The sequence below is a fragment of the Scyliorhinus canicula genome, chromosome 17 (genome assembly GCF_902713615.1).
Source record: "Scyliorhinus canicula chromosome 17, sScyCan1.1, whole genome shotgun sequence".
Classification (NCBI taxonomy): Eukaryota; Metazoa; Chordata; class Chondrichthyes; order Carcharhiniformes; family Scyliorhinidae; genus Scyliorhinus; species Scyliorhinus canicula.
The window spans coordinates 116,429,513-116,501,601 of NC_052162.1; the positions used below are offsets into that span (position 1 = coordinate 116,429,513).

General features: G+C 46.2%; 1 protein-coding gene and 1 pseudogene across 1 annotated transcript; one reads left to right on the forward strand and one right to left on the reverse strand.

Annotated features, from left to right (window-relative positions):
* Positions 1-9,730: 9,730 nt before the first annotated feature.
* LOC119951354 lies at positions 9,731-40,373 on the reverse strand (annotated as a pseudogene).
* Positions 40,374-40,602: 229 nt separating this feature from the next.
* On the forward strand, positions 40,603-59,578 carry LOC119951544 (zinc finger protein 229-like). The gene is made up of 3 exons (XM_038774738.1): positions 40,603-40,786; positions 45,222-46,172; positions 58,897-59,578. Exons 2-3 carry the CDS (start codon positions 45,586-45,588, stop codon positions 59,576-59,578), a joined length of 1,269 nt encoding a protein of 422 aa, XP_038630666.1. The 5' UTR covers positions 40,603-40,786; positions 45,222-45,585.
* The last annotated feature ends 12,511 nt before the right edge of the window (positions 59,579-72,089 follow it).

Genomic DNA, 72,089 nt, shown 5'->3' on the forward strand with positions numbered 1-72,089 from the left:
ATTTGCTTTGTTCAGGGCTTATTATACTGCATCCCTGACAATTAACTGCAGGGTTAAAACTCTGGGGCCCAGAACACCCCGATACAATAGCAGTTTACGATGCTCACTTACGCTTATCTCTGTCCCAATTCAAGCTCATTCTCCTGTGTTCAATACGGCACTTGGAGACCAACAGTCCCGAGATTTCATATTCCTCAAATGCTGGTTCATCCTGACACGACACATTTAAACTTCACAGGTGGCTGCAAAGTTTCCTTATTCAGGTCCGTGTTTAACTAAATATTGGTCACAGCATCAAATATTGCCCACAGTTTAATGTCCACAGTAACCTGTTAAGTTGCAGCCATGTTGGCAGAGTTTGTGGATCTGACAGTCTATAATATCTAATATTCTTGTGCTGAGCGTGACATCTTGAATCTACTTTGAGTCTGGTTAAAACAGTGCATTGTAGTTGGGTGGGGTAGGATAGCACTGTTGCTTCACAGTTTCTGGGTCCCAGATCCAATGCCCAGCTTGGGTCACTGTCTGTGTGGAGTCTGCACCTTCTCCCCGTGGGTTTCCTCCGGGTGCTCCGGGTTGCTCCCACAAGTCCCGAAAGACGTGCTGTTGGGTGAATTGGATATTCTGAATGCTCCCTCTGTGTACCCAACCATGCGGCGGAGTGTGGTGACTAGGGGATTTTCACAGTAACTTCATTGCAGTGTTAATGTAAGCCTACTTGTGACAATAAAGATTATTATTATTATGGAGGGGGTGGGCGGTTACTCTGGCTGCCGACTTCTGTTCCGTGGTCTTGTCGATTCCCAGTGGTCTTGCAGAGGGAGCATGTGGTATCCACGGAATGCTTGACACCTTCCACGCCCAGTGGATTCCTCAGCGGACAGAGTGTTTCAGAGACACTGGGAACAATATTCTGGTTCAAAACTTCTTTTTCAGGCGGGAGGTTTGGCAGCTGGGCAACTCGAACCAAATATAACATCAAGATCTGACAGTCACTCAATTCATTCGGACCTAAATATCACAAACTGTCAATGTGTTTGTCTGTTCTGACTGTGGGAAGAGATTTCAAACATCATTGTGACTGGAAAAGCCCCGAGACACACACGCACCTCAGTGAGAGTGTTCCAGTGAACTGACTGTGGAAAGAGCTTCAACCAGTTACACAGCCTGAAAAATCATCTTGTTTCCTCTTGTGGGACAGTCTGGGACCAGAGGGCATAATCTTAGAGGAACGGGTCTCAGATTTAGGACAGAGTGAGGAGACATTTCCTCCATCAGAGGGTAGTGAATCTGTGGAATTCTTCAGCTGGCATTCTGTCTCTGGAGTTTACCATAAAATGTCAGAGGTGAAGGTGTCGTAACCCGGATGGGCCGCTTGGTGGCGCAGTGGCTCTTTCACTGAGGGGCCTCGAGTTCAGACACATCCCAGACAGGACTGGTGTGAAATATCTGTCTGGGAAAGGGGAGAACGCTGTATAATCGAGGAAAAGGATCAGTGCCGATGGACCTTAGAGAAAGGAGTTCAGATTAGTCTTATTTTCTTAATTTTTCATTCAATATTTATTAAAATTTCAGAGAAAATATTACACAAAAGTTTATTTAGATGTTGACAAAACGGAACATAACGATTGAAGGTCACACTGAGAACAGAACACATGCCCTCTGAGCTGCCAAATGTATGTACAACTGTAACAGACACCAGAGAAAAGGAGCTCAATATAAAGGGAACAAAACAGTTGTGAATAAGGTTCGAGGTAAGTTACTTATTTAGACATGACATTGAGAGAAATTACTAGCCACAATTACATTACAGCCAAAATTATCTTGTACATTTTAAACTGAAAAGCAGAAATACTGTCCATGGTTGTCTCAGTTACAGATGCAGCATAATAAACTGAGAGAATATTACTGTTAGAGTCACCAAGAGGAGATATTGTATTTCTGTCACACACAGATCATAATAAACAGCTGAGGAAAATCTACAGCATCCGAACGTCAACTGATCACTTGATCTGTAAAAGAGAGAAGGTGAAGCAGATGTTTATGATCTGGAACATTGATGTTAGAGATTTTAATCAATCAAACATTTAGGGTTTTTAAACGGCTTCTGTCAGTTTGAAGTGTGAGCGGATTGAATCTTCTCACCTTCACCAGAGTGACTGCAGCACTGTAGGAAATGCTCAGGAAGAACAGGGTGATGAATGTGGAAGCGGTTGTCCAGATGTTCCCGTTATCATCCTCATAGTCTTCAGTCCAGGTGTGGTCTACATGGAGCAGGTGAATGGCCCCTCCCCAGTGTGAACTCGCTGGTGTCCGCATGGCCGGTGCATCACTGAATGGATTCCCACACTCAGAGCAGATGGATGGCCTCCCCCAGTGTGTCCCTGCTGATGTGTCATCATATTGGAAGAATTCCTGAAACTCATCCCACAACTGGAGCAGGTGAATGGCCTCTCACCGGTGTGAACTTGCTTGTGTATCTGTAGATAAGTTGACCGAGTGAATTCATTTCCACACTCAAAGCAGGTGAAGAGCCTCTCCCCAGTATGAACTCGTCAGTGTGTTGGTAAGTTGGATGAATGACTGATCCCTTCCCACATTCAGGACAGGTGAAAGGCCTTTCCCCAGTGTGACTGCGGCAAAGACTCTCCAGCTTAGATTGGGAACTGAATCCCTTCCCACATAGAGAGCAGGTGAACGGCCTCTCTCCGGTGAGAATGCGACGATGCGTTTCCAGCACAGATGGAAATCTGAATCCCTTCCCAGCCACCACATTACTGCGGTTTCTTCATAGTTCGGATGCATTTGTGACTCTGCAGGCTGGACAATCAGTTCAAATGTCATCCACACACAGAACACATGTACGGTCTCTCCTCGCTGTGAAGGATGTGATAACTTTCATCTGCTTTTTAATTAGTTACAGCTCTTTCCACAGTCAGTGCTCTGGAACACTCTCACTCGGGTGTGTGTGTCTCGGTGCTTTTCCAGTCACACTGATGATTAAAATCTTTTGAAGCTTCTGGACTTCCTGGCTCAAAGATAGGTACCTTGGTCAAAAGCAGCAGCACCCCGGGGGAGAGGGGGGGGGGGGGGGTGTTCCTTATCATAGTTTCTATATTTTTTCGCTACGGTTATGTAACTTAACATTGTGTTAATTTAAGTTGTTGTTAATATGTTGGGTTGTTCATTGAGGAGGGGCGAAGGTTCATGATTGGTATCATTACTGTTATCGTTGGTATTTTAGTATGGTTTGATGTCGTTGTATAAATTCAAAATTTTTCAATAAAAATTATTTAAAAAAAAAATCTTTTGAAGTAGACAGAACAGAAAACATTTCTCCTTCCAGCTTCAAAGGCCGTTGATATTCCGGTCCCATGGAAACGAGTGAATCTATCAGATCGAGATATGACATTTGAGATTTGTGTGTGTAATTCCTCCTCTTCTAATATCCTGGAAAAACAATATACAAAAGTACAGGATAGAAATTCAGAACAGACAATTCTAGTTTCTCTCGAACATTCTTTCCCCTCTCATTCCCCAAAAGCTGTAAATCTCCATCCCACACACTCTCCCTCCATTCTCACTTTGCTGTATCTAATATTCACCCTCCCAATTCTCCTGAAGATGCTGATTCAGACTGATTGACAGATCCAAGCTCAATGCTTCCTGTCCTGGACTCAGAAACATCAAAATTTAAATGCAGGCTGCCAGACAGATATATGTCTATATTACTGGACTAAAAGTCATAGAATCTACCGTGCAGAAGGAGGCCATTCAGCCCATCGGGTCTGCACCAGCCCTTACCAAGAGCACCCTACTTAAGCTCATATCTGTAACCTATTCCCGTAACCAATTAACCCCCACTTAAGCTTTTTGGACACTGAGGGTAATTTAGCATGGGTAATCCACCTAACCCACACATCTTTGGACTGTGGGAGGAAACAGGAGCACCCGGAGGAAACCCACGCAGACATGGGGAGAAAGTGCAGCCTCCGCACAGACAACGACCCAAGCCAGGAATCGAACCTTGGACCCTGGAGCTGTGAAGCAACTGTGCTAACCACTATGCTACGGTGCTGCCCCTAAAAAATGTGTTCTGCCCCAAAAAATGTGTTTGATAAAGACTTGATTCCCTTTCTTTCCCTTCAATTGCTCCAAATCACCAATTGAAGGTCCGAATAAAATAAATGGAAAGGGTGGAAAATAAAGTCTTTTACTCACAGATGTTGGAGACAGAATGAGGTTTCAGTCTGTGTGAAGGTCAATCTTCATTCAAACAAAACCCGCGCTCTGATTGGCTGGAGGACCAGAGTCCTTCCAGTCCTCCAATATGTTTCAATTGGTTGCCGGCTGCCTGAAAGGGGATGTCACGTGTCGCTGGGAGAACTTTTGACTCGTGGAACGCAGACAATTTGGCCAATGGGATTAGCACTATCCTGCAAATGCGCTGCTGCCGCTCTCCCTTGGACATGCAGTCCCGGGGCTGCCTGTCCATGCGGCGGATAGAGCGGGTTACCCAGAATGGGGCATTGTGGGAGGCACGGTCGTCATTGCTCACCCGTGGCCCAGTCTCCTGGGGCTGGAATGAGAAGTGTCACTCTGACACAAAGTACATGTGGGTGGTCACTGTATTTGATTGATTTCAGCCATCCCAACTCACCATTTAATAAATTCACTTTGGTTCAGACAAGACTATAACCAACTAAGACAAAGGCAAAATTCTCTGGATAGTAAATTTTAAGAAGTTTATTAAATCAAAACGGTTTACTGATCAACTTTGACATTGACTATTTACAGCTTCATGCGGTGAAGCTGATGCGGTCATGATCAGTCTGTAGCAGCGTAATCCTCTCTGGCTCCTTCTTTGACAGTAATTCTTGTGGAATTCAGCCTCGGGAGTCTGGCTCCTTCTTTGACAGAAATTTCCTTGGAACTCGGCCTCAGGAATCTTCAGTACTTGGCCAGCAAGGAAGACCTTCAGAACCTCTACTTTTATCCCCAAAGTGACCATTACCTCACGTCAGAGTTGGGCCTGTTGTAACATGACCATTGGTCAATTTGGCCATTAGATTAATTTAATTGGGATCCCCAATTGCTTACACCAGCTTCTTTCAGTATCGTAGACAGGGGCGGCACAGTGGTTAGCACTGCTGCCTCACAGCGTCAGGGACCCAAGTTCAATTCCATCCTTGGGTGACTGTGTGGAGTTTGTACTTTCTCCACATGTCTGGGTGTGTTTCCTCAGGTGCTCTGGTTTCCTCCCACAGTCCAAATATGAGCAGGTTAAGTGGAGTTAAGGGGTAATGAAGATAGGTTGGGAGAATGGGCCAAGGTAGGGTGCTCATTCAGTGGATCAGTGCAGACTCAATGGAATAAATCGCCTCCTTCTGCACTGCAGGAATTCTATGATCCCATGTATACATTGGAACTGTTTCATACGATCCCTTTATCTGATTCAAACAATCCCTTATTCATACAGTTTCAAATGTTGTGGCTAATCAGAGCTTGAAGGTCTCTCTTGCCAGTACATTTATCTTCATTGCACATTCTTTACATACACAGAATTAAGCTTTTACATTTTTACAGCAAATAAAACCCAGTCTTTCACGATAACTACTAATTCATTATTGATTCATTAATCCTAACTCAATTAGCTCATTACTTATTCAGTCATTTGTTACTGACTGGTAGCTGATCAATATTGTTGATTAACACAAGATACATTGGTGCAAAGAGCTTGTTTTGTAGAAGGCTATTCCTTTCTTTCTTATGAACCTTGATTGGATTGAACAATGGGACTTAGACTTGTGCCAGACTTTAACAACATATTATGTCCTATAGGTTTACAAAATTCTGGAACAATGTTAGTTTGAACAATTTCTATGAGTTCAATCATTTATGGAAAAATGTTGGTTGAAAAACTATTCATTTAAAAAATAATGGTCGTCACATGCTGCAGTTTAACATGGCTTCCTTGACCTTGTTACACATAACAATGATGCAGACGGACGATAATATATTAACAATAATTGCTTATTCTCAAAAGTAGGCTTCAATTAAGTTACTGTGAAAAGCCCCTAGTTGCCACATTCTGGCGCCTGTTCGGGGAGGCTGGTACGGGAATTGAACCCGCACTGCTGGCACTGTTCTGCATTACAAGCCAGCTGTTCAGCCCATTGTGCTAAACCAGCCCCTATAGTGATTGATTTGAACGAAATATCATTTTTAAAATGTGTTCATGGGTTGTGGGCATTGCAGGTTGTGCCAGGATTTATTGCCCATCCCTAATTGCCCTTGAGGGGGCAGTTAAGAGTCATCCACGTTGCTATGGGTCTGAAGTCACATGCAGGCCAGACCAGATAAGGATAACAGATGTTATTATGAAATTATGAATGCTAATAGAATAATGTAACTTTTTATTGCGAGGGGAAATGAATACAAAAGTAGGGAGGTTATGCTTCAGTTATACAGGACATTGGTGAGACCACATCTGGAGCACTGTGTACAGTATTGCTCTCATTTAAGGAATGATGTCAATGTGTTGGAAGCAGTTCAGAGAAGGTTTACTGGACTCATACCTGGAATTGGAGGCTGGTCTTATGAGGAATGATTGGACAGGCTGGGCTTGTGTCCGATGGAGTTTAGGTGACTTGATTGAACCGTATAAGGTCCTGAGAGGCCTTGACAGGGTGGATGTAGAAAGGATATTTCCTCTTGTGGGAGAATCTGGAAAATAGAGTCACTTTAAAAGTAATAAGTTACTCATTTAAGGCAGAGGAGAACTTTTTTCTCTCAGAGGGTTGTGAATCTTTGGAACTCCCTTCCTCAAAGGGCAGTGGAAACAGAGTCTTTGAATATTTTGAAGGCAGAGCTGGATAGATTCCTGTTCATCAAGGGGGTGAAGGTTATCGGGGGGTGGGGGGGGGGCAGGAATACCACAAGAAATAGGAACAGTAGTAAACCATTCGGCCCTTCCCCGCCATTCAATTATGGCTGATCCAGCATTTCTCTTGGCCACTTTCCTGCCCTTTCCCTGTAATGCTTGATTCTCTCGCTGATCAAGAATCTATCTCAGTCTTAAATATAGGCAAGGGCTCTGTCCCCACAGCTCTCAGTTCCAAAGACTCACAACCCTCAGTGAAGACATTTCTCCGTATCTCAGTCTTAATTGGCACCTCTTTATTCTGAGACGGGTCCCTCTGGTCCACAGCTGCAGCAAGACTTCCCGACTCTTATACTCCAACCCCCTTGGAATCAGGGCCAACATTCCATTAGCTTCCTGATTACCTGCTGTACCTGTCTGCTAGCTTCCTGTGTTTCCTGCACAAGTTCCCCCGAGTCCCTTTGTGTTGCAGCTTTCTGCAGTTTTTCTTCATTTAAATAATACTGTTTCCCTTCCAAAATGAAATTCACATTTTCCCACATTATGTTCCATTTACCAACTTTTTACCCACTTAGATAACCTATCTCATTGCAAATTGTTTGTACCCCCCTCCTCGCAACTTGTCTTTGCTCGTTCTCCCCGTGTCTGTGTGGGTTTCCTCCGATTTCCTCCCACAGTCCAAAGAAGTGCAGGTTAGGTGGACTGGCTATGCTAAATTGCCCTTAGTGTTCAAAATGGTTAGGAGGGGTTACGGGGACAGGGTGGAGGTGAGGGCTTTAGTGGCTCGGTGCAGACTCGATAAGCCGAATGGCCTCCTTCTGCACTGTATGTTCTATTGCACCTAGTACATTCGCTTCGACCTCCAAGTCATTATGAGATATTATAAACAGTTGTGGTCCCAGAACTGATCCTTGTGTAAACCCACTGGTTACAGTTCGCTGTTTCCTGTCCATCAGCCAATTCTCTTCCATCCCAATATTCGAGCTCCATAATCATGAGCTCTTATCTTATAACTTAACCCTTTTGTGAAGTACCTTGTCGAACGCCTTCCAAAAGTCCAAACACATCACATCTACTGGTTCCCCTCTATCTGGTTGTGATAAATTAACCAGACACCGTTTCCCTTTCATGAAGCTATGCTGACTCTGCTTATTGTGATTTTCCAAATTTGTTGGTATTACTTCCTTAATAATTGATTCCAGAATGTTTCCAACAATAAAGTTAGACAAATTTGTCTACATTTACCAGCTTTTTGCTTCACTCCCTTTTTGTATAGGGATGTCACATTTGCAGTTCTCCAATCCTCCGGTACATCTCCAGAATCCAAGGATTTTTGGAAAATTATAACCAATGCTTCCATTGTCTCTGTAGCCATTTCTTTAGGATCCTAAGATGCAAGCATCAGGGCCAGGGAACTTACCTGCCTTGAGCTCCATTAGTTTGTCTAACGTGATTTGTCCAGTGATTTAATTCCTCCCCCTATTCTTTAGCATTAATGGGATGTTCAAAGTCTCTTCAACCATAAAGACTGCTGCAAAATATCTGTTTAACTCCTCTGCCATTTCCTTGTTCCCCATAACTATCTCCCAGATTTATTTTCTAAGGGGCCTGTGTGGAGTTGAGGTTACAATCAGTTCAGCCGGGAACTTACTGAATGGTGGAGTAGGCTCGAGGGCCTATTCCTGCTCCTAATTCATATGTTATCACATCCATTATAATAGATTACATAGAACATAGAACATAGAACACTACAGCGCAGTACGGGCCCTTCGGCCCTCGATGTTGCGCCGACCTGTGAAACCATCTGAAGCCTATCTGACCTACACTATTCCATTTTCATCCATATGTCTATCCAGTGACCACTTAAATGCCCTTAAAGTTGGCGAGTCTACTACTGTTGCAGGCAGGGCGTTCCACACCCCTACTACTCTCTGAGTAAAGAAACTGCCTCTGACATCTGTCCTATATCTCTCACCCCTCAATTTAAAGCTATGTCCCCTCGTGTTGGTCATCACCATCCGAGGAAAAAGACTCTCACTGTCCACCCTATCTAACCCTCTGACTATCTTATATGTCTCTATTAAGTCACCTCTCAGCCTTCTCCTCTCTAATGAAAACAACCTCAATTCCCTGAGCCTTTCCTCGTAAGACCTTCCATCCATACCAGGCAACATCCTAGTAAATCTCCTCTGAACCCTTTCCAAAGCTTCCACATCCTTCCTATAATGTGGTGACCAGAACTGCACGCAGTACTCCAGGTGTGGCTGCACCAGAGTTATGTACAGCTGCAGCATGACCCTGTGGTTCCGAAACTCAATCCCCCTGCTTATAAAGGCTAGCACACCATATGCCTTCTTAACAGCCCTATTAACCTGGGTGGCAACTTTCAAGGATTTATGTACCTGGATGCCGAGATCTCTCTGTTCATCTACACTACCAAGAATCTTGCCATTAGCCCAGTACTCTGCATTCCTGTTACTCCTTCCAAAGTGAACCACCTCACACTTTTCCGCATTAAACTCCATCTGCCACCTCTCAGCCCAGCTCTGCAGCTTATCTATGTCCCTCTGTATCCTATAACATCCTTCAGCACTATCCACAACTCCACCGACCTTCGTGTCATCTGCAAATTTACTAACCCATCCTTCTACACCCTCTTCCAGGTCATTTATAAAAATGACAAACAGCAGTGGCCCAACAGATTGTAGCAATTTCCCTCCTACTGATGTCAGGCTAATGGGTCTGTGGTTCCCCATTTTCTCTCTCCCTCCTTAAATAGTGGGGTTACATTTACCACCTTCCAATTCGCAGGAACCATTCCAGAATCTATAGAATTTTGAAAGATGATCACCAATGTATCCACTATCTCTACAGCCGCCTCTTTCAACACTCTGGGATGTAGAGCATCAGCTTTTGGGGATTTATTAATTTTTCATCCAAAAAATTCTCCAGTCCTACTTTTTCACTCATGCTCACAATTGTGAGAACCCCTTGGTTCTCTCGTGTTTTGGGGCGATTTCTGTATCTTCTTCCGTGAAGACAGACACAGATTGTTTAGTTTCTCTGCAATGTCCTTATTCCCCATTATAAACTCTCCTGTCTCTGCCTGGAATGGATCCACATTGGTCTTTGCTAATCTTTTCCTTTTCACATTCCTATAGGAGCTTTTCCAATCAGTTTTTATGTTTCTCCCCAGTTCGCTCTCATATTCTATTTTCTCTTCATCAGTTTCTTGGTCCTCCTTTGCTGAATTCTAAAACAAGTTCCCAATCTTCAGGGTTACCACTATTTTTGCCACTTTATGAGCCGCTTCCTTGGATCTAATGGAATCTGTAACTTTTCTTGTTAGCTACGGTTGCATCACCTTTCCTGTTGGATTTTTGATTCTTAAAGGACTTTATATCTGAGCAGCTGTGAAAATGAACAAAATGCAGCGCTGGATATAACCGAGAGCAGAAACAATAACAGAAGCCAACTCCTGCCATCAATTGTGAACCTTTTGGTGTCTCAGTAGGTGGGAAGAATTACTGCATCACTTTTCCTGTGGAGTTTTGTTCCTGAAAGGAATGTGTATTTGTTGCAAATATGTAATAAATCCTTAAATGCTCGCAGATGTCTGTTTATTGACTAATCTTTTCTTGCAATTTCCCAATCTCCCACAGACAACCTGTCTCTCATACCTCAACAGTTTCCTTCTTTGAGAAACACCCAGAAAAATTAAACAAAGAACCATGTAACCACTGTAGCCCATTTCATGGCAACGTGGCATGCTTTAGGGGGTTCCAAACAGAAATGGGAACTAAATATCTTCCAACTTCCAACATACTTCCATTCTGTGACCCTTGTGAAATTGGAAACCACGTATTCGCAACAAAGCTGAAAGAGCATCAGCCCACTGGAGGAAACGTTGCGAGACCAGTCGTTCCAGCAGAAAGAAACCCCGACCATCCATATTGACCAATTGACAGGATGAATAAATTGAAGTTCTGAATGTAATTGAGAGCAGAAACAACAACAGCAGAATCCAATCCCTGCAATCATTTGTGAACTTGTTGGTGTCTCAGTAGTTGCGATGAAACACAAAATGTGTTCCCACATTGAGAGCAGATGAACGGCCTCTCCCTGTGGGAACTCGCCGGTGTCTCCGCAGGTAGATGGATCACTCAATGCCTCCGCTAATCGGAGCAGGTGAATGGCCTCTCCCAGTGTGAACTCGCTGATGTCTCTGCAGGCTGGATGAATGTCGGAATCCTTTCCCACAATGAGAGCAGGTGAATGGCTTCTGCCCAGTGTGAATTCGCTGGTGACTCTTCAAGTGGGATAACTGAGTGAATCCATTACCACACTGAGAGCAGATGAACGGCTTCTCCCCAGTGTGAAATCGCTCATGTCTCCACAGGGTGGATGAATGTCTGAATCCCTTCCCACACTGAGAACAGATGAACGGCCTCTCACCTGTGTGAACGCGCTGGTGTATCTTCAGGCTGGATAACTGAGCGAATCCCTTCCCACACTGAGAGCAGGTGAACGGCCTCTCCCCAGTGTGAATTCGCTGGTGTGTCCGCAGGGTGGATAAATCTCTGAATTCCTTCCCACAGTGAGAGCAGGTGAACGGTCTCTCCCCAGTGTGAACTCACTGGTGTGCCTGCAGGTGGGGTGACTGAGTAAATCCTTTCCCACACTGAAAGCAGGTGAATGGCTTCTCCCCAGTGTGAATTCGCTGATGTGACTTCAGGCTAAATAACGCAGTGAATTCCTTCCCACACTGAGAGCAGGTGAATGGCTTTTTCCCAGTATGAACTCGTTGGTGTGACTTCAGGCTAGATAACACAGTGAATCCCTTCTCACACTGAGAGCAGGTGAACGGTCTCTCCCCAGTATGAATTCGCTGATGTGACTTCAGGGTGGATGAATGGCTGAATCCCTTCTTACACTGAGAGCAGGTAAACGGCTTCTCCACAGTGTGAACTCTTTCATGTGACTTCAGGCTGGATAATTCAGTGAATCCCTTCCCACACACAGTGCAGGTAAATGGCCTCTCCCCAGTGTGACTGCGTCGATGAATCTCCAGCTTAGATCGGACTCTGAATCTCTTCCCACAGACTTCACATTTCCACGGTTTCTCCATGTTTTGTGTCTCCGTGTATCTCTCCAGATCAGACAATCAGTCGAAGCCTCGTCCACACACAGAACATGTGTACGGTCTCTCCCCGCTGTGAATGGTGTGATTTTTTTTTCAGGCTGTGTAACTGGTTAAAGCTCTTTCCACAGTCAGTGCTCTGGAACACTCTCACTCGGGTGTGTCTGTCTCGGTGCTTTTTCAGCTACACTGATGTTTAAAATCGTCTGAAGCGAACGGAACAGACAAACATTTCTCCTCCCTTCTCGATTCAAAAGCCGATGATATTCAGGCCCCGATGAACCGAGCGACTCTGGCAGATCGAGATGTGACTTTTGAGATTTCTGTCTGTAATTCCTCCTCTTCTAATATCCTGTAAAAACAATTTACAAAAGACATCATTGTCAGTAAAGGATAGAAACTCAGAACAGACAATTTTAATTCCTCTGGAACATTTTATCCCCTCTCACTCCGCAAAGGCTGTAAATCTCCATCCCACACACTCTCCCTCCATTCTCACCCTGCTCCACAACGAGTGAAGAACTCCCTCCTCATCTCAGCTTTGTCTCCATTTTCCTGTCTGTTTTCCATAACCCTGGACTCCCTGGTCATCAGAAATCTGTCTGGTTGGGAACAATGTGATGCGGCGCAGGAGTAGCTGCTTTCCCACAGGTTCTGATGCCACTCACCTAGAATCCATCATTTATCCTGATTGCTCGGCACTCATCTACCTGATCCTTGAATTAATATTTGTTGTCATGTCTCTGGAAGACATCGGGATTAGGAAAGGTAAGATTAAGAAATCCGTTGATAAAAGAGCGGAGGCAGATTCAGTGGGGGTGGAGCTGCCTTTTCAACATGGCGGCCTGACCCTTGGGAGGTCTCTCGACCCCGCGCTCTCCGGGGCTCTCTCGGAGGTGGCGAAGATGATGACTGCCAACATTTTCCGTGTTATTGACCAGAGGCTGAGTGAGCTGACTCAATATCTCTGAGCTCATGAGGCCGAGCTGCAAAACACCATGAAGAGGCTCATTGATCCCGAGGCTGCGAGGGAGACCAGGAAAGTGAAGGATGTGGGAGGGAATATGGTCTTGGACCCGACGGGTGAGAATGGGGTGTTTCGGGACTTCTATAGCAAGCTGTACGGGTCGGAACCCCCTGCCATGGCGGAGGCAATGAGGCGGATTTTGGAGGGGTTGGAGTTCCCGAAGGTGGAAGGGGAGCTGGTGGAGGTCCTGGGGGCCCCAACTGCGCAGGTGGAAGCTGGTAGAAGCATCCTTCACTTTCCCGGTCTCCCTTGCAGTCTCCTGCTTCCTCAACTAGCATCCTGCACTAGCATCCTGCTCGCCTTCTCCCTGTACTCATACACCACCCCTTGTACCCTTCACCACCTTTCCCGTAGATAGAAGCCTGAAGGATCTCTGTGTCTATTCGAAACCCCGGATATCCGTTATCCCTTCTTAGTTCCCAAATAACAGAGGTCAAGTCTGTGCTTTTTGGGAAAGTTCAGTTGAACTTTCTCAGCTTGTGCTACTGGTAAACTTTATTTGTCAACACAAGATTAGATCAGATTGATTGTCTTTAGTGAATACAGTAGTTGAGTTTTCATTCAATTAAAAATTGTGGTAATTCTTCAAATTATAATACACAGTATTAAATGACTGAGTGATTTAAAAAAAGAAAGATGGCGATTTAGCCAAAGGAAGTAAAGGAAATAGGTTTCAGAAAGAGATAGATAGAGGGACTGGAGGTGATGCAATCGGGCAAGGCCCTGGTCTGGAGGGGTACCTCATGAAATTTTCTGAGAAATTCTCAGGGGTATTGGGGACAGTGCTGGGAGGGGATTTTAACGAGGCAAGGGAGCTGGGAGTGCTCCCCCAACCTTGTCGCAGGCTTCGATCTCCCTCATTTTGAAGCGGGAAAAGTACCACGAACAATGTGAGTCATACAGACCGATCTCCCTGCTAAATGTAGATGCCAAACTGTTGGCTAACGTCTTGGCCTCAAGGATAGAGGATTGTGTCCCTGGGGTGATAGGGGATGACTAGAGGGGTTTGTGAAGGGGAGGCATCTGGCAGCCAATATCAGGAGGCTACTGAATGTGATCGCGATACCTCCAGAGGGGCGAGAGGTAGAGTTGGTGGTCGCCATGGATGCAGAGAAGGTCTTTGATTGAGTGGAGTGCGACTATTTGTGGGCGGTTCTGGGGTGGTTTGGATTTGGACAGTGTTTTGTGGACTGGGTCCAGTTGTTATACCAGACACCAGTATCGTGTGTACAGACAAACCGAGTGAGTTCAGATTATTTGAGGGCAGCATGGTAGCATGGTGGTTATCATAAATGCTTCACAGCTCCAGGTCCCAGGTCCGACTCCCAGCTGGGTCACTGTCTGTGCGGAGTCTGCACGTCCTCCCCATGTGTGCGTGGGTTTCCTCCGGGTGCTCTGGTTTCCTCCCTCCTCCCACAGTCCAAAGATGTGCGGGTTAGGTGGATTGGCCATGCTAAATTGGCCGTAGTGTCCTAAAAAGTAAGGTTAACGGGGGGGGGGGGGTTGTTGGGTTACGGGTATAGGGTGGATACGTGGGTTTGAGTAGGGTGATCATTGCTCGACACAACATCGAGGGCCGAAGGGCCTGTTCTGTGCTGTACTGTTCTATGTTCTATTTCAGGCTGCACCGAGGTACGAGACAGGGGCGACCACTCTCCCTACTGCTGTTTGCCCTGGCTATAGAACCGTTGGTGATGGCACTGAGAGTGTCAGGGGCTAGTAGGATTGTGGACATTATGAAAGAGACCATCCTTTTAGCCAGACAAATAAATGTGTCAAGCTGAGGGAACAAAGGATGTCAATGTCTTTAAGAGAGAGAGACCTGGGACAAGCTTTCCAGAGTCTGCACCCTCCCTGGATTTGCTTCCTTTCCCTTCATTTGCTTCAAGTGACCAATTGAAGGTGAGAATGAGAAAAGAAATGGAAAGGGGGAGAAAAGAAAGTGTTTTACTCACAGATGTTGGAGACAGGAGGAGGTTTCAGTCTGTGTGAAGCTCTTTAGTCCCACGCTCGGATTGGCTGCTGGGCCAGAATCCTTCCGGTACTCCTTTCGTCCTATTGGTCAACACCTCAGCAGAGCGGTCAGGGGTGAGCTTTCCCTCGAACATGCCCAGCCTCGCCTCTCTCTTGGACATGCGCAGTCCCGGGCCTGGGGGGAGAGGCTTCTCACTGGCCGGAGCCATCAGCCGGTTGCCTGGAAACCTTGTCTGGAGGAAGGGGAACAATAAGTGGGTCGGTCCTTCGCACTGGAACCCTAAGACGTCACCGTGGATTCCTCTGCGTGCGCAGAAAGGTTGTTGACCAAATGGAAGAGTTGCTGAACCGGAAGGACTCTCTTCCTCCATCCAATCAGCTCCCCCGTTGTCTGAATGCGGAAGCTGGACAATGAGGAAACCTGGGGCCCCACACAGACTGAAACCTCCTCCTGTCTCCAACCTCTGTGAGGAAAACACTTTCTCTTCTCCCCCTTTTCATTTCTTTTCTCATTCTGACCTTCAGTTGGTCACTCGCAGGAACTGATGGAAAAGGAAGTGAATCCAGGGAGGGTGCAGATTCTGGAAAACTTGACCCAGATCTCTCTCTCTCTTAAAGACATTGACATCCTTTGCTCCCTCAGCTTGACACATTTAGTTGTCTGGCTAAAAGGATGGTCTCTTTCCCAATGTTCACAATTAAAGGGCTGCTTTCCCCAGAAGATGGCTGACATTTAAGGAGACAATAAATTAATATCAGACAGAGATATGTCTTGTGTTGTTATATGGTACACATTAGATATATTATTTAAGGTTCTGTAAAAAAGTACATTTATTATTATTTCCAGTTATGTAATATTGTGCTGTAGCTATGTTATATATTTCTAGTCATCTCTTCCCTCAGAGGGTTATTAGTCTCTGGATTTCTCTTCCACAGGGACCAGTGGGGTGTGAGGGTCATTGACTATATTCATGGATGAGGTGGACGGATATTTAATTTAGTTTTTAAACCATTGTTTAAACAATGAGTGCAATAGAGTAACAGAAAAAATGGTGGAAAATGGGCACAGAGCAGAACAAGAGATATTGCCAACATAAATACAAGCAACACATTGCAGAATTAATTTGGAACAGAGTTTTGAGGGACTTGAGCCTTGAGATGAAACGTCAGATCGATTGAACAACCAATTAACAGGTTAAAATAGTAAGTGGGAAAAGAGGGTAAGATTATATAAAAACAGAGGATAACAATTCAGTTTGTAAAATATGACAGACTAACCGCATATGAAAATTAATAACACAACATGGATGACATAGAACTCCTATAGCGCAGAAGGCCATTCACCCCTCAAGTCTGCAGTAAGCCTCAGAAAGAACACTTCACTAAAGCTCACTCCGCATCTTATTCTCTTAACCCGGTGCATTGATCATGGTCAAGCCACCTAACCCGAACAGCTTGGACACTAAGGGGCAATTTAGTGTGACCAATCCACTTTAGCACAGTGGAGCCACCCTTTGGCTATGGCACCCCTCAGTTCTGCCAGGATTAATGCTCGGATAATAGAAGAAAGACGACAGATAATAAGCATATGGCACATCTACCATAACTGAGATAAGATAATACCAGTCCCTGGAACACTTGAGGAGAAGAAGGCATTTAATCGGCACTCACAATAACAACTCCCATCAACAGCATAAAAATCAAATTCTGACAACACCATGAGAGGGAAAGAGTTCAGATTCGAGCTAGTCTGAGCTGCAAATCATCGCTCCAATCTTTGCCCTTCAAGGACTTTGAACATAGCACATACAGTGCAGAAGGAGGCCATTCAGCCCTTCGAGTCTGCACCGACCCACTTAAGCCCTCACTTCCACCCTATCCCCGTAACCCAATAACCCCTCCTAAACTATTTTTTAGTCACTAAGGGCCAATTTATCATGGCCAATCCACCTAATCTGCATGTCTTTGGACTGTGGGAGGAAACTGGAGCACCCAGAGGAAACCCACGCAGACACTGGGAGAACGTATAGACTCCGCACAGACAGTGATCCAGTGGGGAATCGAACCTGGGACCCTGGCGATGTGAAGCCACAGTGCTATCCAGTTGTGCTATGGTGCTGCCCATCCGATTTAGCGAAGACCAAGGCTGTAGTCGGATTATTGAAAGACTTGACAGAGTTGTCAGGTTCAATTTTCAGGGTCACAGGATAAAGCGACATAATTCACTGTAAGGTGAGGTGGGAGTCAGGTCTCACCTGACCGTACCCGTCTCCAGGACCCTCTGGTGAACTTTCAAGTTGTAGAAGTGAATGATTACAGGCCTGGGATGAAAACTATCCCAGGATAGTTTTCATCCCGGGAAACTTCCCCAAAGACAGGAACAATGCCCTTTCTAATTTGAAACACCCAGGCTTCACATCCAGCTGGAGAAAATGTGGCAGCCGGTCCTCGAAGAACCTAACGGGAGCCTTACGCTCCACACCTTCTGGCAGGCCGACTACTCGCATGATCTTTCTCTGACCCTCTGTTCTTCAAGTTCTCCAGGAGTCCATCACACCACTTTTCCATGGATTAAATTCTTGCCTCCGCCGACGAGGCATCTTGCTCAGTATTCAGGATTCTCTCCTTCGGATAATTGAACCTCTTCATGGTGTTTTACAGCTTGGATGAGCTCACAGATATTGAGTCAGCACACTCAGCCTCTGGTCAATAACACGGAGAATGTCGCTGACATCGATAGGCCAATGATCCCACAGAATAGACAAGCAGGCTCGATGGGCCGAATGGCCGACTGAGGCTCCTATCTGTTATGATCTCTGTGCCTAGGACAGGAAGCAGTGAGAATGGATCTGTCAATCAGCCTGAATCAGCACCCTCAGGAGAATTGGGAGGGTGAATATTAGATACAGCAGAGTGAGAATGGAGGGAGAGTGTGTGGGATGGAGATTTACAGCTTTTGGGGAGTGAGAGAGGAAAAAATGTTCCAGAGAAACTAGAATTGTCTGTTCTGAATTTCTGACCTGGACTGATAGTGATGTCTTTTGTAAATTGTTTTTACAGGATATTAGAAGAAGAGGAATTAGAGACAGAAATCTCAAACGTCGTGTCTCAATCTGACTGAGTCTCTCAATTCCTTTGAACTGAATATCATCAGCCTTTGAATCTAGAAGGAGAAATGTTTGTCTTTTCTGTCGGCTTCAAAAGATTTAAACATCAGTGTGACTGGAAAAGCATCGAGAGACACACACACCCGAGTCAGAGTGTTCCAGAGCACTGACTGTGGAAAGAGCTTTAACCAGTTACATAGCCTGAAGAAAATCACACCATTCACAGCGGGGAGAGACCGTACACGCGTTGTGTGTGTGGACGAGGCTTCAACTGATCATCCAACCTGGAGAGACACAACGACACCCGGATCCTGGAGAAACGGTGGAAATGTGGGGACTGTGGGAAAGGATTCAGGGCTCCATCTCAGCTGGAAGCTGATCGGCACATTCACACTGGGGAGAGGCCATTCATCTGCTCTCAGTGTGAGAAAGGGTTCACTCAATCATCTGACCTGTGGACACACCAGCAAGTTCACACTGGGGAGAGGCCATTCACTTGCTCTCAGTGTGAGAAAGGATTCACTCAATCATCTGACCTGTGGACACACCAGCAAGTTCACACTGGGGAGAGGCCATTCACTTGCTCTCAGTGTGAGAAGGGATTCACTACTTCAACGAGCCTGCGGACACACCAGCAAGTTCACATTGGGGAGAGGCTGGTCACTTGCTCTCAGTGTGAGAAGGGATTCACTACTTTAAAGAGCCTGCAGAAACATCAAAGACTTCACGCTGGGGAGAGGCCATTCACCTGCTCTCAGTGTGAGAAGGGATTCACGACTGCATCAAACCTGCAGATACATCAGCGAGTTCACACTGGGGAAAGGCCGTTCACCTGCTCTCAGTGTGAGAAGGGATTCACTACTTCATCGAACCTTCGGAAACACCAGCGAATTCGCACTGGGGAGAGGCCATTCATCTGCGCTCAGTGTGAGAAGGGATTCACTACTTTATCGAACCTGCAGATACACCAGCGAGTTCACACTGGGGAGAAGCCATTCACCTGTTCTCAGTGTGGGAAGGGATTCACTCAGTTATCCAACCTGCAGAGACACCAGCGAGTTCACAGGGGAGACGGCGTTAACCTGTTCTTGGTGAGAGAAGGGATTCAGATATCCATACACCCTGCAGGAACACTAGCGAGTTCACACCTGGAAGAAGCCATTCACCTGCTCTGAGCAGGGGAGACATTCAATGACCCGTCCCAACTACGGAGACACTAGCGAGTTAATTCTGGGGAGAGACCATTCATCTGCTCTCAATGTGGGGAGGTGTTTTGTGATTCATCGCACCTGTTGTGACTCCAACAAGTTCACAATAAATTCCAGATGTTGGCTCCGTTATTGTTTCTGCTCTCACTGACATCCAGGACTGCATTTTGTTCATTCTGACATCTGGTGAATGGTGATGATTGGAGGGTTTCTTTCTGCTGGACTGGCCGGTCTAACACCTCTGCCTCCGGTGGGCTGACCATTTTTGAGGCTAGTTGCGATTACCTGGTTCCAAGTTTGACGAGGAGCACAGAATGAAAAGGTGTTTGCATGTTGGAAGATATTTAGTTCCAAAAGCAGCCATGTTGCCATGAAGATGGGCTATGGTGGTTACATGGTTCTTTTGTCTAATTTATCTGGGTGTTTCTCACAGAAGGAAACTGTCATGGTTTGAGGGGCAAGTTGTCTGGGGTAGATTGGGAAATTACAATAAGCATATCACTGAAAGTGGCAACGCAGATGGATATGGTAGCTAAGAAGGCAGACGGCATGCTTGTCTTCATTGGTCGGGGCATTGAGTATAAAAATTGGCAAGTCATGCTGCAGCTGTACAGAACCTTAGGCCACACGTGGAATATTGCCTACAATTCTGGTCACCACATTACCAAAAGGATATGTCACCCAAGTCACGTCCAAGGCTGGAATCGAACCTGTGTCTCTGGTACTGTGAGCAGCTGTACCACTGTGCCGCCAAACTATATTGCTTGAGTAGAGATGGGATGTGCGGGAAAAACTTTATTTAGGAGCAAGTTGTCAGGACTTCTAACTTCCTGCCTATGAGGTTGGTGGAAGCTGTGATGATTACTGATTTCAAAATGAAACAGCATGGGCGCATGAAGGAACTAAACTTGCAGCGGAACATGGTTATAGAGGGGTAATTGTACTGACTGGTTTGCTCAACAGATTCGGTATGGTTTCAAATTAATGAATGGATTCCTTATGTGCTATAATCACTCTGTAACTGGAAAAATATAACATTGATACACAACTATATCACAAAACTAAAAATAATAACAAATATGTTTTATTACAGAACCATCAATGATATATCTAATCTGTACTATATAATAACAGTAGACATATCTGTTTCCGATAATTTACTGCCCTTTAATTGTCAGCCATCTCCTGGGGAAACCAGCCCTTTCATTGTGAACATTGGGAAAGGGACCATCCTTTTAGCCAGACAAATAAATGTGTCAAGCTGAGGAGCAAAGGGCGTCAATTTCTTTAAGAGAGAGAGACCTGGGCCAAGCTTTGCAGAGTCTGCACCCTCCCTGGATTCACTTCCTTTCCCTTCAGTTGCTGCAAGTGACCAATTGAAGGTGAGAATGAGAAAATAAATGGAATGGGGGAGAAAAGAAAGTGTTTTACTCACAGATGTTGGAGACAGGAGGAAGTTTACGTCTGTGTGGAGCTAAATCAGTCACACAAAGGCTGGAGGCACAGAGTCCTTCCGGTGTCACCTCTTTCTATTGGTCAAAACCCGAGTGGAATGGTCAGGGGGTGGGCACTCAACTGCACATGCGCTGTTTCTCCTCTCTCTTGAATATGCGCAGGATCCTGGGCTTGCCGCACGGCGGCTAGTGCCATTTTCCCAGTGCGAGGGTTTGTGGGAGCAACGGACGCCATTACTCATCCAGATCCCAGTCTCCAAACACCTGGGACAGTGTGCAAAAGTGGCGCGGGGCGCGGTGACCCCATCCTAATACAAAGTTCAACTGGGTGCTCACTGGATTTGATTGTGACACGCTCTTGTGGGGGGCTGCACGGTAGCACAGTGGTTAACACTGTGGCTTCAGAGCGCCAGGGTCCCAGGTTGATTCCCAGCTTGGGTCACTGTCTGTGTGGAGTCTGCATATCCCTGTGTCTGAGGGGTTTCCTCCGGGTGCTCCGGTTTCCTCCCATAGTCCAAAGACGTGCAGGTTAGGGGGATTGGCCATGATAAAGCCACCAAAAGGTTTGGAGGGGTTATTGTGTTACGGGGACAGCATTGAAGTTAGGGCTTAATTGGGTCTGTGCAGACTCAATGGGCTGAATAGCCTCCTTCTGCACTGTATGTTCTATGTTAACAAAACAGTTTGTTAACTTCAGGTGTAAAGATTTAGACATCTTGGTGACATTGGGGAGGGCAATAGGTGAGGGTGAAACTTAACCCGGGAGTCAGCATCTTCAGGGGAGGAGAACTGGGTGTTGGAGGGTGGGGTAGGGTGGATGGGATAAGGGTGAGGAACTGGGAGAGTATCTGTGTTTCCTTTGCTGTTTTGGAAATAAACCTGTTCAAGGTCCAACTCAGCTTTAGACCGATTCTTCCTCTGCAGACACTATTTTGAATGATGTGGAGATGCCGGCGTTGGACTGGGGTGAGCACAGTAAGAAGTCTTACAACACCAGGTTAAAGTCCAACAGGTTTGTTTCGAATCACTAGCTTTCAGAGCGCAGCTCCTTCATCAGGCGAGTCACCTGATGAAATGATTCAAAACAAACCTGTTGGACTTTAACCTGGGTAAGACTTCTTACTATTTTGAATAACATGGTAGCAGAGGATCAACACTAAACTTTGGTGCTTTGTTGGTGTGTAAGAAGTTTTATTCGCTCTCTCTCTGAGAAGAAGCACATTGCTGCTGACATTTTAGTTACAGAATGGCAGAAGGACAGGCTTTGATAATCCATTGATTTGCTCGGAGGGAGAACAATATCAGGAATGGAACAGTGAGGCTGATATGTGGACACGGGTCACTTCCTTCCCCTGAAAGAGGCTGGATAGGGCTTTGGCTTCATCATTAACAGCAAAATACAAGGTTATGAGGAAAGTATTTTTGGAATTCGTTGAGGATGATTTGGATACTGGAAACTGATTGGATATTCCATTACCGTTTTGGATAAGTTGTATAAGAAGATAAGTTGTTGGAAGCATGTGAAGCATTTGATTGATTTCAGGAAATAGCTGTTCATATTACGGTATATCATATGGACTTTGATAAGTCATGTAAGAGATGAAGGGGTTTCATCTTGAAATCCCAGGGTCTGTATTCTCAGTTAAGTTGCTCGATTGTGGAGGCATTTTTCATGCCGATAGCACTTTGTTGTTGATGTGAATTTCAATTCCATGGGAGAGACTCTCTTCTCATCATACTGCTCTTTAAAAGCACATGTTGTGGAAAATACTCATTTCCAAGTACTTTTGTATTAAATACAGAAAACCCACAGTGAGGTAAAGGATGGAGGATTCCATTGTGGCCGAGTTTCAAGATCGACAAAATATTAGCCACATATTCCAGAGGAAAGGTATGTTTGCTGATAGGTGACGTGAAAATAGTCAAACTGTTCATCAATTTGAAAGTTGAAGCAAAATATGGGTCTTGGATGGTCACCGGAGGTGTTTGAACCCGGGAAATGCATTGGGGATGATTAATCAGTGTTTTCATCATTGATTCTCAGTATCATTATGTAATGAATTGTCCTCGGGGAAAGAACCATGTTTTTGAGTAACTATGAAACAGAAACTTCTGAGGCTGAGAATGGTGATGGTGATTGTTGTGGGACAATCCAGTCCCCACCAGGAGGTACTCAGAATCAGGTTTCAAAGCTTTATTCCGATGTATGAAGGAAGAGACCAATTTTATATAATCTAAGACTGACTCACCACCCACATTAAAGTCACCTCTTTTACACAGAGTTAGTCACAATACATTCTATGAAGCTGTTACTTACAGTCATGTGTGAATCATATGTCTCAAATTTCATTATTGTTTATATAAATAAATGCATCAGAAGTTGTTCATATAAATTACTATGAAGGGTGCTGAGATTGCCACATTAAGAGATCAGAATGTGCTAATGGCAGAACAAAGGCACATTCTGATCTCTTAATGTGCCACTGTCAACACCCTTCTTGAGTTGGAGATGCCGGCGTTGGACCTTCTTAGTCATTATCACCACCTTTGACTTTTTGTCCACGACGTATTTGTCAATCTCCACCTGCCACTGGCCCTCTGTCCAGCCCCACTGCTCCACGCCGCCACCCCTCACAACAGGAGAAATCTCAATCTTATTTCCAGTTCCCTCCAGCTTTGACAAAGAGATATCCAGAGTCGAAACGGTAGCTCCATTCTCTCTCCACCAATGCTGGCAGTCCGGTGTGGGTGCCCAGCATTTTCTGTTTTGTTTCTGATTGAGCATCTGCAGTAATTAGCTTTTATCTTGGGTGCATTTAGGTGTTCCCTGTGTGTGAAGAGATTCACCCAGTTTTCCAATCTGTTGACACCCAGGTGAGTTCACTCCAGGGAGAGGCTGTTTAAACGTTGTGTGTGTGGTGTCATGCGAGTGTCCCTTGAAGAAAGGTTTTTGTCTTATCACATGGCTTCAGTGATGTCATTTTGTGTGTGGAGCTGTGCTGTCGCTGTCAGGTGTTTGGTCTCAGTTTCATTTCGGAGGGCAGAGGAGGAAATAAATGTTTATTCCCGATCTCTCTCTATTTTCATTTTAAATACCTGTTCTAGTAAAAAGAAACATTGCTTGTGGATACCTGCTTTGGTAACTTAAAATATATAGTTTTATTTCCGGAAAGAGTTTAAATCTGCTAGTTCAGATTGGATCAAAATTTCAGGAAAAAGACCAGTCCCATTCAAGTGATAATGCAGTGTGCTGCACCACGCCCTTGAGTAGGGTTTTTTGGTTTATTGGATTTTGTAATTGAATTGGAACAGTTAAAGGGGAAATTCATTAAGTGTTCTACATAGATTACTGTAGCTGTGTGGCGCCTTTATATTTGTAATTGATAGTTCTTGCTGTTTTTAAGTATATGTGAACTATATTCTTCGAATAAACCTTGTTTTGATTAAGGTGTCTGGGGAGTCTGTTGAATCACACCTGAGGTGTAGGTTTTTCTGATCATCCTAGCCAAATTCAATATAAAGGTGGTAGATCAGGTTAACTCCATAATATACTTTGGAGTTTCCTAAACCCTGGTTCATAACAGTGGAAAGGGAGTCACGGACTCCCTGACAATGTCCTGACACACCAGTGAATTTCTGTTTGAATGTAGGGGTTGGATTCTGCTGCTGCTGTTAATCACATCCAGGACTGAACCATGTTCACTCTGACAGTTGAGGTATTTTCTGTTGTTGTTAATAATCCCTGTAACTCCTGGAGTTTTAATATTTTGGATGAATTTCAAATAAATTATCTCTCGTGAGTTTTTCAAGTCCTTGATGTCAACGAAAGGAAAAGGTGGGTTTTAAGCAGAGTGTTGAAGGAGGAGAGAGAAGTCAAGGGAGGGAGGGAATTCCAGAGTTTAGGAACCTGGCAGCTGAAGACTGAAAGAGAGTCAGTCCTGGATTATGGGGGAGTCGAGTCTCTGGAGCGGAGACTTGAACCCACAACCTTCAGCCTCAAAGGCGAGAGTGTGAGACTGACTGAGGCATGGTGTTCGGGGAAGTGATGTGAAGTCTCAGTCTCATCCTTTCCCTGTCCTTTACCACATTCTAGGAACAGCAAATCGAGCTGAGAAACTGGGCAGTAACTAAAATGGAAAAGACAAAGGTTACGAAAATAATCCTATTACCCAGCGAACAGTGTAATTGTGGAACTCGCTACCATGGGTAGTGGATGAGGTGGATAGTATTGATGTATCTCAGGGGAGACTGGATGAAGAGAAGGAGAAGAGTGGTGAGAATGTGGAGCTCGCTGCCACACAGAGTGGTTGAGGTGAACAGTACAGATGTATGTAAGGGGAAGCTGGATAAACAGATGAGGAAGAAAGCTGGAGCTTGATGAAGTAAAGTGGAAGGAGTCTCGTGTACAGTATAAATGAAAGGGACTGAATGGCCTGGTTCGGGTGCTGTACATTCTGTGTGAAGAACTTGCATCACACAAGATTCCCACCTCAGCCAATGAAATACTTATTAAAAAAACATTTTAACATTTGATGTGTTTAAAACTTTGGTTGAGACGTGGTGTTTTAACAAAGAAAACATGCTCAAGTTTAGGGTGGGGATCTTAATGTTGAAACAGCACCACACTTATAAATGTAAAAATAGTGAGAATCAGAGGATAGGGGCTAAAGATCAGGAAATAGCCAAGTTAAAACCTGCCCAGAATGTAGCAGAATGGGCTGAGCAAGCTGATATGGACCAGGGTCTGTACATACTCTGAACTAAAGAGGTTTGTGTACACGCAGATATTGATCCGAAGGGCTTTTTGTATTCACAGACCCTGAAGCAGATAATTCCAAGTTGTCCTGAGGGAATTTCAGGTGGTGCTGTTCCTATGTGTTTGCTGTCCTTGTCCTTTGACAGTCAAGGTTATGGGTTTAGAAGGTGATGTCAAAGGAGCACTGGTGAGCTCATAAATCATAGAATTTACAGTGCAGAAGGACGCCATTCAGCCCATCGAGTCTGCACAGGCTTTGGAAAGAACACCCCACTTAAGCCCACACTTCCACCGTATCCCTGTCACCCAGTAACCCCACCTAACGTTTTTGGACACTAAGGACAATTTACTTTGGCCAATCCACCTAACCTGCACATCTTTGGACTGTGGGAGGAAACCAGAGCACCCAGAGGAAACCCACGCAGACGTGGGGAGAACGTGCAGACTCCACACAAACAATGACACAAGCTGGGAATTGAACCTGGGACCCTGGAGCTGTGAAGCAACTGTACTAACCACTGTGCTACCGTGCTGCCCCTATTACTGTGCTAACGTCCTGCCCTATCACTGTGCTACTGTGAAATATCTTGTAGATGGTACACACACTGCCACTATTGTGCTCTGGAGGTCAAGAGAGTCGCTGTTCAGGTGGTGGATGGGGTACTGAACAAGTAGATGCTTTGTCCTGTATAAAACATGTGGAGATGCCGGAGTTGGACTGGGGTGGGCATAGTAAGAAGTCTCACAACACCAAGATAAAGTCCAACAGCTTTATTTAAAATCACAAGCTTTCGGAGCACTGCTCACTTCACCTGATGAAGGACCAGTGCTCCGAAAACTTTTGATTTCAAATAAACCTGTTGGACTTTAACCTGGTGTTGTAAGACTTCTTACTGTATAAACAGACTCCATAATTTAAATAAGACTGGCTGATAAATAATAATTATTGCCGAAAAAGGACTGTGACCGAGAAAATAAAACCAATTCAGTCCACTTGAAAAAAGATCTGCTCTTCAAAGATATATCAGAAGAAATCCCATTTGATGTTTGTAGTTGAATTTATTGCATCAGCAGCTCACTCAGGCACCAGACTGACAAAGGCATTGATTGAACAATAGCTGGAAAAAATGATCTGAAATGTTCTGTGAGTGAAACTTCTCTCTTTATCCCAGAATAGACTATGTCAGAGTTAAAGGCAATATCAGGCTAAATTACATTGAATATACAGCACAGAAAAAGGCCATTCAGCCCAACCAATCTCTGCCAGTATTTCTACTTCACTTCATCCCCCTCCCATGCTTTCCCATCTGACTCTGTCAGTGTATCTGTCTGTTTATTTCGTTCTCATGTGTTCATCCAGCTTCCTCTTCAATGTATCGATGTTATTCACTCCCACCACTCACTGTGGTAGTGAGTCCCACATTCTCACTACTGTCTGGAAAGAAGATTCTCCTGAATTCAGTTTTGCTCTTACCCCCACAAGGGGAAACACCCACAGTGTTTATCAAAAGCTTTGATAATTTTAATGACCTCAATTAGCCCATCAGCCTTACATTTCGAAGAGAGAAAAGTGACCAAGCCTATTCGTTGTGAACATTGAGAATAGAAGACTCACAGAGAATGGGTGGGCTGGTCTGTATGAATTAGATAGTCAATCAGACTGTTCATGAACAGGTACTTGGTGTTGGGAGTAGTCGGGGAGTTCAAGTAGCCGTCTTCAATAAAACATTAATTTTCATTTGGCAGCACATTAAAAAAAAATAGAGCACCCAATTATTTTTTTCCAATTAAGGAGCAATTTAATGTGGCCAATCCACCTAACCCGCACATCTTTGGGTTGTGGGGTGAAACCCATGCAGACACGGGGAGAATGTGCAAACTCCAAACGGACAGTGAGCCAGGGCCAGGATCAAACCCAAGTCCTCAGCACAGTAGGCAGCAGTGCTAACCACTGCACCACTGTGCAGCCCTCTCTAATAGCACATTTGACTTAATAAAATACGCCAAGGATTTTCCAGGATTATTGTAAAAGAAAGCTTCATGAAGGTTGCCCATGATCGTGATGTGACACAAATTCTACATCTCATTCCCCAGATAATCTCTCCTTCCTATTGATTTCAACACTAATTCATCCCATTATCTCCTCCTGCTTTCCCCCAAAATCTCCTCCCCTGAAGGCACTGACTCTCGAAATCAGTTTCACACTAATCTATGGTCCTCTCCAATATTTCACCTAGGTGTCTAACATTTACACCTTAAGTTAACAAACTGTTTTGTTAAGGGGGCGCTACAATCAAATCCACTGACTACCCACATGTACTGTGTGTCAGGGTGGGGGTCATTCCCCCCGCACATTTCATCCCATTCCAAGGGATTTGGAGACTGGACTCCAGATGCGTAATCGCGGTCATAGCTCCCATAATTCACCGCGGTGAGGAAACCGCTCCATTTGCCGAGCGGGCGGCCCGGACTGCGCATATCCCTGAGAGCGATGTGAAGCTGCGCATGTGCATAAAGGTCCCACCCCCTGACCTTTCTGCTGAGGTGTTGACCAATGGGAACAGTTGGAGGACCGGAAGGACTCTGGTTCTGAAGGGAAAGGAATGAATCCAGGGAGGGTGCAGACTCTGCAAAGGTTGGCCCAGGTCTGTCGGTAAGTTTACGGATTGTGAGAAAATTGGTGGTGGTGGTAAATAGTGAGGAGGATAGTCTTTGGTTACAGGAGGATAATAATAATCTTTATTATTGACAAAAGTAACTCTGCAACGTCCATCTAATTCAATTAGAAATTATTGATCATTTCTGCTTGAGGACCTTCATAGGCAGAAAGTTCCAGATCATAATCAATCACTACCTCCTGTATCTTAACCAACTGAAACATTCCTATACATTAAACACAATTTTAGTCCTGTTACATATTTCTGTTAGGCTGGCAGCCTGCATGAAGATGTCCTGGGCTCTCTGGCCAGGACAGTAAGCATCGAGCATGGATCTGTCAATCAGCCTGAATCAGCACCTTCAGGAGAATTGGGAGGGTGAATATTAGATACAATGGGGGGAGAGTGTGTGGGATGGAGATTTACAGCTTTTGGGAAATGAGAGAGGACCATAAAAACCAGAATGGTTTGTTCTGAAATTTTTTCCTGTACTGACAGTGATGTCTTTTGTGATTAACAGCAGCAATAACAGCAGATATATTTAAGGATATCAGAAGAGGAAGAATTACAGACAGACATCTCAAACCAAACCTCTCATCTCGATCTGATAGATTCACTCAATTCACTGAGACTTGAAAATCATCGGCCTTTGAATTGAGAAGGTAAAAGGTTTGTCTGTTGTTCCTGCTTCAGATGGTTTTAACCATCAGTGTGACGGGAAAATCACCGAGACACACACATCTGAGTGAGAGTGTTCCAGAGCACCGACTGGGAAGAGCTTTCACCAGTTACACAAACTGAAAATAAACAGCAGGGAGAGACCGTACACGAGTTCTGTTTTTGAGCCTTCAACTGATTGTCCAACCTGGAGAGACACAAGGACACCAGCACCATGGAGAAACCATGGAAATGCCAGGACTGTGGGATGGGATTCAGATTCCCATCTGTACTGGAAACTCATCGACGCATTCACACTGGAGAAAGGCCATTCACCTGCTCTCAGTGTGGAAAGGGATTCACTAAGTTATCCGGCTTGCACAGGCACCAGCCAGTCCACGTTAGGGAGAAGCCATTCACCTGCTCCACATGTGGGAAGGGATTTAGTACTTCATCCGAACTGTATACACACCAACAAATTCACACTGGGGAGAAACCATTCACCCACAGTGAGTGTGGGAAGGGATTTACTCAGGTATCCAATAAGCTGGGCCACACTGTCACTCACAGCAATGAGAGACCCTTTAAGTGCTCTGACTGTGGGAGCAGCTTCAAACTGTCTCTCAAACTGATGAACCATCAGTGCATTCACACTAGGGAGAGACCGTTCAGCTGCTCTCATTGTACGAAGAGGTTTCAACACTCATCCCATCTGCTGACACACCAGCTCCTGCACACCGGAGAGAGGCTGTTCACCTGCTCTCAGTGTGGAAAGGAATTCACTCAAATAAGCAACCTGCGGAGACACGAGCGAATTCACACTGGGGAGAGGCCATTTACCTGCTCTGATTGTGGGAAAGGATTCACTCGGATATCCCACCTACAGACACACCAGCGAATTCACAGTGGAGAGAGGCCATTCACCTGCTCTGACTGTGGGACAGGATTCACTCGGTTATCCCACCTGCAGGCACACCAGCGAGTTCACACTGGGGAGAGGCCATTCACCTGCTCTGAATGTGGGAAGGGATTCACTCAGCTACCCAATCTGCAGGCACACCAGCGAGTTCACACTGGGGAGAGGCCATTCACCTGCACCGTGTGTGGGAAGGGATTCCCTCTCTTAGCCACGTTGCAGGCACACCAGAGTCTTCACACTGGGGAGAGGCCATTCACCTGCACCGTGTGTGGGAAGGGATTCATTCGGTCAACACTTCTGCTGAGACACCAGCAAGTTCACGAGTGATGACAGGGGTTGGATTCTGCTGTTATTGCTGCTGTTAATCACATCCAGGACTGAACCATGTTCATTCTGACACTTGGTGAAATGGGAGGGTCGGAGGGTTTCTTTCTGCTGGACTGGCCAATCTCAAAACTTTGCTTCCAGTGGGCTGATGCTCTTTGAGCCTGGGTGAGCTCATTTCCACTGAAATAATCCACAAAAGCTGATGAAGGACATTTATTTTATCCTGAATAATAAATAGTGTTTCTCCCCCCACTGCAGGTAGGTCTAAATTAAATACAGAAAGAACTGGAAAAATGCAGCAGGTCTGGCAGCATCTGTGAGAGAGAAACAGAGTTAACGATTCATGTCCAATGTAACTCTACTTCAGAACTAAAGAGAGGGAGAAATGTGATGGGTTTGATGTTGGTGAGAAAGGGGGAGGGTCAGGTAGAACAAAAGAGAAAGTCAGGGATTGGTTGGAGGGTAGGTGAGATTAAATGACAAAAATGTCCTGTTGACAGCTGCTGTTGTATAAAGAGTCAAAGATTCTGTTCCTTTTCACCAACACCTTTATTTCACTTTAACAGACTGTACAAAACTCTATCAGCATATCACCTGACACAAAGGCCACTTGAAACCCCTTTACATATCAATGTCAATTATTGGATACTTAACATAAATGAGATAACTAATTGGAATGTCTCTTAACCCATTTCTTAACATCCTGGAACGACTTCCAGTGGAGGGCATGAGTTTACTGGCCGCACACAAGGTGGCTCCTGCTTGGAAGCTTGGGTTTTGGCCCTTTCTGCCTGGTTAATGGGGACTTAATTTGTAAAACGTGCAGAATAGGTGGAGGGAGTTGGTTTCTCCTCCAAAGTGGAATATCAGCAGGTTACAACACCCGGCAAAAGTCGAGTAAAGCCTTGGCTTGAGATGGAGGATGTGTGGTGCAGCAACTGAGAGTTTGGCGGAGTCGGAGGGTGTTTCGGCAGCATTGGAAAGAGATGCAAGACGACTGGTCCAGGGCGATTGAGGAAGCAGCAGCCCCTCTTCGTGGGACTTTGGAGCGGGTGGAGAAGCGCCTGGAGTCACAAGGTGCGATGATCTGAGAGGTGGAAAGGACGGTGTTGGATTCACAGTGATCAGATCGTGTTGCTGGAGGCAGAGATGGTGATGCTGGGAGAGGCCTGCAAGGTGCTGAGGGCAAAGGTGGACGACCAGGAGAATCAGTCCAGGCGACAGGATCTGTGAATTATAGGCCTGAGGAACGAGTGCCACGGGCTATGTATTGAAAATGTTCACGAAGCAGGTTGAGGAGGGGGTCTTCGATAAGGCCCCGGAGGTGGATCGGGCCCCCTGATCATTACAACGGAGGCTGAGAGCTGGGGAGCTGCCGTGGGCAGTGATCGGCCGGATGCACAACTTCCAGGAGAAGGAGAGGATTCTGAGATGGGTGAAGTTGACGGGAGACTAGCTGGGAGGGAATCTGATCCGGATCTACCAGGACATTGGGGCCGACCTGGCCAAATGGCAGGCGGGTTTTAACAGGGCCCAGGCGGCGCTCTTTCGGCCAAGGTCCGGTTTGGGGTGTTGTCCCCGGACAAACTCTGGGTGACTTTCACAAGGGCAAAGGACATTATTTTACGATGCCAGAGGAAGCGGATGACTTGGTCAAGGAACTTGGGTTGGGGAGGACTAATGGTAGGATCTGTTCTGTCTCGATGTGTAATATACCAGTTTTGTAAATGTTGTGTTGTTTTTTGCATTTGTGACTCGGTCTCGTATGGGTGGGTTCTTCCCTGAGGTTGAGGACAGATGTGAGAGGTACAGGAGGGGGCCTGTCAATCATGTTCACATGTTTTGGGTGTGCCCGAAGTTGGGGGATTCTGGCCATTGATTTCCGAGACCGTACCGGAATTGTGGGGGTGACGATGACGCCGTGCCCTTTGGTGGGGCTTTCTGGTGTTTCGGATCTGCCAGAGCTGCTGGAGGGGGAAAGGGGGTCTTCACCACTCTGATTGCCCGGCGGCGAATCTCACTGGGTTGGGGGTCGGTCGCCCCACCGAAGGTATCGGCATGGTTGGGGGATTTGGCGGAATTTCTACAGTTGGAAAAGACTCGATGTGTGAAGAGGGTTCTGGATAAGATGGAGGGTTTTTCTGTCTCCACGTGAGGATCTGTTTGGAGCCGGGGGGGGGGGGGGGGGGATGTTGGGGTAGTTTAGGGAAGGGAAAGGGGAAAATGACAAACTGTTTGAAAGCCAATGTGATTTGGTGTTGTTTGTTTGTATTATTGATTGCGTTTGGAATAAAATCTATATTTTAAAAACTCGAACTAAAAGTCTAATGATCTTGTCGATTGTTGGAAAAAACCCCATTTGGTTTACTAATTCCCTTTAGGGAAGGAAATCTGCCTCCTTACCTGGTCTGGACTACATGTGACTCCAGATCCACAGCAATGTGGTTGACTCTGAAATGGCCCAGCACAAAGCTGTAAGAATCCGCAAGGATGTTTATTCCATAGAATGGAATTCTACAGCACAGAAGGGGACCATTCGGCCCTTCGAGTCTGCACTGACCTACCAAGAGCAGCTACTTAGGTCCACTCCCCCGCCCTATTCCCATAATCCCACCTAACCTATACATCTTTGGACTGTGGGAGGACACCGGAGCAATGGAGGAAACCCATGCAGACATGGGGAGAATGTGCAAACTCCAACCAGATAGTCACCCAAGGCTGGAATTGAACCTGGGTCCCTGGCACTGTGAGGCAGGAATGATATTATGAATGAAACCGCACTATTTTTGTGCCAAACAGCAAAATCAGCTCGCAATAGCAGAGTTAAATGATCCAACAACCAATGGATCAGATCTGAGCTCTGCAGTCCTGCAAGTAACTTTGAGCCATACAAATGCCAGGCTGTTAAACTGTTCAAGGACTTGATTGAGCCACTTGCTGTACCTGCAAACTAACTTATTGTGATTCCTGTAAACGGACACCCAGATCCCTCTGTACCTCATCGTTCTGCAATCTCTCACCATTTAAATAATATAGTTTTATTTAATCCTTCCTGCCAGAGTGGGCAATTCACATTTTCCCACGTTATCCTCCATCTGTCAAATTTTGCCCACTCACTTAACGTCCTTTGCAGACTTGTTATGTCCACTTCACAAATTACTTTCCGAACTATCTTTGCGCCATGAGAAAATTTAGCCGCGATACATTCAATCACATCGCCCAAGGGGCTGTTTAGCACAGGGCTAATTCGCTGGCTTTGAAAGCAGACCAAGCAGGTCAGCAGCACGGTTCGATTCCCGTAACAGCCTCCCCGAACAGGGGCCCGAATATGGCGACTAGGGGCTTTTCACATTAACTTCATTTGAAGCCTACTCGTGTCAATAAGCGATTTTCATTTCATTTCAACTCATTAATATAAATTGTAAATAGTTGAGGGCCCAGCACTGATCCTTGTGATATTCCACTTGTCACATCTTACCAACCCAGAAATGACCCATTTATACGTACTCTCTGCTTCCTGTTAGCTAACCGATCCTCTATCCCTGCTGATATGTTAACCTCCCACACCATGAGCTCCTATGATGTGTAATAACCTTTGATGTGGTCCCTTGGAAAATACCTTCTGGAAATCTAGATAAACCACATTTCCAGGTTTCCCTTTATTGACATTCCTTGTTACCTCCTCAAAGAGCCTGGATAAATTAGTTCATCCCTGAATCTCATTTTCAAACATTGTGTGTCAAATGAAAAAGTCTCCTCCACCCCTCTGGCTCCTTTGCTAATTACTTTAGAGGGGCTCACTCTCTGTTAAAGAGCCTGCCAACCCCTCTCACCCACTTTCCCCAAAGTGAATGAATTTAAGCAGAAAAAGACAAAAAAAAACAAATATTTTTAATGAAACAAGTTTATTAATGAAGCAGAACATGGGTTAAAAAAAATCAGAAACTGACTTGAGGATCAAAGACAACCAGAGTAAAAGAATAACCAGAATAAAAACATATTCACCATGTTCGAGACCCAAATGCTTCTCTTCAGCTCCCCTGTACCCTGCTCCCGTGACTCCCCACATTGGACGCAGGGGCACTGAACCTGGGGATCACGTCCCCATCAGCCCCAGTTACCCCACCGCCGAACCCTGATTGGTTGTGGAACCATTTTCCAGTTAGTCCTCCAGCACCTCCCTGTCTCTTTATTAGCGTCACGCCCGTGGCAATTTCCCAACTGGAGCGCAGGTCCCAGCTAAATTCAGCACTCAGCTCTGTCGCCTGGCTGTCATTGACACGAGCAATAGAGACAGAAAGGTGCCTGAGGCTCAAATGGGAAGTCAGAACTTATGGATTATGATCTCTATAAAGATCAGTAACTAATATTAGAAAATCAAATTCCCAGTCAACAAATTGAAGGATCACATGACAAGACTTCTTTATGACTTTTGCTGCAACAATAAAATAGAAACAACATTAACTAAACACTATTTTTGAAGGAAACCTACACGTTAAAGTATAAAATATAACTTTTCCCTTTTACACAATCTAAAATCCCACTCCACAATTATTCTCTACTCTACCCTGGAAGTCGAAACTTAATTGTGTCAGAACCTGTCCAACGTGATTATTCATTCCAGAAGTTTCTGTTTTCTTTTCCCAATCTGCAGGCTTTAACCCCGGAACTGTCTTTCACAGTGAATGATTGATGAGCTACCAGAAAACCGAGAGTAGACATAAATAGGTCATTTTCTGGTTGGCAATATGTAATGAGCGATGTGTCACAGGGATCAGTGCTGGGACCTCAACCTTTAAAATTTATATCAATGACTTGGATGACGGGACTGACGGTCTGATCGTTATGTTTGCTAATACTGCGGGCAAAAAGGAAAAGGAGGCGGTGCTGCGCCGATAACTAGGATGGCGTCAGTACGTAAGGGAGGATCTCAGATCAGGAATACAAAATGTGGAAACTGTTTGGGTGGAGCTAAGAAACAGCAGAGGGCAGCAAACATTGGGAAGAGTTGTTTACAGACCACCAAACAGTAGCTGCCGTGTGTGGACTGTAAAAGCTTCTATAGGTACGTAAAAAGGAAATATTTGGCTAAGACAAACGTGGGTCCATTACAGGGAGAGACAGGAGAATTTATAGTAGTGGGAATAGAGAAATGGCAGAGTATCGCCATTTTTAAAATTAAATTTAGAGTACCCAATTATTTTTCCCAATTAAGGGGCAATTTAGTGTGGTCAATCCACCTACCCTGCACATCTTTGGGTTGATGGGGTGAGACCCACGCAGACACACGGAGAATGTGCAAACTCCACATGGACAGTGACCTGGGGCCAGGATCGAACCTGGGTCCTCAGCGCCGTAGGCAGCAGGGCTAACCACTGCAGCACCAGTATATTACCTCCCATCCCATGTGCTTTCATTTTGCTGACTAACCTCCTGTGGGGTGTTTATCAAAGAACATCCTGAAACTCCAAGTGTACCAAGTCCACGGACTCCCCTTCATCAATTCTGTTAATGACATCCTCAAAAACTCCGAAAGGTTCGTCAAACATGATTTCCTATTCCTAAATCCATGTTAACTATGCTGAGTTTGCTCTCATATTCTAATTTCTCTTTATCAGTGTCTTGGTCCTCCTTTGCTGAATTCGAAACAAGTTCTTAATCCTCAGGCTTACTACACTCTTACCCACTTTCTGAACCTCTTCCTTTGAACTAATGGGAATCTTAAACTTTTCTTGCCATGGTTCCATCACGGTTCCTGTTGGATTTTTGTTTCTAAAGGAATTTATATTTGATGTAAATATGTAATAACATTGTAAATGCTAGCAATTGTCTATCTATTGTCACACTTTTTATTGTAAGTTCCCAATCTGCTACAGACAATTTACCCCTCATACCTTGACAGTTGCCTTCTGTGAGAAACACCCAAAACATTAAACAAAATAACCATATAACCACCATAGCCCATCTTCATGGCAATGTGGCATGCTTTGGGGAGTTCCAAACAGAAATGGGAACAAAATATCTTCCAACGTCCAAATACCCTAACACTCTGGTCCTCGTGAAACTTGGAACCAGGTATTCACAACAAAGCTCAAAGAGCATCAGCCCACAGGAGGCAAAGTCGTGAGACCGGCCAGTCCAGCAGAAATAAACCCTCCCACCATCCCCATTGACCAATTGACAGAATGAACAACGTGCAGTCCTGGCTGTAATTAAGAGCAGAAATATTAACAACAGAATCCAACCCCTTGTTCACTTGTGAACTTGTTGATGTCTCAGCAGGTGTGATGAAACACAAAATCCCTTCCCACACTGAGAGCAGATGAAAGGCCTCTCCCCAGTGTGAACTCGTTGGTGGCTCCGTAGGTGGGCTGGATGACTGAATCCCTTCCCACACTGAGAGCAGGAGAATGGCTTCTCCCTAGTGTGAACTCGCTGGTGTTTCTGCAGGGTGGATAACAGAGTGAATCCTTTCCCACAGTCTGAGCAGGTGAGTGGCCTCTCCACAGTGTGAAAACGCTGGTGTGCCAGCAGGCCAGATAATTGAGTATATCCCTTCCCACAATCAGAGCATGTGAATGGCCTCTCCCCAGTGTGAACCCGCTGGTGTGTCTGCAGGGTGGATAACCGAGAGAATCCCTTGCCACAGTCAGAGCAGGTGAATGGCCTCTCACCAGTGTGAACTTGCTGGTGTCTCTGAAGGGTGGATAACTGAGAGAATCCCTTCCCACAGTCAGAGCAGGTGAACGGCCTCTCCCCAGTGTGAACTCGTTTGTAAGAGATCAGTTCTCGAGAGCTTTTGAAGCCACTCCCACAGTCAGAGCATTTAAAGGGTCTCTCATTGGTGTGAGTGACACTGTGTCTCCGCAGGTTAGATAAGTGAGCAAATCCCTTTCCACACTGAGAGCAGGTGAACGGCCTCTCCCCTGTGTGAATTCGTTGGTGGGATATTAGTTCTTGAGAGCTTTTGAAGCCACTCCCACAGTCAGAGCATTTAAAGGGTCTCTCATTGGTGTGAGTGAAATTGTGTCTCTGCAGGTGAAATAACTGAGTGAATCCCTTCCCACACACGGAGCAGGTGAACGGCCTCTCCCCGGTGTGACTGTGTCGATGGGTTTCAAGCACAGATGGGAACCTAAATCCCTTCCCACAGTCCCCACATTTCCACCGTTTCTCCATGTTGCTGGTGTCCTTGTGTCTCTCCAGGTCGGACAATCAGTTAAAGTCTCACACAGGATACGGGAACTTTCTCTCTCCGCTGTGAACGGTGTGATGTTTTTTCAGGCTGTGTAACTGGTTAAAGCTCTTTCCACAGTCAGTTCACGGGAACACTTCTAATATCCTGTAAATTGAGTTCACAGAAATCATCACTGTCAGTATAGGATAGAAATTCAGAACAGACAATTGTAGTTTCTCTGGAACATTCTTTCCTCTCTTATTCCCCAAAGCTGTAAATCTCCATCCCACACACTCTCCCTCCATTCTCACTCTGCTGTATCTAAGATTCACCCTCCCAATTCTCCTGAAGGTGCTGATTCAGGCTGATTGACAGATCCCTGTTCACTGCTTCCTGTCCTGGACACAGAGACTGAAAATCTCCATGCAGCTGCCAGACAGATATATGTCTATGTTACTGGACTAAACATGTTTTAATGTTTCCGATTGTTCCAGTTAGTTAAGATACAGGGGGTTGTGACTGATCATGTTCTTGAACTTGCTGCCTATGAGGGGAGTCAAGCAGAGATGATTAATAATTTCTAAATGAAATTGGATGGGTGCTGCAGGGTTACAGAATGGGACCCACTCAAGACTGACAATTGCTCAAGGAGTTGGCCTCAATGCAAAATGTCCAATGGTCTCCTTCTCTTCTGTTATAAATCTTTGTTTTTTTTAAATTTAGAATACCCAATCCATTTTTTCAAATTAAGCGGAAATTTAGCGTGTTCAATCCACCTACCCTGCACATCTTTGGGTTGTGGGGGTGAAACCCACGCAAACACGGGGAGAATGTGCAAACTCCACACGGACAGTGACCCAGAGCCAGGATCGAACCTGGGACCTCGGCTCCATGAGGCTGCAGTGTTAATCACTGCACCACCGTGCTGCCCTCTTCTGTTATAAATCTGACTGGAAATATATAACGTAGCTACAGTACTAGACAAGAATAATTAATGTACTTTATTTCATAACTATCAGTAATATATCTAATCTGTAGCATATAACACACGGTGAGACACAGTGGTTTGCACTACTGCCTCACAGCATGAGGGAGCTGAGTTCAATTCCCGCCTCGGGTGATTGTGTGGAGTTTGCACTTTCTCCCCGTGTCTGCATGGGTTTCCTCCAGGAGCTCTGCTTTACTCCCACTGTCCATTGATGTGCAGATTAGGTGGATTAGCCATGCTAAATTGCCCTATAGTGTCCAAAAACGTTCGCTGGGGTTATAGGGATAGGGTGGGGGCTTGGGCCTCAGTGAGGTGCTCTTTTGGAGAGTTGGTGCTGTCTTGATGGGCCCAATGGCCTCTTTCTGCACTGTAGGGTTCTATGAAAACAGAAAGTTTCACAGCAGAGCAAGAAGCCCTTTGGCCCATCATTTCTGCACCAGCCATCAAGCACATATGAATTCCAATCACTTGGTCCAGAGCCTTTTATGCTATGGCCTATCAAGTGCTCAGCTCAATGCTTCTTCAATGTTGTGAGAGTTCCCGCCTCTGCCACACTTTCAGGCAGTGAGTTCCAGATTCCCACTACCCTCTGGGTGAAAATGTTTTTCCTCAAAACCTCATTAAATCCCCTGCCCCTTACCTTGAATTTCTGCCCACTGTTTACTGACCTGTCAACTAAGGGGAAAGCTTTCTTCCCATCTACTCTATCTATGTCCTTCATAAACCTGTGCTACCGTGCCCCCACACCACATATCCCCTCAGCCTCCTCTGCTCCCAGGAAACACCTAACCAGGGTCTCTTCACGCTGAAACGCCCAGGCAACATGCTTATGAATCTCCTCTGCATCCTCTCCAGTGCAATCACATCCTTCCTCTAGCGTGGCAACCAGAACCGCACTCAGTACTCCAGCTATGACTTAACGAGTGTTTTATACAGCTCCATTGTAACCTCAGTGCTCTTAAATTCTATACTTCAGCTGATAGAAGTATCTCATATCCCATCTTCACCACCTTATCTACCTTCCCTTCTAACTTCAGGGATCTATGGACAGGCACATGAAGGTCCCCCTGACCCTCTGTACTTTCTAGGGTCCTACCATTCATTGTATATTCACTTGCTTTTTCATCCTCACAAAATGCATTGCCTACTTTTCAGGATTAAATTCCATTTGCCACTGTTCTGTCTATATAACCTTTAATCTTTCCTCCTCACTACTTATCATACAACCAAGTTTTGTATCATCTGCAAACTTACTTGATCATACCTCCTCTATTCACATCCAGATCATTAATGTACACTACAAACAGCAAAGGACCCAGCACTGATCCACGTGGAACACCACTGGACACGGGCTTCCAGTCACAAAAACAACGTTCAACCATCACCCTCTGCTTCCTGCTACAATGTCAATTCTAGATCCAATTTGCCAATTGCTGTGGATCCCATGGGCTCTTACCTCATTGACCAGTCTCCCATGTGAGTCCTTGTCAAATGCTTCACTGAAGTCCCTGTAGTCTACATGAACTGTACTACCGTTAGCTACACACTGAGACAGCTCCTGAAAAAACTCAAGTCAAATTTGTGACACATGACCTCCCCTGACAAAACCATGCTGATTATCCTTCATCAATCCTTATCTCCCCAAGTGAAGATCAATTCTGGTCCGCAGAATTTTTTTCAGAAGTTTCCCTACCACTGAGGTTAGGCTCACTGGCTTGAAATTTCGGTTTTTTCCCTACTTCATTTCCTGAATAATGGAACCAGATTATCTGTCCTCCAGTCCTCCAGCGCCGCTCCTGTGACCAGAGAAGATTTGAAAATTGTCAGAGCCTCTGCAATCTCCTCCCCTGCCTTCCACAGCAGCCTGGGATATATCTCATCTGGACCTGGGGTTTTAAACAATTGAAGGTCAGAATGAGTAAAGAAATGGGAACGGGGAGAAAATAAAATGTTTTACTCACAGATGTTGGGGACAGGAGGAAGTTTGAGTCTGTGTGAAGCTCAATCTTCACTCCGAGACAGAAGCAGCAGCTTTGCTGGGCAGAGAGTGGAGGAAGCTCCGGCAACCGGGAGATTGTTCTCAATGGGAGACCGTGCTGGGAAGTCTTTGTGACGTCCAATGACGACGTGCCTGAATCATCCAATAACAATTAGTCTACTGCACCCTGATGTCTCCGAGTTCCAGTACGAAGGCCGGGCGCGGACACGGGAACCCCGCCCCCACCGATTGTGACCCCTCTTCCTGCACCTCCTCCAGACAAGGTTTCCTGGCAACCGGCTGATACTCCGGCCAGAGTGAGATCTCTCACTCCATCCCGGCCTGAGACTGCGCATGTCCAAGGGGAGGGGAAGTTGCAGAAGAGAACCCATCCCTTGAACTTCCTGCTGAGATGTTGACCAATGGGAATATGCTGACAACCGGAAGGACTTTGGTGTTCCAACCAATCGAAGCTTTGTGTTAATGAAGATTGAGCTTCACACAGACGGACACGTCCTCCTGTCTTCAACATCTGTGAGTTAAATACTTTCTTTTTTCCCCCTTTCCATTTATTTTCTCCTTTTGACCTTCAATTGGTCGCTTGCAGCAACTGAAGGAAAAGGAAGTGAATCCAGGGAGGGTGCAGACTCTGGAAAGGTTGGCACAGGCCTCTCTCTTTCTCAAGGGCATTGACATCCTTTGCTCCCTCAGCTTGACACATTTATTTGTCTGGCTAAAAGGATGGTCTCTTTCCCAATGTTCACAAGGGCCAGGTTTCCCCAGGAGATGGCTGACATTTAAGGAGACGGTAAATTAATATAGGACAGAAATATGTCTAGTGTTCTTATATGGTACAGATTAGATATATTATTTATGGTTCTGTAATATAGGAATTCAGAGCAGAAGAAGGCAATTCAGCCCCTCAAGCCTGCTCCGCCAATTAATCAGATCATGGCTGATTTCTTCCTGGTCCCAAATCCACCTCCCTACCTGTTCCCATATCCCTTAAACAGGTTTTTAAAATCAGAAATATGTCTATCTCCTTTAAACCATTTAATGACTCAAACTCTACCTCACTAAGCGGCAGCGAGTTCCACAAATTCATCACCCTCTGTGAGAAGCAGGTCACAAAGAAGAAAGAAAAGTACAGCACAGGAACAGGCCCTTCGGCCCTCCAAGCCAAGCCAAGCACCGACCATGCTGCCTGTCTAACCTAAAACCTTCTACACTTCCGTATCTGTATCCCTCTATTCCTATGCTATTCATGTATTTGTGAAGATGCCCCTTAAACGTTACTATCATACCTGCTTTCACCAGCAACTCCTCTGGCAGAGTTCCAGGCACCCACTACCCTCTATGTAAAAAAAAAAGGTTTCCCTCGCACATCTCCTCAAAACTTTGCCCCTCATGCCTTCAACCTATGTCCCCAAGTAATTGACTCTTCCACCCTGTGAAAAAGCTTCTGACTATCCACTCTGTCCATGCCCCTCATAAGTTTGTAGACTTCTATTAGGTCACCCCTCAACCTTCATCGTTCCGGTGAGAACAAACCGCGTTTATCCAACCTCTCCTCATAGCTAATGCCCTCCATACCAGGTTACATCCTGGTAAACCTCTTTTGTACCCTCTCCAAAGCCTCTACATCCTCTGGTCATGTGGCAACCACAATTGAACACTATGTTCCAAGTTCGGCAACTAAGGTTCCATAAAGCTGCAACATGACTTGCCAATTTTTATACTCCATGCCCCGGCCGATGAAGAAAAGCATGCCGCATGCCTTCTTGACTACCTTATCCACCTGCGTTGCCACTTGCAGTGATCTGTGTACCTGTACACCCAAATCCTGCTGCCTGTCAATACTCTTTAAGTGTTCTCCCATTTACTGTACATTTCCCACCTGTATTAGACCTTCCAAAATGCATTACCTCACATTTGTCTGGATTAAACTCAACCTGCCATTTCTCCACCCAAGTCTCCAACTGATCTATATCCTGCTGTAATCTCGAACATCACTATCTGCAATTCCACCAAACTTTGCGTCGTCCGCAAACTTACTCATTGGACCAGTTACATTTTCCTCCAAATCATTTAGAAACATCAAAGGCTTTGTGGAACACCACTAGTCACAGCCCTCCATTCAGAAAATCACCCTTCCAATGCTACCCTCCGTCTTCTATGATCGCGCCAGTTCTGTTCCCATCTTGCCAGCTCACCTTCTGTAGCACTCTGACACGAGGGATCTTGTCAGAGGCCTTACTGAAGTCCATGTGGAAAACACCCACTGCCCTACTTTCATCAATCATCTTTATCACTTCCTTGAAAAACTCAATCAAGTTAGTCAGACACGACCTCCCATTCACAAAACCATGCTGCCTCTCGCTAATACCTCCACTTGCTTCCAAATGAGAGTAAATTCTGTATCGAAGAATCCTCTCCAATAATTTCCCTACCACTGGCGTAATTTCCTGGATTAATCTTGCTACCCTTCTTAAACAAAGGAACAACATTAGCTATTCTCCGCCCCTCTGGGACCTCACCTGTAGGTAGTGAGGATACAAAAATTACAAAGATTGCATCTCAGTTCTAAATCTACCGCCTCTCAACCCATATCTGTGACCTCTCGCTCTAGATTGCCCCACAAGGGGAAGCATTTGGTCTATGTTTACTTTATCAATCCCTTTTAGTATTTTATACACCTGGATCAGATCCCCTCTCGTCCTTCTAAATGCCAGCGAGTACAAGTCCAAAATCTTTATTCTCTCCTCATACGTCAACCCTTTCATCCCCGAAATCAATCATGTGAACCTCCTCTGAACTGCCTCCAATGCCACCACATTCTTCCTCAAATAAGGAGACCAAAACAGGACACAATACTCCAGATGTGGTCTCACCAACACCCTATACAATTGCAACAACACTTCTCTACTTTTATACTCCAGTCCTTTTGCAATAAACGCTAACATTCCATCTGCCTTTTTAATTACTGGCGTAATTTCCTGGATTAATCTTGCTACCTTTCTTAAACAAAGGAACACATTAGCTATTCTCCGCCCCTGCATATTGACTTTCTGCGATTCATGAAGAAAAACACCCAGATCCCTCTGCCCAAATGCATTTTGAATCTGCTTTCCATTTAGATAATAATTTGCCTTTCTATTTTTTTGGCCAAAATGGACAACCTCACACTTATCCACATTAAACTCCATCTGCCAATGTTTGCCCCTATCTCCTAGCCTATCTATATCTGTCTGTAAAATCTTTATCTCCTCTTCACTGCACCCTGATTCTACATCAGCGGCAGCACTTAGTCTCCAGAATGGAGAATGCAGCCCAGTATCTGCTTATTGACTTCATCAAAACACCTCCAGGTGAATTCTCCACTGGTGGGATTTTCCATTGTGTCGGCAGCATATCCCGGCCCGCAGGCTTCCCGGCAGCCTGGGGTGTCTACAATGGGAAATCCCATTGGCCAGCACTGGGAATGGAGAGCTCTACTGCCGAGAAACACGCGACTGGGGAGGCGGAGAATTCACCCCCTCAGATACTGGCCGGAATTCTCAGGGATGGCTTCAATGGGAAATCCCAGAAACAAGCAGCGGGAAGAAAGAATCCCACTGCCCGTGAATGGCGCGCTGCCGAGGAACAAGTGGCTGGGGCACCGGAGCATCCAGCCCATTGAACACCTCGATTAAATCCCCCAATCGTTCCTCCTCCAAGAAGAATAATCCAACCTTCTCGAGTTTGTCCACGAAACAGACGTTCCTCATTCCTTTTCTATATTTTGGATCATGTTCTGCCATCACATTGTGGAAATGAAACCTCACTTGTGATAAAATCCAGAGGGCCGGATCCTGAGGAGGTTCATACTGAGCATTAAGAGACCTGGCTCAGGTCACTGCATTCAACAAATGGCTGGGGAGGAACAAGTTCTCAATAGTTAATGAGCAGCTAAAGGTGGATAGACGGGTGGGGTCATTACTTCTGCCTGTTTACAGTAGGACTGTAAACCTATAAAGATAGCACAGTGTGAGAGACAAACAGTGATCTACACTGTTGGGCCTTAACCCAGCTGCAGTTGGGTATCAGAGCAGGCAACTAAAAACAGCTGCTCCCTTCTCTATTACCCACACACATAATTTACAATAATCACACCCCATGCTCATCCCTGCATCTGAGAGAGGTGATTGGATCTTAGACCATTGAGCAGAAAACCAAACATGTTCTCTCACTGATTTGCAATGTTTATTGCCTGGAATTAACAATTAAGATAAAATATATTTTTTATTATTTCCAGTTGTGTAATATTGTGCTGTAGCTATGTTATATATCTCCAGTCATCTCTTCCCTCAGAGGGTTGTTAGTCTCTGGATTTCTCTTCCACAGGGACCAGTGGGGTGTGGGGGTCACTGAATATATTCACCGCTGAGTTGGGACAGATTTCTGATTGACCAGGGAGTCGAGGGTTATGGGGAACCAGCAGGAAAATGGAGACAAAGCTGAGATGAGGAGGGATTTCCTCACTCAAGAATATGGAGCATTCTCTCCCTCAGAGGATTGTGGAGTCATCAAGTATTTTCAGGGCAAAGATCAATGGGTTTCTAGATGATGAAGATAGCAAAGAATATGGAGGATAGTGTGAGAAAATGATGCTGAGGTAGATCGGCCAATGATCTCAAATCGATGAGCAGGCTCAATGGGCCGAATGGCTGACTGCAGAATCTATTGTGTCCTGGACAGGAAGCAGTGAGCATGGATCTGTCAATCAGCCTGAATCAGCACCTTCAGGAGAATTGGGAGGGTGAATATTAGATACAGCAGTGAGTGTGGGATGGAGGGAGAGTGTGTGGGATGGAGATTTACAGCTTTTGGGGAATGAGAGAGGAAAGAATGTTCCAGAGAAATTAAAATAATCTGTTCTGAATTTCTATCCTGGACTGACAGTGATGACATTTGTAAATTCCTTTTACAGGATATCAGAAGAGGAGGAATTATAGACAGAAATCTCAACCCAAACGTTACATCAAAATCTAATAGTCACTCAACCCCACGGGTCTGAAATAGTACCAGCCTTTGATACTTGGAGGAGAAATGTTTCTCTGGTCTGTCTGCTTCAGAGGTTTTAAACATCAGTGTGACTGGAAAATCACCGAGACACAGACACCCGAGTGAGAGTGTTCCAGAGCACCGACTGTGAAAAGAGCTTTAACCAGTTACACAGCCTGAATAAATACCATCACATCATTCACATCAGGGACAGACCGTACACGTGTTCTGTGTGTGGACGAGGCTTCAATTAATTGTCCAACCTGGAGAGACATAAGGAGACCCAAAACATGGAGAAATGGTGGAAATGTGAGGACTGTGAGAAGGGATTCAGATTCCCATCAGAGCTGGCGATTCATCGACGCATTCACACTGGGGAGAGACCATTCACCTGCTCTCAGTGTGGGAAGGGATTCACTGAGTTATCCAACCTGCGGAAACACCACCGAGTTCATACTGGCGAGAAACCATTTACCTGCTCTCAGTGTGAGAAGGGATTCACTCAGTTATCCAACCTGCAGACACACCAGCGAGTTCATACTGGGGAGAAGCCATTTACCTGCTCTCAGTGTGGGAAAGGATTCAGTAATTTATCCCACTTGCAGATACACCAGCGAGTTCACACTGGGGAGAGGCCATTCACCTGCTCTCAGTGTGGGAAGGGATTCAGTGAATCATCCAGCCTGAGGGTGCACCAACGTGCTCACACAGGAGAGAAGCCATTCACCTGCTCTTTGTGTGGGAAGGCATTCAGTAGATCATCCAACCTGCGGATACACCAGAGAGTTCACACCGGGGACAGACCATTCACCTGTTCCCACTGTACGACGGCATTCGGTGATCCATCCGCCCTGCGGAGACACCAACAAGTTCACAAGTGATTAAAGGGGTTGATTCTGCTGTTATTATTTCTGTTCTCAATTACATCAAGGGCTGGTAAACAAAGAACTTTGCGGAGACCAACTGCCGCACTCGGAGGGAAAGCCTTGCTATTTCAAAAATGCCGTTTTTTGGGAGGTTAGATGCATTCGACCCGACTATTGAGGACTGGTCCTAATATGTAGAGAGAATGTGTTACTTCTTCCGGGCCAATGATATACTGACGGACGAAAGGAAACGGGTTATCCTGCTGTCGGCATGCGGACCCTCAGCTTTCGACATTATACGTAGTCTGACTTATCCCGATGTGCCGGAAACAAATTCTTTCCAAGAATTAACGGAAATGATGAAAGAGCACTACGACTCAAAACCACCCCTCATTTTGCGTAGGTACAGATTCTACACAGCGAAGCGGGAAGACAGGGAGTCGGTCACGAATTTCCTGACCCGCCTGAGAAGGCTGGCGGAAAAATGTGAGTTCGGCCCAACGCTAAATGAAATGCTTCGGGACCGGTTAGTGTGTGGCATAAACGACCTCATAATACAGAAGGCCCTGTTAGCGGAAATGTAGCTAGACTGCAGGTAGGCGTTACAGCTCGCACTGTCCCTAGAAAAGGCAACAAGTGGGGCGCAGGAACTATAGGGCGCACCAATGGAGGTAGATACCTGTGAGAGGGACTACCACAATGGGTCCAGCTACCAGATAACCGCTCTCAGGAAAAGCCTGAGGAACAGAGGGCCAAAGGAAAACCCGAGAACTGCCCCCAAGTCTGCTAGGACTAACTGGAGACAGAGGGAAGTACCGGCTGAGGCTCCCCCAACAGAGAAGGACCGTTTCTGGCACCAGACAGGGTGGGGTAACAGCGACAGAAACCCTAGAAGGAGGTGGCAAAAGAGGAATAGCTGGTGGGGACGCAGGGAAGTACACAACCTAGACGCCCCATCCTCCTCTGAAGGGGAACAATTATATAATATTGCGATGAAGAAAGCAGAACCTATTAAGATTACCCCCCGGGTGAATGGTCGGCCGACAATAATGGAAATAGACACGGGGGCGGCCGTATCAGTACTGGGAGTGGCAGTATTTTTAAAAAATCACAGATGGATTCCAGCCACTAACCCTAACAAAAACATCGATGAAACTTAAAACCTACACGGGGGAACCCCTGGAAGTTCTAGGCACGACTCATGTACCCGTGGAATATGAGAAACAATTGCTCAGATTACCGTTGACGATAGTAGAGGGCTCCGGACCGAGCTTAAGTGGACAGAACTGGCTGAAAGACCTAAAATTAGATTGGATGAAAATTTTCCAGAGTGGAAGCGGGCAGTTGAGTGGAGTACTCCAAAAATACCCGGAGGTCTTCCAAGAAGGGGGAAATCATAGGCGCCAAAGCAACTTTGCACGTGGATCCAGAAGCCCTTCCGAAATTTTGTAAGGCCAGGGCGGTACCTTTCACGTTAAGGAAGAAAGTAGAGGTCGAAATAGAAAGGTTACGGTGCGACGGCATTATCAGACCCACAGTCCAAAGATGTGCGGGTTAGGTGGATTGGCCATGCTAAATTGCCCGTAGTGTAAGGTTAATGGGGGGATTGTTGGGTTACGGGTATACGGGTTACGTGGGTTTAAGTAGGGTGATCATTGCTCGGCACAACATCGAGGGCCGAAGGGCCTGTTCTGTGCTGTACTGTTCTATGTTCTATGTCTTAATCACGGGTAGGACGGACAGGGAACACTTGAGGAACCTGGAGGAAGTGCTCAGGCGTTTCGCAAAGGCAGGCGTACGGCTTGAAAGAGAAAAATGTGTTTTTCTGGCCCCACAAGTGACGTACCTGAAATGAAATGAAATGAAAATCGCTTATTGTCACGAGTAGACTTCAATGAAGTTACTGTGAAAAGCCCCTAGTCGCCACATTCCGGCGCCTGTCCGGGGAGGCTGGTACGGGAATCGAACCGTGCTGCTGGCCTGCTTGGTCTGCTTTAAAAGCCAGCGGTTTAGCCTGGTGAGCTAAACCAGCCCCTGGGATATAAAGTAGACGAGTCAGGCTTACGCCCATTGGAAGACAGAGTAAGGGCAATAAAAGAAGCACCAGCTCCCACCAGTGTCCAGGAGCTACGATCATTTCTAGGGTTGGTAACCTATTATGGCAAATTTATTGAAAATAGTGCGTCCATCCTAGAACCCCTCCACCAGCTACTAAAAAAGGGGCAAGAATGGAAATGGTCCGCCCGCCAGAACCGAGCATTTAGGGACATTAAGGAACAGCTGTCATCCGAAAATGTCCAAGAGCATTATGACCCAAGGAAGGAGTTGGTGGTCACTTGTGATGCATCCCCTTACGGGGTAGGAGCAGTCTTAGCCCATAGAGGAAGGAATGGGGAAGAACGGCCAATAGCCTATGCTTCAAGGACCTTGGCGATGGCTGAGAGGAAGTACGCCCAAATCGAGAAGGAAGGACTGGCGATGATATTTGCAGTAACAAAATTTCACCAGTATCTGTACGGGCGGAAATTCACCATAGTGACGGACCATAAGCCGTTATTAGGGTTATTAAAAGAAGACAAGTCAATACCCCAGATTGCATCAGCTAGAATCCAACGCTGGGCGTTGCTAATGGCGTGTATAGATACGTTCGGGAGAACAGACCGGGAACGCGAGTAGCAAATGCAGATGCTTTGAGCAGACTTCCCCTCCCGGACACCCCGCCGCTAATACCGAAAGTAGAGGAGACAGTAATGACTCTCAATTTTTTGGACACCCTACCAGTGAACGCACAACATATTCGGTTGTGGACCCAAAAAGACCTCGTTTTAGCCAAGATGAAGCATGTACTGCTAACAGGGGAACTGGAAAGACCAGTGGAGCCCCAGTTGCACCCATACTGAAGCAGAAGGGACCAAATAACCGTTGAAGACTGTATCCTATTATGGGGAGCCCGGGTAATAGTCCCAGCTCAGGGCCGTCGGGCAATCTTAACCGAGTTACATCATGGACACCCAGGGGTGTCTAAAATGAAGATGCTAGCTCGAAGCTACATTTGGTGGCCAGGATTGGACACACACAGCAGCTTTGGTACGTCGGTGCCAGGAGTGCCAACAGGGGCAAAGAGTGCCACCAGCTGCGCTATTGCACCCATGGGAATGGCCAGGCAGACCATGGACCCGCCTGCATATTGACCACGCTGGCCCTTTCATGCGCTCAATGTTTTTGGTGATAGTGGTCCAAATGGTTGGACGTCCACCGGGTAAACGTGGCAAGCACAGCATCAACAATTGAAAAGCTCAGGGCCTCGTTTGCAACACATGGACTTCCGGAGGTATTGGTGTCGGACAACGGAACGGCATTCACAAGTGGGGAATTTGGAAAATCCCTAAAGGAAAACGGAGTCCGCCACATCAAAACGGCCCCTTACCACCCAGCGTCCAATGGCCTGGCAGAGAGAGCGGTCCATACACTAAAAGCAGGACTCAAGAAGCAGCCCGCAGTGTCAATGGATACAAAGCTCTCCCACTGGCTGTTTGATTACAGGACCACACCGCATTCCACAATGGGCATACCGCCAGCTGAACTCTTAATGGGAAGGCGGCTGCAAACGAGGCTGAGTCGCCTTTTCCCAGATTTAACGGGGAAAGTGGAGAAACAACAGGAGGCCCAACGCAGGGGGCATGATAATAGTCGGCAGCAGAGTGGGGGCACCGGTTTGGGTCAAGAATGATGGGAATAGACCAACGTGGGTCAATGGCACGGTAGGGTCCGAAACAGGGCCCATATCCTATGAAGTTCCGATAGGAGGTAAGGTTGCTGCTTACCGAGACCAAATAAGGGCAGCGGAACCACACCTGGAGGCAGGCGAAGCAGGACCACCTCAAGCTGGGATAGCCCAGACGGAAAAGATACCCACATTCCAGCCCCGAGCAATTTCTCCAGACCCCGTCATCCAGTCGTCGGAGATGGACACGTTCGACGAGGCCACCGCGACACCTCTCCCCGAGGAGGAGGAAGAACAACTTCCAAGGAGGTTGTCAAGGAAAAGACAGGCATCTATAAGGTACATCCTGCCCACGTTGGAGAACGACCCGGCGGACAACACAGAGGTGACAGACCCGGACATGAGGAGCAGGAAGAAGCTCAGAGGAATGCTAGCTGGCAGGAATTCCTCGGACCTTTGGAGGGGAGGGGTGTAATGACCTCCAATTAGCATTATTGGTTGGCCAATTTGAGTATGAACTCCCTCAATGATAGCTCATTGAGGGGGCCCATATAAGCACCTGTGTAGGCTTTGTGATCCAGTCTTAAGTTGACTGGAATGCTAGCAGCACTGTTTGGAGCTGCTCTTGTATCTAGTTATTGGAAATAAATATTGGTGTGGTGACGGGACTCCTGCCTCCTGTGGATTATTACAAGTAGGCTGCAATTAAGTTACTGTGAAAAGCCCCTGGTTGCCACATTCCGACGCCTGTTCGGGGAGGCTGGTATGGGAATTGAACCGTGCTGCTGGCCTGCCTTGGCCTGCTTTAAAGGCCAGTGATTTAGCCCAGTGTGCTAAACCAGCCCCGAAATGAAATGAAAATCACTTATTGTCACAAGTAAACTACAAATGAAGTTACTGTGAAAAGCCCCTAGTCGCCACATTCCGGTGCCTGTTTGGGGAGGCTGGTATGGGTAGTGAAGCTACTGAGCCAGTGATGGACATTGGACTCCCCCACCCAGAATACATTCTGTGTCCTTGACTCAAAGTGATGTTCAGCATTAAGGAATATTGATTCACCAGCGGGATGGGGCGGTAGGTGATAATCAGCAGGAGGTCTCCTTGCCCATATTTTACCCGATGTCACGAGACCTCTTGGGGTCCAGAGTCGATGTGGAGAACTCCCAGGGTCACTCCCTTCCAACTGTATCCCACTGTCCACACAGATCCCACGGTCCACACAAATTGCTGAACTCGGAGGGAAAAAGCAACATGACGGAATTTTCTCTCAAAGTCCAATTCCTCACAAGGAGCTCTCAAAATCCAGATGGATCGCCAGCAATCAGCAGTGTGGTTCCTGACCAAGTTAACCTGACCTCGGATATGGAAAACCTTTGAAGCCGTCACAGATCCTATCCCAGGGTCCAGATTGTACACAATCCAATCGGAATTTTATACAGCAACAGGAAGCACAACCACTTAACCAAGGAAAACTGGGAAGACTGTGTGACCTGGGAAAGTTCTCTTGGGAAGGTTCAAAGAAAGTGAATCAACCAATAGTAAAGTGAACTCTTGTTGACAACAGCACTGGGACTCTCGAGCAAGCTGAACTTTCAAACATCTGATATGACCATCAATTCACTCGAGACACGAGAGGAAGTAAACTGTGGTTTTAATAGACCTACAACTGAGCCTGCCTGCGACCAGAAGAACTGAGGGCAGACTCACAAGACCGCAGCACTTTATACTTCCGGTAGTGGGAGGGGCCATGGGCGGAGCCAAGGGTGGAGCCCTGTACAAGCTCCTCATCTCCCCCTGTGGGCAGAGTCGCGCAACAGCTCACAGACAAAGCCCACAAGGACACAATGCTATATAGTGTGAATTAAGCATTATACATTCACCACAACCTCATTGTCACATTGGGTTAGTTTTGTTCAGGGTTAAGCTTATAGTATTGCCAAGGTGATATGTTTTATTGTAAAATGGGAAAAAGAGAAACCATTACCTGAACAGTGTGTAATAAAGACATTGTTACCGTGTTTATAATGTTCAAATATGTTGTAGCATGAAAGGATTCTGAAAACATGCTTACTTCAGAAGCTTTATTCCTTGGGGATGGGAGGGCATGTGATGACCCAGGTACTTTGTGAAATACCTTTAATAATTTAATAGTAAGATTAATAATAATTATTAGTATTGTTTTATTATTAATTTGGGAAATACTTTTTTGTGCAATGAACCCTTTAAAACCCAAAGTGAAACTGGAGATTCTTTTGAAGGAGAGGAACTGATTTCTTGGTTCTGAGGTCATCAGTTCCAAGAAATAACCATGTGACCTGAGGTTGCTCTGGGAACGTAAAGCTGAAGAAGCCAAGGCTGAATAGACAGATAATCGTATATTCAGTTACGCTTTCCGTCCCACTGAAGCAGGTTCGGTTGCTGGGGGTAAAGGACAGACACAGTTAATAAGGAAACCTGCAGTTCAAAACAGAGTTTGGAGCTTCCAACAGATCTGGGTGTTGAAGCAGTGCACTGAGAATACAGCAAGGAATGTGTTGTCGCGTGTTACACAGTTGGAAAGGACAGCTTGCTGAAGGCTAGGAGAGCAGGGGGTTGTGGATCGGAAAACACCACTTGCTTCTATTTCACTTATGCGAAATCCAACCATACAGTTTAAAGAGGTCATAAAATTGAGTCTCTGGGGACATAAGAGCGTCACAACCCGAAAGAGAGCATTTACAGACGTGCACTTTGTTGGTGTTCACAATATTCACGAACCTTGGCTAGAATTTGGCTGTTGGTGGAAGTGACTCAAAAGGCCAAGTCCATTGGATGGGAAGTGAGGGATCTGACATTGCAGAGGGAGATTGGGAAGACTGAGATTGTCCATGGTGCAACATTTCCACAGGAAGTAATGTGAAGGCGCGGAACAATGTGGGATGTATCTTTGTTGTGCTGACTATTAAAGTGAAATTTCTCTTGTTCTGTGAAATATCCAGTCCCTGTTAAGTCAGGTTTGTGTCGATTTTAGTTGGTTTGTCACAGTGAAAGTTTGAAAATGTGAAATTTTGTCCATTGGTTTTCTTTCCATTGGAGATTCCTTTCATTTAATAAGTTATCAATCTCTACAGAGATGGTAACAATAGACAGAGAGGCATTAGGGCAGTGGAGGAGGACATTCTACCTATCGGGTCCATGCTAACCCTGTGTAAATCATCCATTCAGTCCCATTCGCGCCTTCTATCCCCGTACCCCTGTAAGTTTATTGCCTTCAAGCCCCCATCCAATTTCCTTTTGATATCTGGGAAAGGTGGGAGGAACCAAAGGAAATCCAGTTTAATCTGGCACATCCGCAGTTTATTATTAAGACCTGGAAGATAATAAGGTGTTTAGTTAATAAACAAGTTGAACCTGGATCAGGCCAACAAAATGGGGACATTCAATGGGTTTGATGTGTATCTGAGATGCTGAAGCTGTATGTTAACACGTTAAAATCTTTGAAATAGACAGACAGAGAAACATTAGAACTGTCCCAGTCCCCATTAAAACACATTTACGGGAAGTTTAATAAGGGGGTCTCCTCTGCCACTCATTCAGCTCCTGGCTGATCCACACCTCAACTCCATGCTCCTGTCTTTGCTGCTCTTTGCACAGGGTTGGGTTGATGAGGGACGGAAGCTGGCGAGGTGAGACTGGGGGAGGGGAACCACAGCCAAATAAACACACAGGTGAACCGTGCAGGAGAGCATCCTGAAATGTAACAAGAATTCTGTTAGTTAGTGGCTAACTAGGCAATGTGCTGTGATGAGGTTTTAGAAATAGATCCTGGGCAGACTCGTTCACTGGAGCTCCACTGAATCTATCCAACAGCCAAAGTGACCTCTAACGTTGGAAAATATATGCTGCCCTCAAAGGATGCTGTGAAAATCCCCTAGTTGCCACACACCGGTGCCTGTTCAGGTACACTGAGGGAGAATTCGGAGTGTCCAATTCCCCTAACAGCACAACTTTCAGGACTTGTAAGAGGAAACTGGAGCACCCAGAGGAAACCCACGCAGACACAGGGAGAACGTGCAGACTCCTCATAGACAGTGACCCAAGCCGGGAATCAATCCTCGGTCCCTAGCAATGTGAAGCAAAAGTGCTAACCACTGTGTTACTGTGCTGCTTGGAGATGCGACACACTGCTGCCACTGCGTATCAATGGTGGAGATGGTGAATGGGGTACTGATCATGTGCCTACTTTGGCCTGTATAAAACAAACTCTCCGATTTGAATAAAACAGTCCGATAATTAAGCACTTTAAAGAATTGATTAAAACCTGATAAAGTTAAATAATCCAGTCCACTTGAAAAAAAAATCTGCTCTTCAAAGATATATTGGTACAAATTACATGAATTCTTTGTAGTTGAATTGAGTACCTTGACTCCTCACACGGACACCTGGCTGACAAGAGGCACTGATTGGACAATAGCTGGAAACAATGAGCTGAAATGTTTTTCTGGGAGTGAAACTGTTTCTCTTTAACCCGGAATCGACTATGTGAGAGTTAAAGGCAATACCAGGCTAAATGACATTGAATATACAGCACAGAACCAGCCCAACCAATCCATGCCAATGTTTATACTTCACTTGAGCCTCCTCTCATACTTTCCCATCTGACTCAATCAGTGTATCCCTCTGTTCATTTCTCCACATTCCCACCACTCTGTGGGTAAGAAGCTTCTCCTGAATTCCTGATTAGATTATCTCACATTCATAGCTTCTAGTTTTTGTCTTACCATTACAAGTGAAAGCACTCTTCATGTGCATCAAAATCTTTCATAATTTACAGCCCTCCATTAGCTCCTAAGCCTTGTATTTTGATGAGAGCAGTGACCCGGCCTATGCATCGCCTCCTGATAGGTTTAACCTCTCACACTAAAAATCTAAAGACAAAAATGCCTGGTTCACACATTTGGAGACTGGTTTGAAGAGGGGTAATGGCGGCTGAATCAACCATAATGCACCTCGCCGGAAAAACCACTATCCAACGGGCCGGGACTGCGCATGTCCAAAGGAAGCTATGCGCATGAGCAGTGGCGTTCATTCCTATTGATGTCAAAATGGCATCCATGATGACGTTACATCCGTTAACCATTTTGTCTGTCGGCCAGCAACCAATGGGAAGAGTCGGAAGACCGGAAGGACTCTGGTCCTCCAGCCAATCAGAGCGCGGACTTTGTGTTAACCACGTTTCAGCTTCAGACAGACTGAAAAATCCTGCTGTGCCCAACATCTGTGAGTAAAACACTTTCTTTTCTCCCCCTTTCCATTTCTTTTCTCATTCTCACCTTCAATTGGTCACTTGCAGCAAATGAAGGGAAAGGAAGTGAATCCAGGGAGGGTGCAGACTCTGGAAAGCTTGGCCCAGGTCTCTCTCTATCTTAAAGAAATTGACATCCTTTGCGCCCTCAGCTTGCCACATTTATTTGTCTGGCTAAAAGGATGCATAGAATTTACAGTGCAGAAGGAGAATAATTGGCCCATTGAGTCTGCACCAGCCCTTGGAAAGAGCACTCTACTTAAGCCCACCTCATCCCCCTAACCCAGTAATCTCACCTGAACTTTTTGGACACTGAGGGCAATTTATCATGGCCAATCCACCTAACTTGCACATCTTTGGACTGTAAGAGGAAACTGGAGGACAGTGAGAGCCTTTTTCCTCGGATGGTAATGTCTAGCACGAGGGGACATAGCTTTAAATTGAGGGGAAATACCTATAGGACAGATGTCAGAGGTAGGTTCTTTACTCAGAGAGTAGTATGGTCATTGGATAAACATATGGATGATAAGGGAATAGTGTAGATGGGCTTTAGGGTGGTTTCACAGGTCGGCGCAACATCAAGGACTGAAGGGCCTGTACTGCTCTGTAATGTTCTCTGGAGCACCCAGAGGAAACCCACACAGACACGGGGAGAACATGCTGACTCCGCACAGGCAGTGAACCAAACGGCAAATCGAACCTGGGACCCTGGAGCTGTGAAGCAACTGGGCTAACAACTGTGCTACCTTGCTGCCCCTGATGGTCTCTTTTCTAGTGTTCACAATTAAAGGGCTGGTTTCCCGAGGAGATGGCTGACATGTAAGGGGACAGTAAATTAATTGAAATAAGTGTAATGTTATATTGTACAGATTAAATATATTATTTGTTCTGTAATAAAGTACATTTATTATTATTTCTAGTTGTGTAATATCGTACTGAAGAGCTTCATTTCCAGAAGAGAAAATGCTGGAAAATCTCAGCCAGTCTGGCAGCACCTGTGAGGAGAGAAAAGAGCTATTGTTTTTGAGTCCAGATGACCCTTTGTCAAAGCTAAAAAGGATAGAAAGTGGGAGACATTTATACCATTGGGCGAGGGAAAGAAAGATCAGTCATAACTACAGAAACAAAGGAAAAAGAAGGGCAGCACAGTGGTTAGCATTGTGGTTTCACAGCGCAGGGTCCCGAGTTTAATTCCCGGCTTGGGTCACTGTGTGGAGTCTGCACGTTTTCCCCCGTGTCTGTGTGGCTTTTCTCCGGTTCCTTCCCAAAAGTCCCGAAAGATGTGCTGTTAGGTCATTTGGACATTCTGAATTCTCCCTCTGTGTACCCGAACACGTGCCAGAATGTGGTGACTAGGGGCTTTTCACAGTAACTTAATTGCAGTGTTAATGTAATTCTACCTGTGACTATAAAGATTATTTAAAAAATAAAGATTATAATGGCAGTCCCCAGAGAGAATAAAAACTGAGAAAGACTAAACAGCAGAGAAACTAAAATCAGAAGGTAAGCTGTGACAGATGTAGATGTGGGGGGAGGGGGGCATGGTTGGGAGAGAGGTAAAATGAGAAAAAGGAGGGAAGTGGGAAGCAAAGTAGACAAAGGGTAAAGAGAGGGGGGATAAGATAGGGGGAAAGAGTGAGGGGGAAATATATATATATATGAAGAAAGACAAGAAAGAAATAACAGGTAATGGACAGTTCAAATGAAATGGAAAGAAAACAAAGAGGATGAGGTGGGGTAGAGCAAATCATCTGAAGTTGTTGAATCCGATATTGAGACCAGAAGGCTGGAGCATGCCTAACCGGAGGATGATATGCTGTTCCTCCCGTTTGCGTTGAGCGTCACTGGGACATTGCAATAAGCCAAGGGCAGGCATGGAAGCAGGGTCTTGTGTTAAAATGGCCAGCAGGGTGGCACAGTGGTTAATCTCTGCTGCCTCACGGCGCCAAGGTGCCAGGTTCAATCCCGGCTCTAAGTCAATGACCATGTGGAGTCTGCACATTTTCCCCGTGTCTGCTTGGCGTTGGCCCCTACAACCCAAAGTGCAGTGTAGGAGGATCGGCACGGTAAAATTGTCCCTTAATATGAAAAAATGAATTGGGTAATCCAAATTTATATAAATAAATAAATAAAATGGCAAGCAACGGGAAGGTCAGGGTCCTGAATGCGCTCAGGCCGAAGGTGCTCAGCAAAGTGACCACTGCCATCTAGAAGAACAATTCCCAGGTATCTGGGAACCCCACCGCCTGGAGGTTCCCTTCCAAGTCACTCACCAGACAGACTTGGAAATATATCGCCGTTCCTTCACTGTCGCTGGGGCAACATCCTGTAACTCCCTCGCTAACAGCACAGTGGGTGTGCAAGGAGACCACTTACCACCACTTTCTGAAGGGCAACTATGGATGGGCAACAAATACTGGCCTAACCAGCGACGCCCAGATCCAGTAAATTCATTTATTTAAAAAACATTTTAGAAGACCCAATTATTTTTTTCTAATTAAGGGGCAATTTAGCATGGCCAATTCCCCGGCCCTGCACACCGTTTTACATTGTGGGGGTGAGACCCATGCAGACACTGGGAGAATGTGCAGACTCCACACGGACAGTGACACGGGGCCAGGATCTTCAATGAATTTAAAGACAATGTAGTGAAGCTTTGGAATTCTCTACTCCAGAGGATTGTGCGGACTCAGTCATCAAGTATTTTCAAGACAGAGATTGACATGTTTCTGATGTGGAGATGCCGGCGTTGGACTGGGGTGAGCACAGTAAGAAGTCTTACAACACCAGGTTAAAGTCCAACAGGTTTGATTCAAACACGAGCTTTCGGAGCGCAGCCTGAGGAAGGAGCTGCGCTCCGAAAGCTCGTGTTTGAATCAAACCTGTTGGACTTTAACCTGGTGTTGTAAGACTTCTTACTGGACATGTTTCTGGATATTGAAGACAGTGAGGGAGATGGGGGATAGTGTGGGAAAGTGGTGCTGAGGTAGATCGGCCACTGATCCCATTGAATGGTTAAGCAGGCTCGATGGGCTGAATGGCCAACTGCAGCTCCTGTTTGTTATGATCTCTGTGTCCAGGACAGGAAGCAGTGAGCAGAGATCTGTCAATCAGCCTGAATCAGCACCTTCAGTAGAATTGGGAGGGTGAATATTAGATACAGCAGAGTGAGAATGGAGGGAGAGTGTGTGGGATGGAAATTTACAGCTTTTGGGAATGAGAGAGGAAAGAATGTTGCTGAGAAACTGCAATTGTCTGTTCTGAATTTCTATCCTGGACTGACAGTGATGTCTTTTGTAAACTCCTTTTACAGGATGTTAAAAGGATGGGATTTACAGACAGAAATCTCAAACGTCACGTCTCGTTCTGACAGTCACTCGATTCATCGGCCATTATCTCGAAGGAGAAATGTTCGCCCAACCTGTTGGCTTCAATAGATTTTAAACATCAGTGTAACTGGAAAAGCACCGAGACACACACACCCGAGTGAGACTGTTCCAGAGCACTGACTGTGGAAAGGGCTTTAACCAGTTACACAGCCTGAAAAACCATCACACCATTCACAGCAGGGAGAGACCGTACACGTGTTCTGTGTGTGGACGAGGCTTCAGCTGATTGCCGACCTGGAGAGACACGAGAAAACCCAAACTATGGAGAAACGATGGAAATGTGGGGACTGTGGGAAGGGATACAGAATCCCATCTCAGCTGGAAGTTCACCGACGCAGTCACACTGGGGAGAGGCCATTCACCTGCTCTCAGTGTGCGAAGGGATTCACTGAGTTATCCAGCCTGACGAAACACCAGCGAATTCACACTGGGGAGAGGCCGTTCACCTGCTCTCAGTGTGAGAAGGGATTCACTCAATTATCCAGCCTGAAGAAACACCAGCGAGTTCACACTGGGGAGAAACCGTTCACCTGCTCCCAGTGTGGGAAGGGATTCAGTGATTCCTTCAACCTGCGGATACACCAGCGAGTTCACACTGGGGAGAGGCCGTTCACCTGCTCTCAGTGTGGTAAGGGATTCACTTACTTATCCAGCCTGAAGGAACACCAGCGAGCTCACACTGGGGAGAGGCTGTTCACCTGCTCTCAGTGTGGTAAGGGATTCACTTACTTATCCAACCTGCAGAGACACCAGCGAGCTCACACTGGGGAGAAGCCATTCACCTGCTCTCAGTGTGGTAAGGGATTCACTGACTTATCCAACCTGCAGAGACACCAGCGAATTCATACTGGGGAGAAGCCATTTACCTGCTCTCAGTGTGGTAAGGGATTCACTTACTTATCCAACCTGCAGACACACCAGCGAGTTCACACTGGGGAGAGGCCGTTCACCTGCTCCCAGTGTGGGAAGGGATACTGTGTTCCCTCGTCCCTGCTGAAACACCAACAAGTTCACAAGTGATCACCGTGATGGATTCTGCTGTTATTGTTTCTGCTTCAATTACATCCAGGACTGCATTTCGTTCTCTCTTCTCTTTCTGTCTCAGGGATTCTGAGACAGGAAAAGTGATGCAACCGTGGCAAACGAGAAATATTAAAAATTAATTAGATCAAAGGAAGAGGCTCATAAAGTCGCTGGTTTAGTTCACTCAGCTGAATCGCTGGCTTTGAAAGCAGACCAAGCGGGCCAGCAGCACGGTTCGATTCCCGTACCAGCCTCCCCGGACAGGCGCTGTAATGTGGCGACTCGGGGATTTTCACAGTAACTTCATTGAAGCCCACTCATGACAATAAGTGATTTTCATTTCATTTCAAGTGGCCCAAATAGTGGCAAGCCTGAGGATTGGGAACTTGTTTAGAATTCAGCAAAGGAGGACCAAGAAACTGATGAAGAGAAAATAGAATATGAGAGCAAACTGGGGAGAAACATAAAAACCGACTGGAAAAGCTCCTGTAGGAATGTGAAAGGGGAAAGATTAGCAAAGACCAATGTGGGTCCATTCCAGGCAGAGACAGGAGAGTTTATAATGGGGAATAAGGAAATGGCAGAGAAACTAAACAATGTGTGTCTGTCTTCACGAAGGAAGATACAGAAATTGTCCCCAAAACACTGGAGAACCAAGGGACCAGTGAGCACGAGGAACTGAAGGAGATTAGTATCAGTGAAAAAGTAGCACTGGAGAAATTAATGTGGTTCAAAGTTAATAAATTCCCAGAAGCTGATGCTCTACATCCCAGAGTGTTGAAAGAGGCGGCTGTAGAGATTGTGGATACATTGGTGATCATCTTTCAAAATTTTATAGATTCTGGAATGGTTCCTGCAGATTGGAAGGTGGTAAACGTAACCCCACTATTTAAGGAGGGAGAGAGAAAACGGGGAACCACAGACCCATTAGCCTGACATCAGTAGGAGGGAAAATGCTACAATCTATTATAAAGGATGTGATAACATACAGATTAGGAACAGGAGTAGGCCACTCGGCCCCTCGAGCCTGATCCACCATTCAATAAGTTCACAGCTGATCTGATTGTAACCTCAACTCCACACTCCCGCTGCCCCCCCCGATAACCTTTCACCTTCTTGGCAAGAATTTATCCAGCTCTGCCTTTTGAGGAAGAGAGTTCGAAAGACTCGCGACCCTCTCATTGAATAAGTTCTCCTTTGTCTTAAATGGACAACTTATTACTTTTAAAGTGACTCCAATTTTAGATTCTCCCACAAGAGGAAACATCCTTTCCACATCCACCCTGTCAAGGCCCCTCAGGATCTTATACAGTTCAATCAATTCATCTCAGCTCTATCGGACACAAGCCCAGCCTGTCCAATCATTCCTCATAAGACCAGCCTCCAATTGAAAATGAAAAATGAAAATCGCTTATTGTCACGAGTAGGCTTCAATGAAGTTACTGTGAAAAGCCCCAATTCCAGGTATGAGTCCAGTAAACCTTCTCTGAACTGCTTCCAACACATTGACATCATTCCTTAAATGAGAGCAATACTGTACACAGTGCTCCAGATGTGGTCTCACCAAGGTCCTGTATAACTGAAGCATAACCTCCCTACTTTTGTATTCAATTCCCCCACAATAAACAATAACATTCTATTAGCTTTCCTAATTACTTGCTGTACCTGTATACTCGCCTTTTGTGATTAATGCTCTTGGACACCCAGATCCCTCTGAATCTCAGAGCTCTGTAATCTCTCACCATTTAGATAATAAGCTTTTTTATTCTTCCTGCCAAAATGGACAATGTCACATTTTGCCACATAATACTAGATTTTACAGATCTTTTCCCCACTCACTTAACCTATCTATATCCCTTTGTAACCTCATTATGTCCTCTTCACAATTTACTTTCCTACCTGTATCATTGGAACATAGGAGCAGGAGTTGGCCATTCAGCCCATCGAGCCTGCCCCACCATTCAATACGATCATGGCTGATCATCCACTTCATTGCCTTTCCCCCACACTGTCCCCATATCCCTTTGTGTTATTGGTATTTAGAAATCTGTCAGTCTCTGCTTTAAACACACTCAATGACTGAGCTCCCACAGCCCTCTGGGGTAGAGAATTCCAAAGATTCACAACTTGTAGATTTCTATTGATCAAATGATTGCCCTGTTCTATCCCCGTATCCCTGTCGGTTTATTTCCCTCAAAAGCCCATCCAATTTCCTTTTGGAAACGTTCCATCAACTCCGCTTCTACCCCTGGTCGGAAGTGGATTTCAGGTATTTCCCAAATACAGCCAAACTCTGGTTCAAGTCTAAGATTTTCTTCAAATGTAAACGAGAATCAAAGGGCAAAGAAGGAGGCCATTAAGCCCACCATTCCCATGCTAGCTCTTTGAATGAACAATCTAATTGGTCCCATCATCCTGCAAGTTTATTTTCCTGCAGAATCTGTCCGGTTCCCTTTTGAAAGTTACAGTAGAATTTACTTCCTGCATCTTTGTCAGGCAGTGAATCCCAAATCACAACAAGTCATTCTGTTTTAAACCAAATACTTTCATGAGATACTGTGTTTGGATTTTCACAGGGTATTTGAAATGAAGTGAAAGACATGGTTGTTACATAAAATCAAGTCTCAGTCTTCATGAGTGATCTTGGTGAGTGGACCGAGTGTTATATATCCAAGTTTGGAAACTAGTTCTAAAAATAAATTACATTTATTTGAGCGGCACAATGGCATAGCAGTTAGCACTGTTGCCTCACAGCACCAGGGACCCATATTCAATTCTGGCCTTGGTCACTGTCTGTGTGGGGTTTGTACGTTCTCCCCGTGTCTGTGTGGGTTTCCACTGAGTGCCCTGGTTTCCTCCCACAGTCCTAAGATGTATGGGTTAGGAGGATTTGTCCTGATAAATTGCCCCTCAGTGTCCAGGGATGTGCAGGTTAGGTTATGGGGTTACGGGTGAGTGGATATGGATAGAGTGCTCTTTTGAAGAGTCGATGCTGACTCGATGGGCTGAATGGCCTTCTGCACTCAAGGGATTCTATATCTATTTCTTTAACACCTTTCCTGACCACACAAACTCCTAAAGCTTTTTACAGCCTTTGAAGTACTTTTGAAGTGTAGTCACTGTTGTAATGTCGGAAATTCTGGGTATGCCTCATTAATAATATTTCTTTAGAAAAATCAATCACTCGCCATCTTCACTGTTATAAGTAACAAGGTTAAGGAAGCCATGTTAAACTCTGAAACGTGACTGGACCTGTATTTTAAAAATTCATTCTGTATAAACCAAACTGCTTCTAGAAACTGCTGAAAGAGGTGAAATTGTTTAAAGTAACAAATTGTTCCAGAATTTTGTAAAGCTGCAGGGTATCATATCCTGCCAAAGTCTGGCTCAAGTCTAAGACTCATTGTTCAATCCAATCAAAGTCAGTAAGAAAGAAAGTGATTGTCTTCCATAAAACAATCTTTTTCAACCAGTGGATATTGTATTAACCAAATATATTAATTAAAGATTACTGTATTAATGAGCTCCCAGCTTAATTGCTGTGTCTGTAAAGAATGCAATGAGGATAAATGTACTGGCAAGAGAGACCTTCAGACTCTGATTAGCCTCAACATTTGAAACTGTATGAATAAGGGATTCTGCAGAATCAGATAAAGGGATAGTATGAAACAGTTCTATTGTATTCCTGTCTGAGATAATGAGAGAAGGTGGTGTCAGTAATTGGGGATCCAATTAAATTAATCCAGTGACCAAATTGACCAGTGGTCATGTTACAACAGGCCCAACTCTGACGGGAGGTAATGGTCACTTTGGGGATAAAAGTAGAGGTTCTGAAGATCTTCCTTGCTGGCCAAGTACTGAAGATTCCCGAGGCCGAGTTCCAAGGAAATTACAGTCAAAGAAGGAGCCAGACTCCCGAGGCTGAATTCCACAAGAATTACTGTCAAAGAAGGAGCCAGAGAGGGTTACGCTTCTACAGACTGGTCACCCACATGAAGTTGGAAAAGTCAGTGTCTTAAAGTTTCTTTGAATAAACTTTTAAGATAATGCTGTCTTTGTCTTAATTGCCTTGTCTGAACCAAAGTGAATTTATTAAATGGTAAGTTGGGGGCGGCTAAAATCAACAAAGTTCCAGAAAACAAGATCAGAAAACATAAATCTTCAATTTAAAAACTTGCATTTCTATAACGCCTTTCACAACCACAGGACATCCCAAAGTGCTTTTCAACCATTGAAGTACCTTTGAAGTGTAGTCACTGTTGAATGTAGGAAAAACAGCAGCCAATTTACACACAGCAAGATCCCACACACAGCAATGTGATAATGAGCAGATGATCTGTTTTTAGTCTTGTTGATTGAGGAATAAATATTGACCAGGACACCAAGGATAACTCCCCTGCTCTTCTTCAAAATAGTGGCTGTGGGAACTTTTACACCCACCTGAGAGGGGCAGACAGGGCCTCAGTTTAACATCTTATTTGAAAGAAAGCTGTTCTGACAGTGCAGCATTCCCTCAGTGCTGGGACCAGGAATGGTGGACATGATTCTTGTTCTCAGGTCCCTGGACTGGGATTTGAATCCACAATCTTCTGACTCAGAGGTGAGAGAGCTGCCCACTAAGCCACGGCTGACACTATCGACAATGCAAAGTTAGAAAGGGAAAGTTACCTGTTAAAACTCCCACCCTTTGTCTTCCTTCTCACCCACTTTCCCTAAAGTACATCAAGGTAACATGAAAAGGGGTGGCACGGTAACAATAGAAACCCCAGTATAAATAACATGGATTTGGCAACATTGACAAATGTTGAAGTCTCGGTTTGGAGCCACAAGTTTTGGCTTCCCATTTGAGCCTCGGGCACCTTTCTGTCTCTATTGCTCGTGTCAATGACAGCCAGGAGACAGAACTGAGGCTGAATTTAGCTCAGAATAACGGGGCCTGTGTCCCCAGTTGGGAAACTGCCATGGGCATCGCACTAATAGAGAGACAGGAAGGTGCTGGAGGACTGACTGGGAAATGGGTCTCCAGCCAATTGTTATATCGGTCACTCAGAGCTAAAGAGAAACCCGTCTCTTTAAATACATTTACACGGAAGAGGCTGCAATGAAATCTGTCCCTTTAAACCTGCACAAAAGCAGGAGGCTCAGATTCACAGGTTGCAGGAGGAGACCATTTGGCCCATTGTGTCCCTGCTATCTCTTTGAGAGGAATCTCCCATTCATCCAACTGCTCTGCTCTTTCCCCACATCCCTGCAAATTCTTCCCTTTCATCTATTTACCAATTGGAAAGATACAATTTTAGCTGTTTTCAGGCAGATCAGAACAACTCGCTGTGTCAAAAAATAAAAGAAAATCTCATCTCCCCCTCTGGCTCCTTTGCCAATTACCTCAGAGGGACTCACTTTCTGTTAAAGAGCCAGTCAACCCCTCACACCCACTTTCCCTAAAGTACATCAATGTAACATGAAAAGGGGGTGACACGGTGGCACAGTGGTTAGCGCTGCTGCCTCATGGCGCTGAGGGCCCGGGTTCAATCACGGCCCTGGGTCACTGCCCGTGTGGAGTTTGCACACTCCCCCCGTGTCTGCATGGGTCTCGCCCCCACAACCCAAAGATGTACAGAGTAGGTGAACTGGCCAGGCCAAATTGCCCCTTAATTGGAAAAAGAATTGGGTACTCTTAAAAAAATAATAATTTTAATCAATCATGAAAAGTCAAGAAAAATCTAATAATTTTACTGATAAAGTTTTATTGATGAAACAGAAGATGGTTTTAAAAAAACAGAAAATAACTTGCTAATCAAAGACAACCAGAGTAAAAGGATGTTCACAATGTTCTGGACACAAATGGTTTCTCTGCTGCTCCTCTGTGCCCTGTTTCCGTGCGTCCCCGCTTTGGACATGGGGAAACTGAGCACCGGTGTCTCCCCTCCTGGGCACCGATTGGTTGCGGGTCATTTCCCATTCACTCCTCCATCACCTTCCTGTCTCTATTGGGATGCACATGCCAGTTTCCCAACTGGGGCACAGGCCCTCAGCTCCATCGCCTGGCTGTCACTGACACGAGCAACAGAGAGACAGGGCTGAGATAGGAAGCCGCAACTTGTGTCTTAAACATCTGTTAGGATCTCTGTAAAAATCAGTCACATCTCCAAAGAATTTCAAATTCCCAGTGAAAGAATCACATCACAGGATTTCATATTTTTAAACAAAAATAAACTTCAAAGCATATATAAAACAATAAAAAATTAAAAACCAGCACTGTGAACTTCACACTGTAGTTTATAAAAATTCCTGCTGTAACCTCAGTTTCACAGAATTCCCTTTAATTCTCCTCAGTATTCCAGCTATTCCCCAAGCTCCAAGATTTGATGGGGATCCATCCATTAGCTTTCGGCTATCTATCCTTCAAGACCTCAAAATTATTGACTCCTCAGTCCAAGTGTGAGCTTCACTGCCTTCCTCCTGAGGGATTTAAACATTAGAAACACCCCTGGATCCTCATGACCCTCTAGGTTCCTCTAGGAACCCGCAGCTGGTTCCCAGCTCCTGCTCCCACAGCTGGTTCACAGCTCCTGCTCCCACAGCTGGTTCACAGCTGCTGCTCCCGCAGCTGGTTCCCAGCTCCTGCTCCCACAGCTGGTTCCCAGCTCCTGCTCCCACAGCTGGTTCACAGTTCCTGCTCCCATAGCTGGTTCCCAGCTCCTGCTCCCACAGCTGGTTCACAGCTCCTGCTCCCACAGCTGGTTCCCAGCTCCTGCTCCCACAGCTGGTTCCCAGCTGCTGCTCCCACAGCTGGTTCACAGCTCCTGCTCCCCCAGCTGGTTCCCAGCTCCTGCTCCCACAGCTGGTTCCCAGCTCCTGCTCCAACTGCTGGTTCACAGCTCCTGCTCCCACAGCTGGTTCCCAGCTCCTGCTCCCACAGCTGGTTCCCAGCTCCTGCTCCCACAGCTGGTTCACAGCTCCTGCTCCCACAGCTGGTTCCCAGCTCCTGCTCCCACAGCTGGTTCACAGCTCCTGCTCCCACAGCTGGTTCCCAGTTCCTGCTCCCACAGCTGGTTCCCAGCTCCTGCTCCCACAGCTGGTTCACAGCTCCTGCTCCCACAGCTGGTTCCCAGCTCCTGCTCCCACAGTCGGTTCACAGCTCCTGCTCCCACAGCTGGTTCCCAGCTCCTGCTCCCACAGCTGGTTCCCAGCTCCTGCTCCCACAGCTGGTTCCCAGCTCCTGCTCCCACAGCTGGTTCCCAGCTCCTGCTCCCACAGCTGGTTCCCAGCTCCTGCTCCCACAGCTGGTTCCCAGCTCCTGCTCCCACAGCTGGTTCCGAGCTCCTGCTCCCACAGCTGGTTCCCAGCTCCTGCTCCCACAGCCGGTTCACAGCTCCTGCTCCCACAGCTGGTTCCCAGCTCCTGCTCCCACAGCTGGTTCCCAGCTCCTGCTCCCACAGCTGGTTCCCAGCTCCTGCTCCCTCAGTTGGTTCACCGCTCCTGCTCCCACAGTCGGTTCACCACTCCTGCTCCCACAGCCGGTTCCCAGCTGCTGCTCCCACAGCCGGTTCACGGCTCCTGCTCCCAGTGACCCGGGGCCAGGATCGAACCCGGGTCCTCAGTGCCGTGGGCAGCAGTGCTAACCACTGCGCCACCGGTGCAGCCCACTTTAAAAATCAGTATCACTGGAACAGCTTCAATACCCACACACCCGAGTGAGAGTTTTCCAGTGCAGTGACTGTCGAAGGATCTTTATCCAACTGCACTTCCAAAAGGTGTCACATCATTCACAGCGAGAACCCTTACACGTGTTCTTCAACTGATTGTGAAACCTAGAGAGACACAAGGACAGAGGGCAACATGGAGAAACCATGGACATGTGGGGACTGTGGGAAGGGATTCAGACACCCATCTCAGCTGGAAATTCATCGACACAGTCACACTGGGGATAGGCCGTTCATCTGCTCTGAGTGTGAGAAGGGATTCAGGAATTCATCCAACTTAGCATCACACAAGCTAGTTCACTCCGGAGAGAAACCATTCAGCTGCCCTGAGTGTCAGAAAGGATTCAGATCCTCATCTAAACTGGCGATTCACCAACGTATTCACACTGGGGAGAAGCCGTTCACCTGTGCTGAATGTTATACGAGATTCACTCAGTTATCAAACCTGCAGACACACCAGCGAGTTCACACCGGGGCGAGGCCATTCACCTGCTCTGTGTGTGGGAAGGGATTTTGTGAGTCATCTGCTCAGCGGAAACACCAGCGAGTTCACACTGGGGAGAGGCCATTCACCTGCTTGACGTGTGGGAAGCGATTCAGTGATTCATCTGCCCTGTTGACACACCAGCGAGTTCACACCGGGAAGAGACCATTCACCTGCTCTGTGTGTGGGAAGGGTTTCACTCACCTGCTGAGACACCAGCGAGTTCACAAGTGATGACAGGGGTTGGATTCTGCTGTTATTGCTGCTGCTAATCACATCCAGGACTGGCTGGATTTGCGACTTTGCTTCCAGTGGGCTGATGCTTTTTGAGCCTCGGCAGGAGCATTTCCACCGAAATGATCCACAAAAGCTGATGAAGGACATTTATTTCACCCTAGATAGTAAATAGTGTTTTTCCCCCACTACTGGTAGATATAAAATAAATACGTTTATCTCTGTTCCATTGAATCTACAGCACAGGGCCAGGCCAGTCGGCTCAATTGGTCTCTGTCAGTGTTGATGCTCCACGTGAGCTTCCACCCACCCCTCTTAATCTCCACCATCAGTATATCCTTCTATTCCTTTCTCCCTCATGTATGTATCTAGCTTCCCCTTCAATGTATTCATGCTTTTCACCTCAACCACTCGCTGTGGGAGTGAGTTCCACATTCTCACCACTCGCTGGGTAAAGAGGTTTCTCATGAAATTGCTATTAGATTATTGAACCGCTTCATCATCTTAAAGACTTCCATCAGGTCACCCTTCAGTCTAGGGCGGCACAGTGGCGCAGTGGTTAGCACTGCTGCCTCACGACACTGAGGACCCGGGTTCGATCCCAGCTCCGGGTCACTGTCCATGTGCCGTGTGGAGCTTGCACATTCTCCCCATGTTTGCATAGTTCTCACACCCTCACAACCCAAAGATGTGCAGGGTAGGTGAATTGGCCACGTTAAATTGCTCCTTAATTGGAAAAACAATTGGATACTCTAAATTTAAGAAAGATAATTAATTGTTTGAAATATATGTTGAAAAAGATTACCCCTCAATCTTTTTTCTGGAGAAAAGCAGCCCCAGCCTTTCCTGAGGGTGAAATGCTCTCAGTTCTGGTATTGTTCTTGTGAATCTTCGTTGCATCTTCTCCAGTTCCTCTATTTCCTTTATCTAAATGGAGATGACAAATGTTGACAGTGCTCCCAGTGTAGTCTAACCCTGGCTCGAAACAAGTTGAACATAAATCCCTGCTTTTCAATTCTATCCCTCCAGAATGGAACCTTATATATGGGGCCCACACTTTAGAAAATATGTGAAGTTCTCAGAGAGGGTGCCGAGGAGATTTACGTGAATGGCACCAGGGATGAGGGAGTTGTGAGTTGGGGAGACTGGAGCAGCTGAAATTTCTCTCTTTAGATCCTAGTCATTACGGCAGGCAAGGAGGCCAATCAGCTCATTGAATCCATGAGTAAAACTTTAAATGTGTTCCCCCTTTCATTCGTCTACCATCAGCTAATGGGAACAGCTTTTCTTTAACCACCATATCTAAACCTGTTGCAATCACATCCACCTCTATCAAACCTCCCCTCAACCTCCTTTGCTCCAATGTGAACAACCCCAGCTTCTCCAGCCGAACCTCGTGGTTAAAATCCCTCATCCCTGGAAGCATTCTGGTAAATCTCCTCTCCACCCTCTCGAGGAGCCTCACATCCTCCCTAAAGTGTGGTGACCCAGAACTGGACTCAATACTCTAGTTGTGGCCTAACCAGAGCTTTAGAAAGGTTCAACATAACTTCCCTGCTTTTGTTCTCAATCCCTCTCTTTCTGAAGTCCAAGATCCCATTTTCTCCAAACAGGAATATCAGAACCTTTTCTGCTGGAGCATAAAAAGCATTTGAATGACATTCTTAAAGTTGCCGAAGAAGATTTTGACCAATGAAGGAAGGAGTTGTTGACACAGAAAGAAGCCATTTTGAATTTGCTGTCTCCAAAAGAGAATCCAAAATGTTGGAGTCTGGGAAATGAACTGAGGAATGAAGCTCCACCGACAACTGAGCCAGAAGAAGAGAGTTTAAATGTGGGATTGACCGGGACATTCCCTTTGGATTGAAACAATGGGGAAACTACAAACAGTGAAGAAAATAAAGTTCAAATGGTGAACTCTGAACTGACTGTTTTCAAAACTGAACTTGAAAACTCACGTCTGAACAGCAATGAGGACTCTCCTCTCGCAGAAGGAACTTTGGACGATAATTATTGGAAGAAAACTTTCAGAAAACACAGCAAGCAGTAACGTTTTCCATCTTCAGTGGACTGTGATTCCTGGACATGGAATTCAGCAGTGTGCTGATAGCAAGATAGACTGGTGAAAGTGAAGGGGACAATGGAGGGATTATTCTGCCTATTGCAGGTTATCAGATATTTAAACACAGGAAAACTTGCTATGTTTAAATTAGGAGCAGGAGTCGGCCATTCAGCCCTTCGAGCCTGCTCCACCATTCAATAAGATCATGGCTGTTGTGAATATATACAGCGCGTTGTAAGTTGTAATATTCTAAATAGGATATTACGAGGGTGATACATTTTCATTTTTGCTGGGGAAATGTTGCAAATACCTCATTTCATAATTCATGTTTCAGAAATATAACTTTTAGTTTGGGAATTAGATTTTTTTTAAATGGAAGATAAATCGAAAATCTGGGTTGAGAATCTTACAGAAACCCTCTCAGGAAATTCACAATCACAAAGTGTGGCCGATGTTGACTTGAAGTCAAAGCTGGAAGGGTAAGATCTGTAAAAGGGCAGCTGGGCTCTTTTAGCTGGAGGCTTGGAGACATCGGGTCTGACAATTACCGTCCTGTCTTTGTTACAGAGGTGAATTCTTCATTCAGACCTCAGGGTCAGAAGGTGTAGTTTTGAATCTGAAAATGCATTAGTTTAAGCATCTGTTGGACATCCCAATGAGTCTGTGTTACCATGGGGATAAGTGATTCAGGGTGGGACCTTGGTTGGAATTCTGGCTGTTTCTCAGAGAAAGCAGGCAGTCAGCAGTTAGCTTGGAAGCAGTCAGCTGTGGGAGCAGGAGCTGGGAACCAGCCGTGGGAGCAGGAGCTGGGAACCAGCTGTGGGAGCAGGAGCTGGGAACCAGCTGTGGGAGCAGGAGCTGGGAACCAGCCGTGGGAGCAGGAGCTGGGAACCAGCTGTGGGAGCAGGAGCTGGGAACCAGCTGTGGGAGCAGGAGCTGTGAACCAGCTGTGGGAGCAGGAGCTGGGAACCAGCCGTGGGAGCAGGAGCTGGGAACCAGCTGTGGGAGCAGGAGCTGTGAACCAGCCGTGGGAGCAGGAGCTGGGAACCAGCTGTGGGAGCAGGAGCTGGGAACCAGCTGTGGGAGCAGGAGCTGGGAACCAGCTGTGGGAGCAGGAGCTGGGAACCAGCTGTGGGAGCAGGAGCTGGGAACCAGCTGTGGGAGCAGGAGCTGTGAACCAGCTGGGGGAGCAGGAGCTGTGAACCAGCAGTGGGAGCAGGAGCTGTGTACCAGCTGCGGGAGCAGGAGCTGGGAACCAGCTGTGGGAGCAGGAGCTGTGAACCAGCAGTGGGAGCAGGAGCTGGGAACCAGCTGTGGGAGCAGGAGCTGGGAACCAGGAGTGGGAGCAGGAGCTGTGAACCAGCTGTGGGAGCAGGAGCTGGGAACCAGCTGTGGGAGCAGGAGCTGGGAACCAGCTGTGGGAGCAGGAGCTGTGAACCAGCTGTGGGAGCAGGAACTGCGACCCGGCTGTGGGGGCAGGAGCGGTGAACCAGCTGTGGGAGCAGGAGCTGGGAACCAGCTGTGGGAGCAGGAGCTGTGAACCGGCTGTGGGAGCAGGAGCTGGGAACCAGCTGTGGGAGCAGGAGCTCGGAACCAGCTGTGGGAGCAGGAGCTGGGAACCAGCTGTGGGAGCAGGAGCTGGGAACCAGCTGTGGGAGCAGGAGCTGGGAACCAGCTGTGGGAGCAGGAGCTGGGAACCAGCTGTGGGAGCAGGAGCTGGGAACCAGCTGTGGGAGCAGGAGCTGGGAACCAGCTGTGGGAGCAGGAGCTGCGAACCAGCTGTGGGTCCAGGAGCTGGGAACCAGCTGTGGGAGCAGGAGCTGGGAACCAGCTGCGGGAGCAGGAGCTGTGAACCAGCTGTGGGAACAGGAGCTGTGAACCGGCGGCGGGAGCAGGAGCTGGGAACCAGCTGTGGGAGCAGCAGCGGTGAACCGGCTGTGGGACGAGAAGCCGAGGGTCATGAGGAACCAGGGGTGTTTCTAATGTTTAAATCCCTCAGGAGGAAGGCAGTGAAGCTCACAC

Excerpts from the sequence above, each read along its gene's own strand:
- LOC119951544 (XM_038774738.1), top strand. The coding sequence starts at position 45,586 with ATGGAGAAATGGTGGAAATGTGAGGACTGTGAGAAGGGATTCAGATTC. Across the intron at positions 46,173-58,896 it reads AGACACCAACAAGTTCACAA|TCACACTGGGGAGAGGCCAT; the intron begins GTGATTAAAGGG and ends TCACCGACGCAG.